This window comes from Melozone crissalis, unplaced genomic scaffold (assembly GCF_028551555.1).
Source record: "Melozone crissalis strain CALT ecotype California unplaced genomic scaffold, PUWL_Pcris_2 ptg000172l_1, whole genome shotgun sequence".
Classification (NCBI taxonomy): domain Eukaryota; kingdom Metazoa; phylum Chordata; class Aves; order Passeriformes; family Passerellidae; genus Melozone; species Melozone crissalis.
The window spans coordinates 759,250-831,338 of record NW_026535940.1 but is presented as its reverse complement, the minus strand read 5'-3'; positions in this window follow the sequence as shown (position 1 = coordinate 831,338).

Here is a 72,089-nt window from a genome sequence, read left to right as displayed (position 1 = left end):
CATGCAACTTCTTTTTTGAAAAAAGTACCTGAAAGAGAAGAGAACAAAAGCTGCTTTATCTGTTGGACAGAACAGAAGCATTGAGTGTTGAAGAACAATTTGCATTTTCTTGATCATGTTTGTATTCATTTACTGACTAGACAGGCCAAAGTGTAGGCACAACCAAGATTATTGTCCTGATCTCTTGCTGGCTGTGTGAAAGAACTATGTCACGTGGAGGGATGTTGATAAAGAAAAATACTCTCTGTTTGAGTTGACTTCTACTCTTCTGTGGGATTCAGCAGCCCAGGCAGTTTTCTCACAGCACTTGTTCATTTTCCCTTGCCCACTCCAGATCACATGATCCGTGTATTCAGAGGTGCTGATCCTGAGGTGAGTGAGAAAGGAACATTTCATGTTCCTGGTGTTTAAGAATTGTAGAGGAAGATGTGAGCTTGGCCAGTAGCAATAGACTGTACAGGGCCAGCTAGGAAGGCCAAAAGAAAATCCAGATTCATGCCTGTAACAAAAATAATAAAGGCAGAGATAGAAATTTTTAAATTTCCTTCTCAGGGTTTGAAGAACTAAAAACCTAGTTTTGAAAAGAGAACGATGATTGCTGATGGCAGATAGGGAAAATTTAATTAAGAGCAATTTCCTGTACAGTTGAATTAGATCATTTTAATTTAAACAGAGTGACTTAGAATCCTATTCTTATCAAACTTTATGATATCTGCTTGGAACATGAGGTGGTAGAACAGGAAGGCCATCTTGCAATGGTGCCTGCAGTATCTGAAGTGCAATGGGCACCTTTGTGGCTGGGGAGCTGCGTGGGCCAAAAGGACGCAGGACTGGCGGCCTTGAGCAGCTGAAGATGAGGCAGCGTGTGGCCAGGGGGCCAAGAAGGCCAAGGGCACGGTGGCTGTGCCAGCAGCAGTGGGGCAGCAGGAGCAGGGCAGTGAGCGTGGCCTGTGCTGGGCAGCGCTGCGGCCACAGCTGGAGTGCTGTGTGCAGCTGTGGGCCCTGGGAAGCAGAAAGTCATGGAGGGGCTGCAGCGAGTGCACAGAAGGACAGGGGAGCTGGGCAACGGGGGGGCAGCACAAGGCCAGGGAGGAGGTGCTGAGGGAGCTTTAGCCTGCACAATGGGGGCTCCTGAGGGACCTTCAGGCAGACTTCCATAGATCCCTGCCTTGGACATAGAGCCAATGCTCAGCACAAGGGCTGTTTCCCTGCCAAACATCCCTTCACAGCATCCAAGTGCTTTAGACACTGGAGTAGGTAACACTTTCACATTTTGTTTATTTGTTTGTTTGCTCGAAGGAGAAGCCTTGTGTAATTTCTCCTTCTCCAGGGAGCAAGGGAGATTTTTCTCCATCTTTCCTGCCCTTTTCCAGCACTGGCAGAAATTCTGCTAGAATTTTAGTTTTCAAGGAGGCAGTTCTGGATAATGCAGTATTTTTGCACAAGAACACATAGTTTGGGGCAGGGATGTTGGTGCAGAACGAGCTGTTCTGGTGCCAGACCGGCCAGTAGGGCTTGCCCATCATTTTCAAGTTAACGGCTCCTGTGTCTTTTGGCAGCCCAGGGAATCAGTGTGTGTTGTGTTTGGGAATTGAGCAGGAAATCAATGCCCTTGCATTCCCGATGGCACTCGGAGTTTAGAGGAGCTGGGAGGGGCTGGGCTGCATTTCTGACTCCAGCCACTTCAGCACCATCAGTGTGGTCAAGGGCAAGAGAAGAACTTGCCCGAGCACAGATGCACAAAGAGTGCAGTTCCCAGTGCAGTGCTCTGGGTCTGATTGCATTCCATAAGGACCCACACACTCCAGATTCCCCAAGAGTGAGGGTTACTGAAGCAACAGGAGAGCAAGTTCAGGATGGCTGCTGATCAGGGCACTGCTACCGAGTGCTGATGTGTGTAGTGACAGAATGGACAGAATTGATTCAGGGTCACCCCCACGTGGCGAAAAATGTGCTTTGACTCTATGATTTAGAAGGTTAAACAAATGCTTTCTTAAGCTATGTTATATTACACTAGCACTATATTAAAACTATACTAAAGAGATACTTTACTAAAAAGCTGCTAAAGAAACACTCGTGACTGTCTCCAGACAGTCACGACACAGCTTTTATCTAATTAGCTAATCAAGCTACACACCTACCACTAAAATCCAATTAACAAATCACTTTCAGTAAACAAGCACTAGAACACATTCTACACGTACTAAACAACAAGAACAGCAAGTAGAGAAAATAATTGCTTTCTCTTGTTCTTTAAGTTTCTCACTACCTTCTCTTAAAAAAAAAACCTAGGAGAGAGAATTATATCTCTCTCCATTCAAAGAATCTAAATACCACAGTACAGTAAAGAGAGATTATAAAAGTGAGATCTGTCTATCTGTATATCTATTTGAATCTTCCTGGCTCTGCTCCAAAGCAGTGGAAGATGCAAAGCTCACCTAAAGGCATCCCTTCAGGAGAGGAGTAGAGACAAGTTCCATTGATGGATCCTGAGCAGGCAGAGATGTTTCCCCCTCCAGAGATGGTTATTTTTTCCCCTCCTGTTTTCCTCCTCCAGCCTCTTGTGCCCTGAAGCCTTCTTTTTATCCTTTAAATTTTTGCATGTCCTAAGGGAGTGGAACTATCCCATGCTGTAGCTGGGGTCTGGTGACTTTGCTCATACATGCATTACATGACACATGGTTTCCTTCACTGGCATCCCCAGGGCTGTGTAAGTGCATTTGTTAATGGGGCCTTATGAGAAACTCTGTTACTGCTGGTCAGAATTCTCAGTTGACAAAAGAGGGAGAAGAAACACCTTGGTCCTCCTCCATATACTTGAGGTGGCCATAGAGGTTCTCTGACTTCCATCAGAGATCTTTGCATGCATCCTCATCTCCTGAATGACCCAGTTTTCTAACAAGAATGTGGATGTCAGGAAGTCACAAAGCCTCAGCAGGCTGCAGGCCTGAAGAGAAGGTGAACTCCAGAAGTGTCTCTCACAAGGAGGGAGCTCACCCAGGAAGCCCCTGCAGAGCCAGGATGGAGCTGTGGGACAGGGCGGGGTGTCAGTCACTACTGAAAGACAAACAGGACATGGCAGAAGCAGAGGGAGGCTCTCACCAGACCCTTGAGAAATGCCACCCCTTCCCTGTCAGCTGCCTGAGAGGCTGTTGGGGCTTCAGTCCCAGATGGCCCCTGATTGTAGGGCCAGGGTCACTTTGGAATCTGTGCCTCCCCTCGGGCAGAGAACGACCCAGCAGAGCAGCAGCACAGTGCTTTGGGAACGTGTGAGCCCAGCAGCCTTTGAGTCTTGACCCACAAAGGGCATATGGGAAGTTGAAACCCATCTTGTCTTGCTTTCTGTGCAGGTGCTTCTAGAGAAAGAGCAGGAGCACACTGCCTTATCTGAGATGCCATGCCAGACTCAGGGAGAGCTGTTCCCTGCCCGAGGGCAGGAAGAGCAGCTCAGGCAGCAGGTGGAAGAGCCACAGGAGAATGGCCAGGTGAGCCTGACTGGCCAGGGGACAGAGGGAAGGGCAGGAAGAGGGGCATAAACCAGAGCTCCTGGGACTGAGGAGGCCAGGAGTCCCACAGGCACTGGAAGCACAGAGCCTTGGAATCTGCAGAGATCAGCCCTGGGACAGGAGGTTTGCAATGGAGGCTGATGTGGAGAGGGAAGGAGAAAGAAATGGCTGAATAAATGTGATTTTGAGGCTGCAAGAGGAAAAAAGCTGAGCCTTACGGCAACTCCCAGTCCCTTGCTCTGCTTTTGTGTGTACAGGACATCAATGCAGAGCCACAAGCAGAGCTGCCCGAAGCTCAGAGTGACATCATGGCAGTGAAGAGAAAGAACAAGGAAGACATGGGAAGAATTCAAGAGGAGAATCTCCATCAGCAGAGGGGCGATCAACAAAACCAGGTGAATGAAAGAGTGGCAGCCACTCCACTGATGAAATGTCCTCTCTTTTGTTTGTTAGAGAACATGAAGGAACAGCTGGATGCAGAGCTTCAGATAGCTCACAGTATGACCAAGGCAAGGCACAAGCAGCTGGAGGAAGAAATGAAAATCATCAGAGAGAAACTTAATCGCTTCCATCAGTCTCTGCAAAACCTAGTGAGTGAAAGAGGGATGCAGCCACTGCAGTCACCAATCTGGTGGTTTCTGCCCTTCTTGCCTTTCCAGTGCAGAGCAGCAGGGAGTGGGGGGATATGTTTTGCGGAGAAAAGAAGAAACCTCACAACATTGTAAAAGTTGTAAAGCCCGGTATGCTTTATTACGGCGCGCCGGACGCAAGCCTCCCCAATAGGCAAGCGTACCTCTGAAGACCTCGGGTCTTCTTTTATCCCCCTTCCAAATGCATATGCATACAGTTTTACAATAAGTTCATACATATTTATTCCACGTGACATTTAGCACCAGTTCTTCTTTATCTAAGGAATTCCTAGGTCTGGGGCAGACTGACCTTGCGGTAATTTCTGGGTTTTTTTCTCTGTCTCCTTGCTGTCTCTGGAATGCAGCTTTTCCTTCAGCTTTGGCCCTACAGACCCCTCACCTTTTCCGGACATTTCACCTAATTCAGAATGGATCCCCGCTCCGTCTCATTCCCCCCTTTCCTAGGAAATAAGTAAATTCTTTTACTTAAGGAAAACCCCCACGACAATAAGTGTCTTTTAACGCTTCACCATGTACGTTTGACAAAGAAGTCAATACAGCTATTCGTTGTAGCATTCTACAGTTCCAAATTAACAATGTAATAGATAATCCTAAACTTATCCCAACTAATATTAGTAAAACTACAATGGGGTGACACAACTTATTAAAGATTCCATTCGCAGTTGGTGACCACCCAAAGATCACATCCCACCAGTGATGATCCATATTTTGTTTTATTCTTTGTAGAACCCTGGTTATCTCCTTTGTATCGTGTTGGACAGTAATTAAGGTTTTCTTTCCACTTTCTTGGATTTCCTTCAGGATTTCCAATAACTCTTGGTGCTCAATTAACTGTTTCACTAATGTAAGGTTCATTCCAATTGGGGTAGGTGGTAGCCTGTGATACATTGTGTAATTAGCTTTAATCAGCTGGTGGGATGTCACTGGGGCCAAGTAAGAAAAATCACACCCGATAATCTTAACAAAATTACAAATACAGAAGTTAGAATGATTTCTACTAGACAGAATAACATCATTGCTATCAATTTGTACAGCAGTACAAGCAGTTCTCAAGCATACACCCTTTTCCAGTATATACGAGCACAGTTTTCTGGTCAGTGACTGGATGAACTTCAAAGTGACAAATACTCTGTTCAGTGTCCAAACAAACATCCTGAGCATTAATAGTATTGCTTTCACAAATGAATCCCATCTGTTCTCTAGTAATGCAGGATTCTAAGTTTACTGTCTGCCACTTTCCATTCATCTTTCGTGCCCACATTCTGTGTTCTGAAGGATAGAGTATTGTTTTTTCATGGTTTAATCCTAGGGCAATGATGGGGTGGATAACATAAACAGTGGCATTATGTATGGTAAGCACAAAGGCAGTGGCTACATTAGAAACAGGATCATAGGTGAAATTCACCATAGTCCACCAGGATTGAAACTTCCTTTCAAAATCAATTGCATTATCCCACACAATCTTCCGAATTTCAGCTGGAAAATTACCTTCACCGCCTTCCCGTATGATCAGAGCTGCTGTTGCCTGCATCCATAACTGTGCTTGTATACAACTGAAAGCTAAAGACACATTATCTTGAACTGTACTAAGTGCTTCTACTATCAGCCTGTGGTCTTGGTCCCTGGCCGTTTCCCATTTTGACAGAACTTTTGAAATCTGCCACTGGCTAGTTCCTAATGCCACTAGAGATGACTGTAAGTGTTGCTTCAATTTTGTTAGGCTACCTGCTGCAGTGGCCAGTCTATTCATCAGTATTTCTGAATCAATTCCATTTAAAACTCTTAATCCTTTCCCTAATATGCCAGTTTGATCCTTTCTTGTTCTGCTCCTGAGGTATGCCTGTTTTTGTAACCATGTTGTCCAGCCCTCAAAGGAAGTTTTTAGGAAGGAGGAGCAGGCTGGTTGGATTTTTGAGATGTTAATTTGCATTATCAACTCCACACATTTGAGAGACCATTCTGGATTGAGTAATAGTTGTTGCTCACCCACATTCCTTACTACATAGGGGCCTATTCCATACACCTCAGGTTCAAGTTTGGGTTGAGTCTGAACTATTTGAGTCTTGGTGTGGGCTGTATAGGGTCCTGCTGTGGTAAAAGGTGTAGTGTCTATTTTGAATTTAAATGAAAGCCCGATATCTTCCTGTGCCCAAAGGCAAGTTATTTCTACAGGCTGTATTAAGGTGAAATTATACCAGCAGTCTGATTCATTTAGGTTATCACAGATTTCCTGGTGTTCATGTACACCAGGAGAGGTTGAGACACTAATTTCATTTGGTCTCTCATAAGCCGTCCCATTTATCATCTGGCACCCTACCTTGATTTCTTCTCCTCTGATCCCTTGAAGCGTCCACAGTTTCTGTTCCTGCCATTCCTGCTCCTCATATACCTGATCTCCATGAATTACCACAGTGGATAGGTTTAAATCCTTTATCTCAGAAGGTTTTCCCATGGATCCAGTATACTGATTAAACGCCTGGGACCAAGGCCATTCAGCATTGCTCTGAATAAAGGTACTCTCAAGTTCTAAAACTTCAGTTATGATTACACACAAAACAATTCTACAAACTAAAATATGAGCTACTCCCAACCCCAATATACTCATTTTGCCCGAGTAAGTTTTAGTCTCAGTTCATTGTCTCCTGGCGTCACTCCTCAAGGGGTTTCTGGGCCTTCTTCACCCAAGAGTGATGAATCCAGGCGTTCTGCTCCTTGATTCTGATTGCAGTGAAGGTGGTGAGAAGCACTTGGAACGGTCCCTCCCACTGTGGTTCCAAGGTCTTTTCTGTAAGAGACTTAACATATACATAATCTCCAGGTTGTATGTTATGTACTGGCCCATCTAACTCCCGGCTCCGAGTTCCAGCCACATGTTTCTCAATTTCCTTGAGCTGTTTGTTTAAGGCCACCATGTAGGTGGCCAGTGTTACCTCTCCAATATGGGTGGACACTCCCTTTTGTATTCCATATGGTCTTCCATAGAGTATTTCAAAAGGGCTCAACTTTTCTTTAGCTCGAGGTTTCGTTCGAATTCGCCATAGTGCTAGTGGAAGAGCTTGGGGCCAGGGTAGATTAGCTTCCTGCCCCAGTCTTATGATTTGCTGTTTAATCAAATGATTCATTTTCTCCACTTGGTCGCTTGACTGGGGGCAGTATGGGGTGTGAAGTTCCCAGTCTATGCCCAGGTGGCTAGTAATCTGTTGCACTATTTTGGAAATGAAATGTGATCCTCTATCTGAGGATATTGTGGCTGGAACTCCGAAGCGTGGTATTATTTCTTGTAATAATACTCTGGTCACTTCTCTAGCTTTGACAGTTCTGGTGGGGAACGCTTCTGGCCACCCTGAAAATGTATCTGTCAATACCAGCAAATATCGATACCCCCCTTTCCTTGGGAGTTCTGAAAAGTCAATTTGCCACTGTTGTCCAGGCCCATGGCCTTGCCCAATCTGACCGAGTTTCAGTCTGGGGGTATTTTTGGGGTTAGTCTGGAGGCAAAGATCACACTGTCGGGTCACCTGAGTAATAGTGGCATATAAATTCCTAGCAACAATTCTTTCAGTCAGGTATGTGTATAGGGCATTTATTCCCCAGTGCGTTTTCTGGTGATCTTCCCTTACTAGTGACCACAATAGATGGGAAGGGATTACCAGTTTCTTTTCAATGGTAGCCCACCCTTCTTAGTTATACGTCCCTTTTTGATCTTCAATTAATTTCCTATCTTTCTTGTTGTATTCTGGCTTACCTTCAAGGGAGATTTGTCCATCTGGAATAAGGACTCCTTCAGTGGCTACCTCACCTTTTGCTGCTTCTTTTGCCTCTCTATCTGCCAGCTCATTTCCTTCTTCCAATTCTGAGCTCACTTTTTGGTGTGCCTTAATGTGCATAATTGCTACCTTTTCAGGCAGCTGAACTGCTTCCAGCAGCTGGATTATCTTTTGTGCATGTTTGATGTTCCTTCCCTGTGAGGTCAGCAGTCCCCTCTCCTTCCAGATCGCCCCATGTGCATGTACAACTCCGAATGCATACCTTGAGTCTGTGTAGATGTTTATTCTCCTCCCTTTTGCCCTGTCCAAGGCACGGGTCAGGGCAATTATCTCAGCCTTCTGTGCAGAGGTCCCTGTTGGTAAGGGTCCAGACTCGATTACCATTTTGCAGGTGGTCACTGCATACCCAGCATGTCGCTTCCCATTGGCAACATAGCTGCTCCCGTCAGTGGACCAGGTCTCTGCATCATCCAGAGGGGTATCCTTTAAGTCTGGGCGGCTGGAGTAGGTAGCTTCGATGGTCTCCAGGCAATCATGGTGTACTGCTTCTCCTTGATTTCCACTGAGAAAGGAAGCTGGGTTGACAATATTAGTCACCACGATCTCTACATCATCTTGCTCTACCATGATGGCCTGGTATTTCAGAAACCTCTGTGTTGAAAGCCAGTGGCCACCCTTTACTTCCAGTACTGCAAATACTGTGTGGGACACTAGCACAGTCAATTTTTGTCCCAGGGTAAACTTGCGTGCCTCTTGAATATTCAGCACAACTGCTGCTACAGCTCTGAGGCAACCTGGCCATCCTTTGGCTGTTGCATCTAGCTGCTTAGAGAGGTAAGCAACTGCCCTCCGGTATGGACCCAAGTCCTAAGCCAGTATTCCCAAGGCAATTCCCTGTTTCTCATGGGAAAATAGGAAGAATGGTTTACTCACATCTGGAAGTCCCAAAGCTGGAGCTGACATGAGAGCATTCTTTAGCTGGTGAAAGGCCCGTGTGGCTTTTTTGTCCACTGGAGATCTGTGCTTCCATTGGCAATAAGAGCATAGAGGGGTCTGACAAGCAGTCCATAATTATAAACCCACAGCCGGCACCATCCTGACATGCCTAAGAAGGTTCGGAGCTCTTTTATTGTCTGGGGTTTTGGGGTTTGGCATATGGCTTCCTTGCGAGCCTGCCCTAAAGTCTGTTGCCCAGCACTCACCTCGTACCCCAGGTAGATAACTTTCTGTTTCACTACCTGTGCCTTTTTCTTTGATACTCTGTGTCCTTGGAGTCCTAGGAAATTCAAAAGGCTTACTTTCCAGGCCACACATGCTTCCCTTGTCCGAGTGGCCACTAGAAGATCATCCACATACTGCAAAAGCCTTCCTTCAGCCTGTGGAGCTTCCCAGGACTCCAGATCTTTTGCAAGTTGCTCCCCAAATAGAGTAGGGGAATTTTTTCAGCCTTGGGGTAGTCTGGTCCATGTGAGCTGGGTTTTGCGCCCACTTTTAGGGCTTTCCCATTCGAATGCAAAAATTTTCTGGCTGGCTTCGTGGATGGGGAGGCAAAAGAAGGCATCCTTTAGATCTAAAACAGTAAACCAGGTTAGCTCAGGTGTTAGACAAGTTAATGAAGTGTATGGATTGGCTACCACCGGATACAAATCTTCTGTTATTTTATTGACAGCCCTCAAATCCTGTACTATCCGGTATGACCCATCAGATTTCCAAACAGGTAAAATAGGAGTATTGAAATCAGATTGGCATTCTTTCAGTAACCCTAACTGCAGAAAATTTTCAATTATTGGGCTGATTCCTTCCCTATCCTCCTTCTTTAGGAGGTAATGCTTGATTCTCACTGGTTACGTTCCCCTCCTTGAGCTTAATTACTAGCGGCGGGGCATTTTTTGCCCTCCCTGGCACATCAGAGGCCCACACCCCGGGAAATACCTGACCTAGTATTTCTTCATCAATTTCTTCCTTAATTCCAATAGCTATTAGGGTTAAACTTAATACCTCTATGTGCTTTTGATCATTCACCTCCAGAGTAATTTCCCCATTTTTGAATGTAATGGTTGCTTGTAATTGCTCCAATAAATCTCTGCCTAAAAGTGCCTTTGGTGAATTAGGCATGTACAAGAATTTATGAATACCCCATTGTTTTCCCAATTTATACCTCAAAGGTTTACAAAAATATGCCCTTTCAGACTGGCCAGTTGTCCCCTGCACTACAACATAATCATTTTCCACAGGTACTAAAGCTTTATTTAAAACTGCATATGTAGCTCCTGTATCAACCAAGAATTCCACCCTTTCCCCTTCTTCCCCCAGCCTCATTGTTATAACCAGTGGATCCGCTGGGGCAGAATCCCCCGGTCCTCCTCAGTTGTTTTGTGCGTGTGCAGCCATTTGTTGGTCACCCCTTCTTCGTTCTGGGCATTGGTCTTTCCAGTGACCAATTCTTTTGCAGATTGCACACTGGTTCCTGCTCAGCTGAGGTGGTCCTTTTCTCGGTAGTCCCCGGTTGTATTTTCTGTGCCTTTTCACCACTGCAACCAACCTTTTCATTCCTTGTTTATATCCTTCCTCCCGGTTACTAAATACCCTCCAGGCTTCCTCTAGCAAGACTTCAAGATTCCTCCCATCCGGTCCCCAAATTTTCTGAAGTTTACACCTGATATCTCCAGCAGACTGCCCCAAAAATGAATTAACTAGTTGAATTATCCTTATCTCAGACTCCGAATCTAATGATGTATGATGACACATGGTATCCCTTAAACGCTCTAGAAATTCAGATGGAGTCTCAGAAGGCCCCTGCTTAAGGGAATATAAGGCAGACCAGTTTATGGTTTTTGGAATAGCTCTTTCCACCCCTGTTGCTATCCACTCTTGATAGTCTGCTAATTTCTTTACCTCCGCTGACACATTAGGGTCCCATTCTGGGTCTTGGAGGGGGAAATGTTCTTTTACATCCAGCTGTGTGGCCTTGCAGTAATCCTCTGCCAGATTCCCTGCTGTCTTTAAGATCAGCTGTTTTTCTGTTTCAGTGAAAGCATCTAGTAGTAGCTGGATGTCAGCCCAGTCTGGATTGTGTTGTTTGGTAACATATCGTAGGCGTTTGGCAGTGAGTATCAGATCAACACGATAATTCCTAGCAATCCTTTCCCATGCCTCTAAATCAAGGGTGGTAAATGGCACTTCAATCATTAATTTGCCCCCTTCTGGTCCCACTGCCTCTCGCAGAGGGGCCTGTAGCACTACTTGCATCCTGGTTCTAGATGCAACAGGACTCCCACGGGTGGGGTGGGTTCTAGTAGATGGGCCTTCCCCACCTGAGTCCTCCTCCTTTTTGGGGAAGTTCCCTTCCTCCTCATCCTCAGTTTCAGCCTCAACCTCCCTCCTTCAAGGAGGAGCTTTCATCCACTCAAATGTATCTTGTTCTTGCTCCTCAGAATGATAGACCTTATTAGATCTCATACACTGTTGTCCTGTACTGCATGCTGAACAACAGCGTTTGATTTGTCCTCTCTTTGCCTTGTTATCCTTTTCAAGGGCCAAGACCAGTGGGTCTGAGGATGATTTAATCCCACAGTCCTTTTGCCACTCTTGGTGATTTCTTAAAACAAAAAACATATCAGCATACGAAACCTCATCCCATTTACCTTCCCATCTTAAAAACAACACCAACTGCAGTAAGGTATTATAATCTAGGGTTCCAGTGGGTGGCCACCCTGCTCCGTCCTCTAACCTGTATAAGGGCCATCAGCGTGTGCAATATTGGATTAGATCCTTTTTATTCTCAGAGCCCCCCCTGCTGGTGACTTCCTTCCAGTAGGCCAAGATGCACCCTATGGGGCTAGCCCGTGGAACTTCCTTGCTCTAGTTAGTTCCCATTATTTCCTTCTTGCCCTATCTCGCTTCCACCCAAACTTCTTTTCACAGACCTTCACAGTAGTTTCCCAGTCCTCCTCCCACACACTCCAGGTGGCAGGTTATTGAAGTGAAGGGGAGAACGACCATCCTGGTAATGCATCGAACTCCAACTTTATTGATCAATCAATCACCTTAAATAACAAAGTTAATGAACTTCATGCATATTCTGTAATCCAATTTCACGATAGGCTAACAGAGAAACTTCTAACCACTCCTCTTGTTTTAGAATACCTACAATTGTTTATTAAAAACAGAAACCAAAACAGAAACCAGAAACTAAAACAGAAACCAGTGTTCCCAAAACTTTTACATCTGCTCTCAGGATGGCAGGCCTTCCCAGAGACGGTGTTCTACTTGTTATGGGAAGACAATCTGAGAACTTTATTGTTTATAAAGAGAGTCTAATTGTTTATAGAAATCAGAAGGCTGAGAACTGTTAGAAACTGCTTTACTTTTCTCTTCTACTTTTCTCTCAATTGTATGTCTCATGGCCTCTTTCTTTAAGCCATTCCTGAAAAACTCTCCAACATTTCCCCTGTTTTTTTTCTTTGAGAGAAAAGTGGTTAGGTTGCCAGGTTTTCTCTACCATCCTACCATCCATCTTTTTGAATGCAACAAGGTAAGATAATGGTGAAGTTTTTCCTCATAGAAACTCTGTGGAGGAGGCATTACCAGATGTCAAGAGAAGTGCAGACCCCGCTCTGCCAGGGCTCAGCTGCACCAAAGGCCTGAGGATAAACAGGACACTCAGTGTCAGAAATGTGATCCTGTGGAGAAGGATCAGAACCAGTGCTCAGAGGTGGAAAAATGATGACTTGCTTAAATAACAAGATCCACCCTGCGCTTGGGCTGGTATTCCATTCCAGGTTCTATCTCCGCAAATTAAAAATATCTTAGGTGTCATAATAGTAGAGCCTTTACACTGGTTATAAAGCTGTTTGGACACTATTTCCAGGTTTAGAGATGAATCCAGAGTAGCCCATGTCTGTTTATGCTGACTCATCCTTTGAAATTTAGAGTAATCAAAGCTGTAACTCCTCCAAGGCTGAGACAAAGCAATGACTGATTAATCTGTCTAGCAAGTGTTATCCATACATTATCTCTAGGTTGACTAAAATGTGCTACCTTTAATTCTTCAGCTACTACTATACTAAGCAATATAACAAAAGTGAACTTTATTTTTCTGTGTTTTTATATTGACCTTCTTTTTCTTCTCAGTTTTTAACCTTACTGTTCCTGACACCTGAAAACCACACCTTTGTAACCTTCTAATGCAGTTATCTAATGCTTAATTGGGATCTCCTCTTATAGGACCTACAACAGAATGTTGTGTTAAAGGCACCAGTTTTCTACACCCTATCGAGGCTATATATGATGCACTTTGAGCTTTAACCCCTTTCAAAATACAATGTACCTCCCACTGATAATAAGCTAAGATTTTTGCTCATGAGATTCATAAAGGTCTAAAGCTGAGGCAGTGTTTAGCTCTGTCTCATTCCGTAGTGCCCACTCCCAATTATATTCCCAGGTCGTCCAGCAACGGCGTGTTACGGCCTTATCAGGCATTGCACAACAGGTGGTAATTGGACTAAGAAAAGAAAGCTGTTAACTGTTTTCATTCATGCAACCTGGAGAGACGTAAACAAGCCTGAAAATGATTCTTTCTGTCCTTGAAGTTATCACATCCACCTTTTTTCATGAGCTTCCCAGAAATGTTCAAAGTCAGTTTTCAGTTTGTAATCCTTTAGTCATTTGGCTCAAATGGCATCAACTGGGTGATTCTCAGTCCTTTGTTAATTTGGAGTGGTGAAAAGATAGTATGCATTTAAGGCACTTAAAATATTTAACTTAACAGACTTATTTGCAAATCATGTAAAATCACTTAAATCTAATTCAAACTTAACAGAATCTAACTTAACTTACTTAATAATACTTAACAAAATTTAATTTTCTTTAAATCTCACACAACTCAAACCTATATATAATTTAAACTTAGCAGACCTCGAACCCAACCGAAAACAAGCTCAACAATTTTAACCTTAACATTTAATGGCACTTAATTGATAACTTAACTTAAACTACTTAACAACAGATAAAACCTACTATAGAAATAAAATATAGCATTTACTATAACTTACTTACAGGCCTGATTCTAAAATATTAAGCTAAAATAACTTTCTTCACGTGTTTGCTATAGCATTTTTATACCAAAAACACACTCACAACATCTCACTCATACAATCAATCCAACACATCTCAACATTTTTAAACTTTTTCAAAACACAGCTTTAAAGTCTAATGTTCCACCGGCCCAGCCATCCGGGCTTCTGATGTTCAAAGTCTCTGGTAATACAGGTGTTTCCAAGACAGCATAACCAATTCCGAGCCAAATCGGCCGAAATTTGACTCTTGCATTCATTTACGCTGGTCTGCTTTACAGTCTGTGCTGGGGAGAACAAAAGATCTCTCTAACTTAGGTGAAAAACATCCTGACAGCAATAGTCCTTGGTGTCGCTTGTTTAGTTTCACTAATCTTTTAATTGCAATAGGAATCTTTTCTTTTGTTGACAAGAGTCACGATTATTACGGCTGTTAGATCTCAAACTGTAGCTCCTGCCGGCTACGGGGCGGAGGGAGAAGCGCTCCCGCTCGAAAAAGCACTCTGAAGTCGGAATCCGCTAAGGAGTGTGCAGGACGAAAACTATCAATGCACAGCATGATTGCTCCTCCATCACCTGCTTTCTGATGTCCAGTCACTGTTCCCAAGCAGCAACTGGCCGCCCGTGGACATCTGGCCCCCAGTTCACACATGAGAGCGATGCGGCTCCGATCGCTCCCCCCGCGGCGCTCTTTGATCACTTCCGGCGCGGCTCTCGGGGTGGCGCGGCTTGGTTTCTGCGGCGGCGGCTCCGCTCTCGGGGCGGCGCGGCTCGGCTCCTGCGGCGGCGGCTTTGCCCTCCCCGCTGCTGCCTCCACAGCAATTCAGGCGGTCGCTCGCCGCGACCGCTCGCCGTGGCGGCGCGCCCGTGCCGAGTTCGGAGTAACACAGCACTGCAATTCTACCATAAATCACCGAATTCACACATTTCCGTTAATCCGTAAACCATATGGAAAATCCCTTTACCGTAACTATAAGTCCAAAGTCCTATTAAGTCCTTTTGCCAATTCATCTCTGCTTTGCGCTGCGGGTCACTCCCTTCGCGGCAGTTCAGCTTCGCCCGCGGTGGCTCCCTGTGGTGTCGGGTTAGGGGCAGGAAAGAGCACCGATGATGCAGCGATGACTTCTGTTGGTGCTTGGCATTCCCGGCGCAAGCGGCCCGTGCCTTCGCAGCATTTCGTGCGGCCCTCTTTATTTGATGCTGCAAACGCAGCTGACGCTTGAAGAGGTGCAAAAGTGGCTAACACCTGACTCTGAGACAACTTTGCCTGTTCTTGCAAACCTATTCCTATCTGTTTGAGTGCATCTACCACAAACGCCTGCTGCCTGGTAGGAATAAGAGCCATCCTCTCTAATGCTTCCTCGACAGTCCAATTTGCACCTAGAGTGTTAAGTATGTTTCTAGTAGCAGAGTTACAGTTTTGAATACAACACTGTTTAAGGAGAGCCTCGCGCATAAATTCTGCTACTCCGGCTCTCTCAATTGCAGCTGCAGCTCTATCAACAAAAGGGCCAAATGTCTCATCTTTGCCTTGCTTAATTCCCATATACACTGGTATCCCTCCTGGTTCCTTTACCTTATCTATGGCGAGTCTGACTAACCGCATTGCCTCCCGGCACTTTTCTTGACCTATTAAAGCTTGTGCATCAGTACGAAGAAAAGGCCCCAGCCCCATAAGCTCATTAATAGTGATACCATGCAAGGGATCCCCCGGCTGTCTTTGAACTGCCACACATTCATTAGCTAAAGCTTGCCAGTGGGCGTTAAACAGCAATTGTTGATGTTGAGTAAAAATTAATTTAACTATCCCACGACAATCATTAACAAGAAGGATACTGGTGTCAAAAATATAATCGAGCATTTGCTTAGCTGGTTCACTTTTAAAGCCAAACTGACTAACAGTAGCTCGCAACTGAGATAACAGCTTCCAGTCAAGAGCGCTAATTGTGGCTTGAAAACCTCCTCCAGGCTGGGGGTTAAAGACAACCGGACAAGCCAGTTCTCGAGCCGAACTTATCAGCTCTTGATCTCCCCTGTCAATTGCATCTTTGGCCAGGGCAGCCCACACGTCCCGTCTTTCCCTTGCAATCGCCGCCGCCAAGCCGATTTCCGACCCAGGGACCGGCTGATTGCTTGTCGGGAACGGAGTACACGTATCTGGCCCCAGCTGCTGAGACGCAGCAGGTACGGGAGAGTCAGAAGTGCTCTGTGTAGCCTGCGGCAAAGCAGACAACAAGGCACTCTGCGGAGCTTGGCTCGTTAGGGGGGGCTGCGAAGCGGGTACTAAAGCAGTCTGCATAGCCTGGTTTGTAGGCTGGCTCGTAGCCGGGCTTGTAGCCTGGCCCGTTAAGGGGGGCTGCTCGGCGGGCAGCGAGGCGGACTGTGCCTGGCTCATAGTGTGACTCATAGCCTGGCTTTCCGAGGGAGGCGGTGAAGCAGGTAATAAAACTGTCCGCGTCGTGGGGCCAAGAGGAGTTCCCGCGTTCTTATCAAATTCCCTATCTTGATCGCATTCTTTGTTACGATCGTAAGCGGCAGTAGCCTGGTGAGCAGCCCTTTTTTCAGCTTGAATCCGCAACAGTTCGGTGTTAACGACCCGCCATAATTTACCCCACTTCTTAGCAGTTTTATCATCATCTAACGTAGCCTGCCACAATAAATCACCAAATCTACGCCACTCCAACAATTCGTGAACTGTGTGAGGATTTATAAAGACCCCCCTTTCTAGGCCATAAGCTAAAAGGCCCGGTAATTCTTTCTGTAAATCTATTCCCTTAATTTGCCGTTTTTGCAAAAGGGTAATAAAAAGTTCATATGCGGCTTGCCTTTCCATACCTATGTGCGCACGTTGCAGCTCTTCAAATCAAGGTCACGGCCGCATGTATCGGACGAGCCTATCTGTATAGTCGCTCGCAGCGCGGCGCGGGCCGGCGGGTTACCCTCCGCTTTGTCTTCCGCGCTTCTTCGCCGTTCCGGCTGCAGTTTCGATCTTACGGAACCCGAACCTGGCTTCACTTCGCGTGGCGTTCGCTTCCCCGTGGTGTTCGCTATCACGGTCGGAGGTCACCATATATTGAAGTGAAGGGGAGAACGACCATCCTGGTAATGCATCGAACTCCAACTTTATTGATCAATCAATCACCTTAAATAACAAAGTTAATGAACTTCATGCATATTCTGTAATCCAATTTCACGATAGGCTAACAGAGAAACTTCTAACCACTCCTCTTGTTTTAGAATACCTACAATTGTTTATTAAAAACAGAAACCAAAACAGAAACCAGAAACTAAAACAGAAACCAGTGTTCCCAAAACTTTTACATCTGCTCTCAGGATGGCAGGCCTTCCCAGAGACGGTGTTCTACTTGTTATGGGAAGACAATCTGAGAACTTTATTGTTTATAAAGAGAGTCTAATTGTTTATAGAAATCAGAAGGCTGAGAACTGTTAGAAACTGCTTTACTTTTCTCTTCTACTTTTCTCTCAATTGTATGTCTCATGGCCTCTTTCTTTAAGCCATTCCTGAAAAACTCTCCAACAGCAGGTATCAGATGTGATTATCCACATACAAGCTTTAAGATCTTAGACTCTGAATCAGCTTGATCAGAAACCTCTAATCTACACTCGGGGCACGTGCCCTGATGTTTATTAGAACAACAAAACCAGCGTTTCTCACAAACTCCACACTGCAATAGTACCCACGCAGCATGCCAGCCTCTTGATGCACCAAAGGCTACCCGAAATTTCCCACAAAGGCAGGCTATTCCATTTATTACAGGGAACTCTTATCCTCTACGGCAAGCTGTTCCCAGTGCAGACTTACTAGAGTGCCAGTTAAGTCCGGTAAAGCCCCTCTAAATAAACTCGTTCGTCCCCTCTATCTATTTAATAATTTATAGCATTCACAAACTCCCAAGGGTCGAGTACAAACCACAGGGGCAGAGGAACCCCTTGGGTTCATCTAGCCATGGTGAAAGCGTGCACAATCTACACCACAATTTACCACCTTTACTCTGACCCACACTTTTCTACTGTTTACTCTATTTTCTCTGTCAGGCGCTCTCCGCCCCCAGAGCCTGCCCCAGCCAGTGTTTACTCAGCCTCTCCAGTCACGGGTAGGAACTCCCCGCCCGCACAGTAGAGCGCTATACACTTGCAAGATTACAAACACAGTGCACTGACCACACAATGCATTAACCATACAGCAACACAGTGTCCGGACACCACACACACACGCACACACAAACAAAACACACGCGGGTTCAGCAGCTCTGCCCTATCAGAACAATGAATCCCCAATACACAAATACATGGGTTCACCCAGCTCACCCCCACAGCCACTAGCGGTTCTGTCCTATCCGAACGATGAACCCTGTCTCTAATACAGCTGCTCCATCAGCTGAACCCAGACGTCTCTGGGTGATTTACTCCCTTGCTCTCCTTTCCCCCCCCGGGGGGCCCTCAGTACATACCGTATCTTCCTCCGCAGGCCAGCAGGTCCTTGTCTGTCCTCGCAGGAGGCAAGCCGAGACGAGCGGAGCCTCCTCCAGGAAAATCCTGGGGCGCGCCTTGGAGTCCGTTGCCCCCTCCCCCCCCCGCCCCTGCAGGGACAGAGACGGAGACGGAAGGTATCTCTCCTTCTACCTGGCTGGCTCACCAGAATGTTTTGCGGAGAAAAGAAGAAACCTCACAACTTTATAAAAGTTGTAAAGCTCAGTATGTTTTTATTACGGTGTGCGCGTCGGATGCATGCAGAGGAAATCCTCCTCAAAAGGCATGCAGACCCCTGAGGATTTCAGGTCTTCTTTTATCCCCCTTTCAAATGCATATACATAGTTTCAAAATAGGTTCATACATATTCATTCCGCGTGACATTTATCGCCAGTTCTTCTTTATCAAAGGAATTCCTAGGGCGGGGGCAAATCGACCTTGTGGTTGTTTCTGGTTTTGTTTTTTTTTTCTGTCTCCTCACTGTCTCTGCCCTACAGTTTTTCCTACCGCTTAGGCCTCACAGACTTTTCACCTCTCCTAGACACTTCACCTAATTCAGAATGAATCTCTACTCTGTCTCACAGGGGAAGAATCATAGCCCTGCTCCTGCTGGCCACACCATTCCTGATCCAAAGAAGTCCCAGAGCGTGGACAAGAGAAATGGTGGGGAGGGGGTGGGGACAATGTGTGACTGATTGTTGGCCATGAAGTGTTTTGATTTTTATATCTATTCAGACTGCATATAGGAGGTGCTGGGGGTCACTATCAATTGGACATTGCTGATATGAGACTATAAACCAGAAAAGAAAACAGGACAAAACAATTCTCTCTGTGTTGTTTTCAATAGAGTATTTTGCAGTATCAAAATGGTCTCCTTGGTTCCACAATGTTCTGCAGAGCCCCTTGGTTCAATGAGGCCTTGAAGTGTCACAATGGTTTCCAGTATTCCATGAGGCCCCTCAATGTCACAATGAACCTTTTGTTCCATGGAGTCCCACACTGTTCCATGAATCTTTAGTTCCATGGGGCCTTGCAGTTTCACAATGGTCTCCTTGGTTCAGTGGTGCCACACAGTGCCACAATTGCCCTTTTGCCCAACAGGGCCTCATAGTGTCACAATGACCCCTTGCTTCCATGGGGATACAAAGTGCCACGATGGCCCTTTGGCTTCACAAGACCTCAAAATGTAAAAATGGCCTCCATGGTTTCATGAGGCCCTGCTGTGTCACAATGGACCCTTGACTCCATGATGCCCTGTTGTGTCACAACAGTCTCCTTGTTTCTGCACTTTAAGAATGCCCCCTTGTTCCCTTGTAGCCCCACAGTGTCACTATTCTACCCTTGGTTTCATGAGGCCCTGCAGTGCCACAATGGTCCTTTGGTTCTACGTGGTCCCATGTGTCACAATGATCTCCTTGGTTCCATGACACCCCATAGCACAGCAATGGCCTCCTTGGTTCCATGATGCCCCATAGCACAACAATGTCCTCCTTGGCTCAACGGTTTCAGGATGGCCCCTTTGTTCCATTGAGCCCCAGATTGTCACTGTGGTCCCCTTGGTTCCATGAGGCTCTGCTGTGCTACAATGGCTCCTTGGTTACAATGGGTTCTAAAGGCTCATAATGATCTCCGTGGTTCCATGAGGCCCTGCAATATCCCAATGGACCCTTGGTTCCAAGGGGTCCTGCAGTTTTACAAGGCTGCCCCTGCTGTGCTGTAGTGGTCCCTTGGTTCCATGAAGCAAAGCAGAATCAGAATAGCCCCTTGATTCCATGGAGCACCACAGTGTCACCATGGTCCCACTGGATCCACAGGGCCCCGTAGTGTAAGAATGGACCTTTGGTTCCATGAGGTTCCTCAGTGTCTCAACGGCCCCTTGGCTCCATGTGGCCCCACTCTGTCCAAATGGTCTCCTTGGTTCTGTGAAACCCTACAGAGCCACAATGGACCCTTGGTTCCATGAGCTTTTGCACTATCAACAATGGTCTGAGTTCTACAGTGTCACCATGGATCCTTTGTTCCATGAGGTTCTATAGAATAACATGACCACTCTGATTCCAGAAGGTTCTGCAGTGTCACAATGGACCATTGATTCCATGCAGCCCCAAACTCTCACAATGACCCCATGGCTCCATGAGCTTCCATACTGTCATCAACTTTCTCCTGGTTTCCACGAGGCCTTGCTCTGATACAATGGACTTTTGGTTCCATTGGGGTTCTACTGCATCACAATGGACCCTTTGTTCCATGAGGTTCAAAGTGTCACAGCTGGATCCTTGGTTCTGTGAGCCTCTGCTGTCACCAAATGGCCAAAATATCAGAATAAGACTCCTTTATACTAATTTGGTATTTAAGAGAGAATCATTTATTCAGGCTTGAGGTGCAGTGGGTGAAAACTCCTTATGTGGAAACGTGATTCTATCAGTATATCGCTTATATACAGTCACTATGTGTATATTAAAATTTACCCATTTCCATAAAACTAGCCCCAAATTCCCAGATTATGTCCTTGCTTTTTCTATCACTGCATTCTTGAGCCAGATGTCTTAATTTTCTCTTTCAATCATTCCTGATGGGAAAGCAGCCCCTGAATGCCTTGTTTCTCTGCTGAAAGTTCACAGGCATGGTAAAAATTGAATTAACCCTTTTGGTATAAAGGCCAAGGCTTTGTGTGGGCAGGCAGGGGCAGGCAGGAGGCAGAGCTGTCAGCAAGGGAAGGGCCCAGCCAGGTGGGGCAGCCAGGGGATGCCGACAGCCTGCAGGGACAGAGGCGCAGGGCAGGGACACCGTGGGACAGCCTGGGCTGCACAGGGCGCAGGGATGGGCAGCAGCTGCAAGGCAGCCCTGCCAGAGCCAGCTTGGGCAGCACTTTGGCCATGGCTGCTGGCCCTGGGCCTGAGGCCATGAGGGGACAAGTGACTCTTACAGGCCTGGGGCCTCATTGCCTCCTTCTCCTGGCTCAGCAGCCTGGCAGGGGCCGCCCCATGCTCCTGCCCTTGCCATTGCACATCCCCACATGCCAGTGCCCATCCCAGCAAGAGCCCTGAGCAAGGAGGGAGGGACAGGATCTGCCTGGCCAGGGTCTGGGGCTCAGGCCTTGGCCCTTTGCATTCCTGAAACACATCCAGGTTTGCTCAGCACCAGAGACACCTTTGCCTTGTTTGTCCCCAGCTGTCATCACTGCCTTCAGAGTTCTCTTCTACCTGGAATCTGGGGACATTTTCCCAGTTGTGTCCCTGACAGAACTGTAGGGATCTCTTTAAAGTCCAAACACCTCAGTGTTTCAATGTAACTGAGTTCTTGAGGGTTTTGTGACATCACTCAGGGGGTTCTGACATCCCAGAGCAGGCTGTGACATCTCAGAATAGGATATGAGGTGACAGAGCAGACTCTGCCATCATAGATTGTGGCTCTGTGGTGTCAGAGAGTGGGTTGTGACATCACTGGGTGGCTGTGTAACATCATAGAGCAGGTTGTGACATCACAGAACAGACAGCGACATCACAGGGTGACTTTGTGAACTCAGTCTTCCGTGACATCGCAGCACCTCTGTATCACAGCACAGGCTGACATCATAGATATGGGTCTGTGACATCACAGGGGCTGTGTGACATCACAGGGGCAGTGTGAGTTCCCTGGGGAGGTCACTCTGCCCCGGCCCCCCTCACAGCTCCCCCCAGAGCAGTCCAACCCTGCTCGTGCACAGCGGGGTCCCCTGTCCCCCCGGGTCACACCGCCCCCGGCCCCGCAGCCTCCCCCAGAGTATGTTCCATGAGATCGACCCCAGAGCCTGACACGGGGCCGGGGGGCCGGGGCCCTGGGGGTGGCACAGGGGGACAGGGACCCCCCGGCAGGGTCCCTGTGTCCCCCAGAGCCAGAGCCTGGGCCAGGGCTCCTTCACCCTGTTACGAATGAGGTCTTGAGAGTGCTGAAAAAATCCCCAACAATGGATCAGCAAAAACCAGTTTTAATATTAAGGGACAACAGCACAAAGTTCCTTGGCAAGAGTCACTCTGCTCCTGACTGGACTCTTCAGGCACACCAAGGAAATAAGGCAACAACAAAACCAAACAAAATCCAGGCAATGAAACCAGAAATGAACCAAGAACTGTCCCTGTGTGTATGACAACAGGACAGTGAGAGCTAAGACAAAAGCTCAACAGAGTTCAAACTTAACAGGACATAACTTATACCTTAACCTTAACTGATACCTTCAATGTCACAATTTAGCCAAAAACAGCAGCTAACTGTGTTTAACCTAACTTATAACCTATGCCTTAGCAATTTAACAGAGGAATAACACTTTGCAATATTTAACTTAGGTAATAATTTAAAATAAACATAACAACTTAGAAAAAGAACAACTCTTAGGACCATTTAGCTTAGACCTTGTGTCTTAACCTTACTTACTGATATCTGGATATCTGACTGACTCAGCTATCCAAGGCACTCAAACTCCTCAGAGAGCAGCATTTCTGCCACATTTCCCCAGAACAGGCACTCCTGTGTGCACACAGACACAAAGAGTCACTGCAAGGCACCTGTGAGAAATTCCCCTGAGGGCAGGAAATGCTCACTGTGGATCCTTTGGCATCTCCCCAGTGGGTGAAGGTCTGAGCCTGGAGGAGTGGGGGGATCAGCTCAAACTCTGTCATTGTTCAGGGATCCCTGAGTGCAGCAAACAGGAGAGTTCCCGGCTGGGAGAGGCCCCACTCAGAGGGAATCGCTGGCCCAGGAGAGCTCCAAGGGCCCCTTTTGGAGCGCTGTTTGTAGGGCCCCAAGAGAGGGGCTTCAGTCCCAGCAATGGTTCATCCTGGCCGCACTTGGCATCAGCAGCTTTCTTTGGCACTGTGAGAACAGGGATGTTTTGCCACTGAGAGGACAAAAACAGTTCTCAAGGCTGCTGCTAAAGGAACCAGGAGCTGGTTGGGCAGCAGCAGTGCCTGGAGCAGACAGTGTTTGTGATGAGCTGCAGAGGAGCCGAGTCCAGGGGCTGTTGGCCAAGGCTGAGGCCCAAGGAGCATTTCTGAGCTGGCAGGGCGGCCTGAGAAGGGGAGGGGGGAATGCAGCAGCACAGGGCCCATGGAACCAAGGGACCATTGTGACACTGTGGGGTTCTGTGAGACCAAGGGACGATTGTGAAACTGTGGGCCCTGTGAAACCAAGGGGTCATTGGGGTACTGTGGGGCCCTGTGAGACCAAGGGACCATTGTGACACTGAGGGGATTCATGGGATCATGGAGACCATTGTAACACTGTGAGGACCCAGGGAATAAGCAAGACCTTTGTGATGCTGTGGGTCCCCACAGAACCAAGAGGACCATTGTGATACTGTGGGGCCTTGTGAAACTTAGGGACCTTGGTGACACTGCAGGGCTGCATGGAACCTTGGGGCCATGGTGACATTGTGGAACCCCATTGAACCAAGGGTTCATTGCGACACTGCAGGGCTGCATGGAACCAAAGCTCCAGGGTGACACAGAGGGGCCTCCTGGCATCAGTGGTCCATTGTGACACTGTGGAGCCAAATGAGACCATTGTGACACTGCAAAACCCCAGGGTCCAAAGGTCCATTGTGACATTGCAGGCCTCATGGAATAGAGGAGTCACGTGACATTGTGGGAAGCCTCTGTGCTTTCCTTCCTATGTAAAAGAACTGTCCGGCTTCTCCAGGTGCCCATGGCTGAGATTGGGATTCCACCTCCAAATTTCCTTAAATCCAAAGACTGCTCCCAGACAGAATCTGCCATTCCTGACAAATCTGAGTGGCCTTGCCCTAGTGAGGCTCTCACCTGCCTTCCAAATACAGGGGCCCTGTACTTTCTTTCCTATAGAAAAGAGCTGCCCTTCTCAGCCAGGTGCACACAGCCAGAATTAGGATTTCCACCTCCAGCATTCCATATTGTGAGAGACTGGAGAAGACTGTTGGCTGGAAACATTTTGTGTGGGGGAGAAAGTGGCAGGTCCAGCCTTGCCCTGCCCTGGAACCCCAGCCTTGCCCTGCCCTGGAACCCCAATCCCCCCAGAGCCTCTATCCCAGCCCAGCAGTGGCTGCCAGTCCCTGGCACAGCACAGGCAATGCTCCACAGCCACCTCTGGAGCCACCAGTGACCAAATGAGACCAAGTCCCACCCTGGGGGAAGGGCCCAGGAAGACCAAGGGGTATTTAAGGCTGACCACAAGGCAAGCACACATCTTGGTCCTACCTCCACTTGAAATTTTTATCTGAACACTGCTGGAATCCAGGAGTTGGTAGCTGTGTGTGTGCTTCTCTACATCTTATTTTTCTCTTTCTGTGTCTACTTGTTCTATACATGTCCTCTTGCAAATTTTGATTAAGTTAAAATTGAACAGACTTAGAGTTTGTGAGGTTGGATGGGCCAAGTCAATGCTTTGAGAAGCGTTTTTTGTTCACTGAATGTCATATTAATACTTTTGCCGAAGTTTCTCTGATTTTCTAAAGTTGCCAGTCAAGGCTGTTAGGTTGTTTTGAGCTCCTGATAATCTCTTGTTGGTATTTCTCTAGTGCATAAACTCAAAGTATAGAAACAATTTTAATTCCTTTTAAATGCCTCATTGAGAGAGTTTTTTAGTGGATGGGAGTCAGGGCTTGTGTGTCCTGCTGGGCACAGCCCAGGCAGGGCTTTCCCAGCCACATTCCACACTCCATTTCCCAGCTGGAGCCGCTGGTGCCTCTGAGTTGTGCTGCCCCAGCCCCAGGGACGCTCTCCTTGTCTGCCCGTTCCCCCACGGTCTCTGGGCAGGGATGGCCTCAGTGGGGGCTGCTGACATTCTCAGCAACTTGGAGGCTGCTGCTGAATTTTCCTGCTCCAGAGGCTTGTTCAGCCTTCAGCTCTTCAGTGCAGGAATTCAGTGTCCCAGAGCTCATTAACATTCAGAACACAATAAAAAGCCAAGCCTCTGGGAATAATTTGATTTTAATTTTCAAATCTTTTGTGGTTAATTATACAATTTCCAGTACTCTAATCAAGTTAAATAGATTCTATTTAAAAAGACAGTGAGAAAAGATTACTTAAGTCAAATTTAGCGTTTTTTTTCCTGTCAATTTATTGATACGTGCGATCTCCAGCTGGCACTGAATCCAAGTACCTCCTCATGCAGTTTGAATAGAGTTGAAAATCAAGACCCTTCATGGCTGACAATCAATCAGACTCTGTCCCTATCCCCACTCCACCATTTCCACCATCCAAGCCCTGGCACTCAGAGCAGCCTTGTGCAAATCTGAGCTCCCTCCAGCCCAGGCTGCACCTGCAGCTTTCAGCTCTTTGGCTCCAACTCCCACCTGCTTTCCTTTGAGAAGGAGCTGCCTGAGACACAGAGGGATGTTCATTTCTTGTCAGCCAACAAACCCATGGGAACTGAGATGTGTGCTGGAATTCAATGCCCTCCCCATCCCGCAGCAGCCCTGCATTTCCCTCCTGCAGCCTTGGTCTCCAGCACAGCCATGGAGGCTCTTTGGGCTCTGGACTGTTCCTGCAGCCCCCAAGGGCAGCTGAGCTCTGCCTTTGGCCCAGTCAGGTCTGGCCAGCACAGGCCATGCTCAGCAATTGCTTCTGTGTGCCTGGCCTTGCTGTCAGCCCCGGCAGCGGCTGCGTGGCTCCTTTGTGGCCCTGTGCTGGCCCAGCCATGGTGGCCCAGTCCCTGTGCAGGCCCATCCCAGGCCAGGAGCATTGCGGATGGGAACGGCCCCTGTGCCGTGGTGCCCACAGCAGCCTTGGGGCTCTGTGCCCCATGGCCTCCCTGCTGGGCAGCCTCTGCTAGCTCCTGCAGAGCCCCTGGCACCTGTGAGGCTGCACAGACAGCTGGTCCAGAGGTCAGCAGAGCGGCAGCCAGGGCTGGCCATTGCCAGGAACAGGCCCTGAGCACCGCAGGAGAATGGAGCTGGGCCACAGCCAAACTCAGTCCAGGCAAAAGCTGGGCTCAGCAGCCAGGGCTGCCAAGGCCTGGGTACAGAGGCTGGTGCTGACAAATGTCCTGGGCCTCCTCCCTGCTCTTTCCCTGGACACCACCAAGGACACAGAGCAGCCTCCTCTCTGGGCCACTTGCCTGTTTGCAATGCCTTGCACAGGCTCTGGCCCTGCCCCACAAGGCCTGGCCTGAGTCCTGCCCCTGCCCGCTCAGCCAGGCTGAGATGGACACTGATGGTTTCTGGGCCAGGCTCTCTGAGCCCAGCCCAGCTCCCTGCAAGCTCTGCCAGCTGCCCTGAGCTCTGGGCAGCACCAAGGGCCTCTCCCCAGCCCAGCCCAGCCGGCTCTGGCCCCACAGCTCTGCTCAGGCCAGGCTGCTCTGGGCACTGGCTCCACGGCCTCAGCCCCTGGCAAGGGCACAGCAGCAGCTGCAGTGTTGGAGATGAAGGGGAGACGACCATCCTTTAATGCATCGAACTCCAATTTTATTGATCAATCAATCACCTTAAATAACAAAGTTAACGAACTTCATGCATATTCTGTAATCCAATGTCATGATAGGCTAACAGAGACATTTCTAACCACTCCCTTTGTTTTAGAATACCTACAATTGTTTATTAAAAACAGAAACCAAAACAGAAACCAGAAACTAAAACAGAAACCAGTGTTCCCAAAACTTTTACATCTGTTCTCAGGATGGCAGGCCTTCCCAGAGACGGTGTTCTACTTGTTATGGGAAGACAGCCTGAGAACTTTATTGTTTATAAAGAGAGTCTAATTGTTTATAGAAATCAGAAGGCTGAGAACTGCGTTAGGACTGCTTTACTTTTTCCTTTTACTTTTCTCTCAATTGTATGTCTCATGGCCTTTTTCTTTAAGCCATTCTTGAAAAACTCTCCAACATTTCCCCTGTTTTTTTCTTTGAGAGAAAAGAGGTTAGCTTGCCAGGTTTTCTCTATCATCCTACTAACCATCTTTTGAATACAACTGTAGAAGCAAGGTAAGATACTTAAAAGCAATAAAAGTACACCTAATATCCCTATAGCATATATTACAAGGTTTCTTAACCATGGACCCAATCCTAAGCTTTTAAGCCATTCATCAATTCCCAATCCTTTTTCTTCCTTAAGGCTGTTAAGCCCTAGTCGTAGCTCTTTTAACTTAGCATGAATAGATACAGAATGATCAGATAAGTTCATGCAACACATTCCTTCAAACTCTTCACACCCATGGCCTTGTGCTAGAAGTAAAAAATCTATAGCAGCTCTATTTTGTAAAACAGCGTGATTAACACTTTGTACATCTGCAGTTAACATATCTAATATCTGTGATGTCTTATTTAATTCACCCTTAGCCCAACACTCTATTTGTTTTGCTAAGGTCATTGCTTTGCTTGCAGCACCCCATGGTAGGAGAGCTGAAACCATCACTTGTTTACATTTACTCCAGAACAATGGATCTCCTATATGACTACAGTCTAAGTTGTGTAAGCTGCGCCTTTGCCTGCTTGTCTTATGACTTAGTTGCATCAGCACAGATATGTTAGGGTGGAATAATGATAACTTGCCTAAATAGCAAGGTCCACCCTGCGGTTGGGCTGGTATTCCATTCCAGGCTCTATCTCCACAGATTAGAAATATTCCTGTGGGTAATTTCTTAGGTGTCATGATACTAGAGCCTTTACACTGGTTATAAAGTTGTTTGGACACTATTTCCGGGCTTAGAGATGAATCCAGAGTAGCCCATGTCTGTTTATGCTGACTTGTCCTTTGAGAATTAGAGTAATCAACGCTGTAACTCCTCCAAGGCTGAGACAAAGCAATGACTGATTAATCTGTCTAGCAAGTGTTATCCATACATTATCTCTAGGTTGACTAAAATGTGCTACCTTTAATTCTTCAGCTACTACTATACTGAGCAATATAACAAAAGTGAACCTCATTTTTCTGTTTTTGTATTGACCTTCCTTTTCATATCAGTTTTCAACCTTACTGTTCCTGACACCTGAAAACCACACCTTTGTAACCTTCTAATGCAGTTATCTAATGCTTAATTGGGATCTCCTCTTATAGGACCTACAACAGAATGTTGTGTTAAAGGCACCAGTTTTCTACACCTTATTGAGGCTATATATGAAGCACTTTGAGCTTTAACCCTTTTCAAAATACACTGTACCTCTCACCGATAATAAGCTAAGATTTACTGCTCATGAGATTCATAAAGGCCCAAAGCCAAGGCAGTGCCCAGCTCCGTTCCATTCCGTAGTGCCTGCTCCCAATTATATTCCCAGATATGTCTATAATTACAGGTGTGGCACCATAAATGAAAAAGTAACAACTGATCACAACTCCCACAACACAGTGCAACCCAAGCAGCACAATTTAGGCTGTGACATTCAAGACAGTTCTCTTTTGCCGGTCCTCTTATATGAAAAGATGATAATGATTCAATAATGTCAATCAGTACCCTCGTCGTCCGGCAACGGCATGTTATGGCCTTATCAGGCATTGCACGACAGGTGGTAATTGGACTAAGAAAAGAAAGCTGTTAACTGTTTTCATTCATGCAACCTGGAGAGAAGGTGAAAAAGTCTGAAAATGATTCTTTCTGTCCTTGAATTTATCACATCCACCTTTTGTCATGAGCTTCCCAGAAATGTTCAAAGTCAGTTTTCAGTTTGTAATCCTTTAGTCATTTGGCTCAAATGGCATCAACTGGGTGATTCTCAGTCCTTTGTTAATTTGGAGTGGTGGAAAGTAGTATGCATTTAAAGCACTTAAAATATTTAACTTAACAGACTTATTTGCAAATCATGTAAAATCACTTAAATCTAATTCAAACTTATCTATAACAAAATTTACCTGACTTTAAATTCTACACACCTTAACCCAATATAATCTAAACAGAATCTAGCTTTACCCAAACTTAATAACACTCAAACTAAACAGAAACCAATTTCAACAGAACTTAACTGGCTTCAAATCCCACACAACTTAAATCTATATATAATTCAAACTTAGAAGACCTCGAACCCAACCGAAAACAAACTCAACAAACTTAACCTTAACATTTAATGGCACTTAATTGATAACCCAACTTAAACTACTTAATAACAGATAAAACTTACTATAGAAATAATATATGGCATTCACTATAACTCACTCACGGGCCCGATTCCAAAACACTCAACTAAAACAACTTTTCTCACGTTTTTTTTGCTGCAGCATTTATACCAAAAACACACTCACAACATCTCACTCATACAATCAATCCAACACATCTCAACATTTTTAAACTTTTCAAAACACAGCTTTAAAGTCTAATGTTCCACCGGCCCAGCCATCCGGGCTTCTGATGTTCAAAGTCTCTGCTAATACAGATGTTTCCAAGACAGCATACCCAATGCCGAGCCAAATCGGCCAAAATTTGACTCCTGCATTCATTTACGCTGATTTCTGCTTTACAGTCTGTGCTGGGGAGAACAAAAGATCTCTCTAACTTAGGTGAAAAACATCCTGACAGCAATAGTCCTTGGTGTCGCTTGTTTAGTTTCACTAATCTTTTAATTGCAATAGGAATCTTTTCTTTTGTTGACAAGAGTCACGATTATTACGGCTGTTAGATCTCAAACTGTAGCTCCTGCCGGCTACGGCGCGGAGGGAGAAGCGCTCCCGCTTGAAAAAGCACTCTGAAGTCGGAATCCGCTAAGGAGTGTGTGACCACTCACTTGCCGAATCGACTAGCCCTGAAAATGGATGGCGCTGGACGCTCATCAGAGCCCAGAAAAGATGTCGGTCGATCTAAACAGCAGGACGAAAACTATCAATGCACAGCATGATTGCTCCTCCATCACCTGCCCTCTGATGTCCAGTTACTGTTCCCAAGCAGCAACTGGCCGCCCGTGGACATCTGGCCCCCAGTTCACACATGAGGGCGATGCGGCTCCGGTCGCTCCCCCCGCGGCGCTCTTTGTTCACTTCCGGCGCGGCTCTCGGGGTGGCGCGGCTTGGTTTCTGCGCCGGCCGCTCCGCTCTCGGGGCGCCGCGGCCGCTCCCGCGCGGCGGCTCCTGCGGCGGCGGCTTTTGATCTTCCCGCCGCTGCCTCCGGCGCGCCCGTGCCGAGTTCGGAGTAGCACAGCACTGCAATTCTACCATAAATCACCGAATTCACACATTTCCGTTAATCCGTAAACTATATGGAAAATCCCTTTACCGTAACTATAAGTCCAAAGTCCTGTTAAATCCTTCTACTAATTCATATCTGCTCTGCATTGCGGGTCACTCCCTTCGCGGCGGTTCTGCTTCGCCCGCGGCGGCTCCCTGTGGTGTCGGGTAGAAGGCTCCCTGTTGCGGAGGATTGGAGGCTCCCTGCTGCGGAGGGTTAGAGGCAGGATAGAATACTGATGCTGCAGCGATGACTTCTGTTGGTGCCTGGCATTCCCGGCACAAGTGGCCCGTGCCTTCCCATCGGCAGCATTTCGTGCGGCCTCCTTTATTTGATGCTGCAAACGCAGCTGACGTTTGAAGAGGTGCAAGAGCGGCTAACACCTGAGTCTGAGAGGATTTTGCTTGTTCTTGTAAGCCTACTCCTAACTGTTTTATTGCGTCTACTACAAGAGCCTGTTGTCCGGTTGGTATAAGAGCCATCCTTTCTAATGCTTCCTCTACAGTCCAATTCGCACCTAAGTCATTAAGTATGTTTCTAGTAGCAGAATTACAATTTTGAAGGACACACTGCCTGAGTAGGACCTCGCGCAAATATTCTGGCACCCCTGCTCTCTTAATTGCAGCCGCAGCTCTACCAACAAAAGCATCAAATGCTTCCTGTCTGCCTTGCTTAATTCCTACAGACACTGGTATCTCTCCCGGTTCCTTCACCATGTCTATTGCGAGTCTGACTAACCGCATTGCCTCCCGGCACTTTTCTTGGCCTATTAAAGCTTGTGCCTCAGTTCGAAGGAAAGGTCCCACACCCATAAGCTCATTTATAGTGATACCATGCAAGGGGTGGCCTGGCTGTCTCTGAACTGCTACGCACTCATTTACGAGCCCTTGCCAATGGGCATTAAACAGCAATTGTTGATGTTGGGTATAGATTAATTTTACTATGCCACGACAATCATTAACAAGGAGAATGCTAGTGTCAAAAATATAGTCGAGCATTTTCCTGGCTGGTTCGCTTTTAAATCCAGACTGACTAACAGTAGCTCGCAATTGAGATAACATTTTCCAGTCAAGAGCACTGATCGTCACCTGAATTCCCCCCCCCGCGTGAGGGGTAAAAACAACTGGACAAGCCAGTTCGTTAGCCATGCTCATTAGCTCCTGATCTCCCTTTTCCATGGCATCTTTGGCCAGGGCAGCCCACGCGTCTCTTCTATCCCTGGCAATCGTCACCGCCAAATCGTTTTCCGACCTAGGGACCGACTGATTGCTTTTTGGGAACGGAGTATACGTTTGTGGCCCCGGCTGCTGTGAGATAGCAGATACGGGAGAGTCAGAGGCGCTCTGTGTAGCCTGCGGCAAAGCGGGCAATAAAGCACCCTGCGGAGCGCGGCTCGTTAAGGGCAATAAACCGTCCTGCGGAGCTTGACCCATTAGGGGGGGCTGGCTTGTTAAAGGAGGCGGCGAAACGGGTAGTACAGTGCTCTGCGAAGCTTGGCCCGAAACCTGGCTCGAAGCCTGGCCCGGAGCCTGGCTCGCAGCCTGGCTGGAAGCCTGGCTTGCTAAAGGAGGCGGCAAGGCTGGTAATAAAACCGTCCTTGATGCAGGGCCAAGGGGAGTGCCCGAATCCTTATCAAACTCCCTGTCTCGATCATAGTCCTTATTATGGTCATGAGCTGCAGAAGCCTGGTGCGCAGCCCTTTTTTCAGCTTGAAACTGTAAGAGCTCGGTGTTAACAACCCGCCATAATTTACCCAACTTCCTGGCAGTTTTATCATCATCTAAGCTAGCCTGCCACAATAAATCACCAAATTTACGCCACTCAGACAATTCGTGAACTGTATGAGGGTTTACAAAGATACCCCTTTCTACACCATAAGCTAAAAGACCCGGTAACTCTTTCTGTAAGTCTATTCCCTTAATTTGCCTTTTTTGCAAAAAAGTTATAAAAAGTTCATATGCGGCTTGCCGGTCCATACCTATATAAATGAGCGCGCTCTGCAGCACCTCCGGCGTTGGCCACACGACCAGCCAAGACTCTTCTATAAGGTCGCTTGGGGCCCGGCACGTCTCGGCGGCTTTTGTCCGCTTTGTATTCGTGCTTAAAGCCGTTCCGTAGCTGCTCCTCGGAACCTGGACAAGTCCTCACCTCCCCGTGGTTTTCGCAATCCCCAAGAGCGTTCGTTCGCGTTCGTTATGCTCTATCACGTCCAGGGGTCAACCATTTGTTGGAGATGAGGGGGAGACGACCATCCTTTAATGCATCGAACTCCAATTTTATTGATCAATCAATCACCTTAAATAACAAAGTTAACGAACTTCATGCATATTCTGTAATCCAATGTCATGATAGGCTAACAGAGACATTTCTAACCACTCCCTTTGTTTTAGAATACCTACAATTGTTTATTAAAAACAGAAACCAAAACAGAAACCAGAAACTAAAACAGAAACCAGTGTTCCCAAAACTTTTACATCTGTTCTCAGGATGGCAGGCCTTCCCAGAGACGGTGTTCTACTTGTTATGGGAAGACAGCCTGAGAACTTTATTGTTTATAAAGAGAGTCTAATTGTTTATAGAAATCAGAAGGCTGAGAACTGCGTTAGGACTGCTTTACTTTTTCCTTTTACTTTTCTCTCAATTGTATGTCTCATGGCCTTTTTCTTTAAGCCATTCTTGAAAAACTCTCCAACACTGCAGCTGCCACAGGACTCAGCCCCAGCTATGGGGGAAGGTGCTTGGCCAAGGCCAAAGGAGGCTTCCTGGCTGCCCTGCTCCCCTTGGGCTGAGGTGCTGAGAGCTCTGCAGCCCCTACTGCCATCCCATCTGCCCAGGGCAGCACAAGAGCTGCAGCCTTGGGGCTCTCAAGAGCTGCTCCTGCTCCAAGCCCAGGGCCCATCCCAAAGCTGGGGTAGCCACAAAGCTGTGCCCATTTCTGTTCATTGCTATTCATTGCTGATGGGGATGGATCCTCAGCCACTTGGAGTTTGATGATGAATTTTCCTACTGCAGAGGCCTCTTCTTTCTTGAGCTCTTCAGTTCAGGAATTGACGGGAAAAGGCTCATAAACATTTATTCACAATGCCTGAACAAGAAAAGGGAATACTCTAGATTTTCAATTCTTTTGTGGTTAATTAGACACATTTCTGAAGTGTGTTTAATCTGAATATACTGTATTGAAAACAATGAAGAGAAAATTGATTTATCCTGTTAAGTTTTCTTTTCCTGTTTATAGACTGATATCAGCAATGTCCAGTTGATATTGACCCCCAGCACCTTCTAATGCAGTGTGAATAAATATTAAAATCAAGAGCATTAAAGCTGATGATTAGTAATGCTTTGTCCCCCCCACTTACCCACCATTTCCCTGATCCAAACCCTGGGAATCCTATGGATCAGGAACAGGTGAGTCACCACCCCTGGAGATGTTTAACGAAAGACTGGATGTGGCACTGAGTGCTATGGTCTGGGTGACAAGGTGGTGTTGGGTGCTAGGTTGGACTTGATGCTCTCAAAGGTCTCTTCCAGCTTGGCTGATTCTCCGATGATTGTGACACTGCAGGGCCCTGGGGAAGCAAGGGGCCAATGTGACTCTAAGCAAGGGGCCTGGTGGCACTAAGGGGACAATGGTGACACTGTGTGTGACATGGCAGCACAGAGCCAAGGGGCCATTGTGACACTGTGGGGCTGAATGGAAGCAAGGAGTCCATTGTGACAGTCTGGTTCCTGGTGGAACCACAGAGGCCACTGTGACCCTGCAGGGCCTTGTGGAACCAAGGGGCCATTGTGCCACTGCAGAACCAAGGAGACCCTTGGGAGACCCTAGGGACAATAGAATCAAGGGACCATTGCACCACTGCAGGGAGTCTGGGAACTGAGGGAACAATTGTGACACTGTGGTGCCCCATGGAACCAAGGGTCCCTGGTGACACTGCAGGGTCTTGTGTCACCAGGGCTCCATTGTGACATTGCAGCACCAAGGAATTCATTGTGGCACTCTGAGGCCTCAGGGAGCCAAGAGGCCACTGTGACCCTGCAGGGCCTTGTGGAACCATGCAGGGCATTGTGACAGAGCAGGACCTGGTGTCATAATGGGGCCATTGTGACACTGAAGGGCCCCATGGAACCAAGGGGCCAGTGCTGCTCCTCACGGACTCATGGAATGGAGGAAACATGTTTGACCTCATGGTGGCCCTTGGGACCAAGAGGCCATTGTGACACTGTGGAACCAAGGAGAGCATTGCTGCAGTGCCAGACCTTATGGAACCAAGGATCCATTGTGACACTGCAGGGCCTTGGGGGACCACAGTGCCATTGTGACATTGCAGGGCCCAAGGATCCAAGGGACTTTGTGACACCCAGGGGTCCCACTGAACCAAAGGGACACTGTGACAGTGGGAGGCCCCATGGAATCATGCAGACCATTGGGACACTCTGGGGCCTTATGGAAGCTTGGTGACACCAAGTTGTCTGGGAGTGTTGATCTGCTGGAGGGTAGGAGGGCTCTGCACAGGGACCTGGACAGGCTGGATCCAGGGCCCAAATCCAACAAGGTGAGGTTTAACAAGTCCAAGTGCTGGGTCCTGCATTTTGGCCACAACAACCCCTGGCCACAAGAGCCTGTAGCTGGGGACAGAGTGTCTGGACAGCAGCCAGGCAGAAAGGGACCTGCAGGGACTGATGGACAGCAGGCTGGACATGAGCCAGCAATGTGCCCAGATGACCAAGAAGGGCCAATAGCTCCTGACCAGGATCAGGAATGGTGTGGCCAGCAGGAGCAGAGCAGTGATTATTCCCCAGTGTCAGCACTGGTTGGTCAGTACCTCGAGGGCTGTTTGCAGTTCTGGGCCCCCAATTTAGGAAGGACATGGAAGGGCTGTAGCGTGTCCAGAGAAGGGCAACAAGGTTGTTGAGGGGTCTGGAGCACAAGTCCTGTGAGGAGTTTCTGAGGGAGCTGGGGTTGTTTATCCTGGAGAAGAGGAGTCTCAGTGGAAAGAAGGCGATGTCAGGGGAAAGGCTGGGCTTGATGATCTCCAAGGTTTTTCCAGCCTTGCTGATTCTGGGATTCTCTGAAACCACCCTTGGAGCAGTTGCAGGATGAGCCCTGGGACTCCTCTGCAAGAGCTCCAGCAGCCCAGGTCCCTCAGCTTCTCCTGCCAGCCCCAAAGCCCATCCTGTCAGTCCTGCAGAGCCTCTGCAGCTCCTCCTCACTGCCCAGAACAGGGAGCCCCAGAGCCAGACACAGCAGCCCAGATGTGCCCCCCTGGCCTGGGGTGCCTCTGGCAAGGGAGCAGCACCAGGCACTGCAGGAGCCTGCAGACAATTCCTGCAGCACTTGTAGGATGATCCTGCTCCCCAAGGGACGTTCCCATGGTGCCAAGTCAGGAACTGCAATGGGGAGTGGGGCCAGAGAGAAAAGGGCAAACAGGGATGGGCTGTTTGCAGGGGAGGGAACAGGGCTGGGCAACAGGAAGAAATTTGTAGGAGGAAGAGTAAAGAAAGCAAAGGGGAAGCAAAGGAAATGCTGAGGGCAGTTTGGGGGTGGCTGCCAGGCAGCCCTGGCTCTGAGCAACAGTGTCTGCAGTGGGGCGTCTGCAGGAAAGTCCCAGCTGATGGGAACAAACTTTCTGGCTGACTGCAGAGGCCAGGACAAAGCTGAGTGGTTTCCCTGCTGTCCCCCAGCCCTTGCTGGCCCCAGGGGCTGATGGCATTTGTGCTCCCTCAGGTTCATGTCCCCACAGCAACAGCATGGGGGTGCTCCCCCTGCTGTGTGCAATGCAAACAGGGGCTGCTGAGCCAGTTCTGCCGTGTCTGTGCCTGCAAGGATGGGGCACCTGTGTGAGCTGAGGGAGAGGCCAGGGCTGCAGAGGGGGGTTGTTGTTGGCAGCTCCATCAGGACGCTCTGGGATGCTACCCTGGCCTGTGCAGCGCACTGGGGATGGATCAGCCCCTGCTCTGCTGCTCCTTCCTATCTGCCCCAGGGCCCTTGCAGAGCCCCAGCCATGCTGTTTGCCCCCAGCCTGCCCACGGCCAGCCTGGGGCTGCTCATGGGGGTTTTCTGTGCTGAGCATTGGCCTGGGTGTGGTCTTGAGAGAGCCTGGGCAAGGAGCCTGGAGCCCCCAGGGCCTGGCCTGAGGCATCAGCGCTGCCCCAGCAGTGCCCATGGCCTGTCCCTGCTGCAGCCCCGGCACTGCCACCCCCAGGACTGTGCCTGGCCCCGAGAGCACTCAGGCCCTACAGCAACACCAGGGCCAGCAGGGCAGCGGGGCAGGGCCACGGCAGCAGCAATATCAACACCAAGTGCTGCTGCTGCTGCTGGGCACAGCTGCTGGGCCAGCACTGATCTGCCCCCATCTCTGCACACAGACATTGCTGCTGCAGCCCCAGAGAAGGTAACAAAAGGGAATCTCTGCAGAAAACTCTGCTGGTAGATCCTTTAGTTCCTTATAAAGCCACTGAGAGCACAGCTCCTCATTGATACAGTCTGTGGCCACAGGGAAAGTGGAGAGAAATTACACGAGAAATGGCACAAACATTGACATTTATTTGTAGGCAATATGAAAAAAATAATAGAAAGAAAAGCAACCCCAAGAATGAAACCATCAAGAAGTATCAAAGACGACTTTTATTATGAGTGATTTGCAGAAATTGTTTAGTTTAATGTTCCTGAAACCATCCAGTCATCAGTCTCCGCACTTCAGCCTTGAGCTCCTGGTTCCTCAGGCTGTAGATGAGGGGGTTCAGGGCTGGAGGCACCACCGAGTATAGAACTGACAGGGTCAGATCCAGGGATGGGGAGGAGAAGGAAGGGGGCTTCACGTAGGCAAATGAGGCGGTGATGAAGAACAGAGAGACCACGGCCGGGTGAGGGAGGCAGGTGGAAAAGGCTTTGTTCCGTCCTTGCTCAGAGGGGATCCTCAGCACAGCCCTGAAGATCTGCACATAGGAGAAAACAATGAACACAAACCAGCAAAGTGCTAAACACACACTAACAGCAAGAAGCCCCAGTTCCCTGAGGTAGGAATTTGAGCAGGAGAGCTTGAATATCGGGGGGATTTCACAGAAGAACTGTCCCAGGGCATTGCCATGGCACAGGGGCAGGGAAAATGTATTGGCTGTGTGCAGCAGTGAATAGAGAAAGGCACTGGCCCAGGCAGCTGCTGCCATGTGGGCACAAGCTCTGCTGCCCAGGAGGGTCCCGTAGTGCAGGGGTTTGCAGATGGACACGTAGCAGTCATAGCACATGATCGTCAGGAGGGAAAATTCTGCTGACATGAAGAACACAAAGAAAAAGAGCTGTGCAGCACATCCTGTGTAGGAGATGTCCCTGGTGTCCCAGAGGGAATTGTGCATGGCTTTGAGGACAGTGGTACAGATGGAGCCCAGGTCAGTGAGGGCCAGGTTGAGCAGGAAGAAGAACATGGGTGTGTGCAGATGGTGGCCGCAGGCTATGGCGCTGATGATGAGGCCGTTGCCCAGGAGGGCAGCCAGGGAGATGCCCAGCAAGAGGCAGAAGTGCAGGAGCTGCAGCTGCCACGTGTCTGCCAATGCCAGCAGGAGGAAGTGCCTGATGAAGCTGTTGTTGGACATTTCTTCACTCTGGGCATCATGGACTGTTGAAAGAAGACATTGACAGTGTGGGATCAACTTTGAATCAATCTTATGCTATTTTATTTGGAATCCCCTCCAAATTTTTTCTCTTCATGTGAGGGGACTTTATAATCTTTTATGAGTTTGAATTTGTGCTGCTAAGTTACTGCTTTATCTTCAGCATTGGTCTCATATGGAACAATGGGGAGCCCAGAGGGAACACAGGGCAACTGTGCTTCAGTGCAGTCAGACGAGCTGATCCCCACACAGGTGTCTTTGCTCATTACAACTCTCTGTATTTCAAGGTGATCACACGTAAAACTTCCTTGGAAAAGAAAGTGCATTCTTCGATAACTCCAATTTCAAAATAAATTTCCCTAAACTCTCCTCTCCTTTTTGTTCTCTGTTTCTGGACAAGGAAAATATATCCAAGGTTGGTCTGGCTCTTGGGTGCCTGGAGGTGTGCCTTCTGGGAGCTGTTCCTCTCTATCAAAGCCGTGTCCCTGCCAGTGCTGCCAGAGCCCAGTTAAGCCCTGGGGGCTCAGCTCTGCCCTGCAGACCCCTCCCAGCTCACACACTGCCCAGGAGCAGCTCTGGCTCTGCAGGCTCTGATGGCACCATCAGAGCAACCCTGAAGAGGCTGGAAAAGCGACACTGATCCTGCTTTTAAGAGGCCCTGTGCTGATTTCTGTCACTGCCCAATTAATTCAGATATAAGGGAAATTTTGTTTTATTTTTTACTGTCTGAACTGAGAGAGAAATATCTATGTGCAATTTCCCATCCAGGCAACCAAGAGCAGGAGATTAAAAAAACAGGATTTTGCCTTTTATGCATCCCCTGCCTCACTGTTCCCCCTGTATAATCTGCTTTGAAATGTTCTGCAGCAAAATATCATGCTGGGAGCAGTCCTGACCAATGCAGCATCCCCATCACACAAGAAGAACAGTTCCAAGCCTTACCAGCTGTCTCCTCCCACCCAGATCTTGTCCCCCAGTGCTGGCAGCAGCTGCCAGGGCTGACTGAGAGCTGTCCCTGGCAGGCAGCAGAGTCCCTGCCCCAGCACAGCGCCCTGGGCTCTGCAGGACCCTGCTCTGCAGGACAGCCCTGGGTACCCCTGGCTGCTCTGCACCAGACACAATCAGAGAATGTACTCACAGAGTCTGTAGGCATTGGGATGTTCCAGCTTTAGGAGATCTCTCCAGGAGCTGCAGCTGCATTGTGCTGCAGCCCGAGGTTCCTGTGCCAAGGGCTGGCAGTGATTCTGCCCCAGGCACTTCTCAGCCCCTTCCCAGCCCTGACTGATTAAAGCTCTCTGTGCCTTTGTGATGTGCCTGGGGTGGCTGCAGGCAGTGCCCCAGCCCTGCTGGGCTGGCAGAAGAGCTGCTCATCAAGAGAAATGTGCTTTTGAAGCTCTTCTTGGTTACCAGGAGCTGCCTCTGTGTCAGGAGCCCAGGCCAGCTCATCAGCACAGACACAGCACAAGGACTGTAATGAGCCTCTGGGGCTTTGTGCTCAGGCCCTGAAGGAGGAGCTGAAGAAACTTCTCCAGAACTCTAAGGCAGAATCCAACTCCAAACTTTCTTGGACTTTTAATGGGTCCCTCTGAGAGACACAACTGAGAAAGTGTCCCCACGCCCCAGGCAGAGCAGAGAACTGGAGGCAGTGATGACACGTGGGGATAAAGAGGAGCTAAGTCCTGATGCCTTGGGGCACAGTAGGGTCTGTGCCACCAAGGGCTGTGAGGAGACACCTTGTCCTGAGGCACTGGGGCCTCCTGGCACAGCCCCAGCCAGGCTGGGCACTCTCAGCCCCTTGTCCTGCCCTCAGCATCCCCCCCTGGCCCACATCTCTGTGGCCTCAAGGATCTGCTGGAAGGAGTCCCTGGGGAGCCTTGGCCAGGAATGGCCCTTGGGGCTCCTTTATGGTCCCAGGGACTGCAGGTTTTTCAAAGGACTTTGGGTTTGGCTTTTGCCTTGCAGTTTCTGAGAGGTTTGTGCAATCATGGCCTCCAATTATCTGCTGTAATTAGTCCCTGGAGAGGCTGCGTCAGTAGCAACACTCAGTGGGGCTCATTAATGCTTCAAGGTACTTCAGTTCTTTTAAGGTACATGGTGTTGTCCTTTTGATACAGACTCTGTGAGAGGTTTGTATAATCATGGCCCCAGTTATCTGCTTTAACGAGTCCCTTGAGAGCTTTGTACTGACACTCAGTGGGGCTCATTAATACTTTGAGATACTCAAGGTTTTTACGGTACTTTGGATGTTCCTTTCTACTCTGAATATCTGAGAAGTGTTTTTTCCAATTCTGGCCTCCAATTCTCTCCTCCAAGGAGTCCATGAGGATCCTGTGTTTGGGATGGACCTCAGTGGGACCCATTCATGCTCTGAGACACTCTGAGTTTTTTCTCTGAATTTGACTCCTAGAACAGTTTGCGCAATCTCAGGCCCTGATGTTCAAGGGCTCAACTCCAAATGCACAGTGAGGCTCATGAGGATCAATCAAGTCCTGACAAACCATGGCTCTGCCGTGATTTCCCTCTGGTCTGGAGCAGTTCATCAGGAAGGTTTCCTTTTACAGTTATGGAGAAATATTTCAAGGACCTTCTAAGAAATACGTATTCCTATTTTAAAGGGTGCCTTTTACTGCAGTTCCTTTTCTACAAGAGGTGATTGCAGCATTCTGTGATTGATATTGATCCAGGGTCTCTTCCAAGGAGGTCTGGCCAGGTCAGAGAAGTTGTACCTTGAGAGCTGACCCAGTGTGGACAACCCTGCCCCACATTCCCCAACCCCATGTTAGAAACGATTTTCACTTTCAAAAATTTAAATGGTTTATTAAGACCTTATCAAAATGCAATAAAAGAATGAATAAAGAAAAGAATACAATGCCAGGAGCAAAGGATTCAGTCACCACGTGCTCATCTACAAAATGCATGTTCTGTCTTTTACACTTCTAGCCCCTCACAAAGTCTTGTCAATCAACTCCTTCTTCACTGTCCAGTGGTGGCGATCACTGTCTTACACCTTGATTGGAGGTCAGGTGCTGCCATAGTAACAAGCTGACCCTCCCAAATGCCCCGACAACTGAGGCCATCCTGTGATAACAATGCAAGGGGGAGGGGAAGGATAACTATACATCTACAAAACTTTTCTTAACATATATTTAATATTCACCCCTTAATTGTGCTAGTCAACCATAGGATTACTCATCTATAACAATCCCCTTTTCCTTTTCTAGAAGTCATTTTTCTTGAAAAATTAAGTAAAAAAATTTCTCTCTCTCTTGAATGAGTTGCAACAGCATCTCTTGATGTGGGCAAGGACAGTGGGAACAGGAGAAAAAATCTCAGGTTTTCCTTAGACACATTTTGTTTTTTTTGGAATGAACAAAAGGGCTTCACAGAGGTCCGGTATGGCTTTGACTCCCATCTACCGTGCCTATGTGGCTGCTGCCCATAGTTGGTGTATCTTAGGGGTGAGTACAGAGGCCAACTCAGTCTTGTCCTTCAGTGCCTGTTGAATTAAAAGACAACTGAGGAATGATAGAGGTCTGGTATGGCCTTTTGTCCCTACCTTACCATGCCTACGGATTGCTACCCACCGCAGGGTAGAGGCTTCTTGGAAGCAAACAAAGGGGCCAACCCAGTCTTGCCCTCCTTCCTTTGTCTTATTTTCCTAAATAAGTTGTCCTATTGCCTTTTACAGTCCTTTTTGTACTTCTTCTCAACAGATGCTGGTAATTCTCACCCATGAAAACAGGAAGACAGTTCTCGAGCTGGTTGGTAGAAGCTTGACTCTACTTTTGGGCGTGTTGATGTTTTTCTGGTTGTCTTTCAGTCTCTGCTTGAGAATCAATCTTGTTTCACCCAGCCTGATGTTATAGTCCACTCTTCAGGTTCTTCTACTGGGGCTTTGACTCTGTTGCCTGAGTCCATCCCCGCTCTGCAGTTCGCACGGCTGATTTGGTGGTGAGCAGTACCTGAAAGGGACCTTCCCACTGAGGAGTTAGAGGCTGATCTCTCCATGGCTTAATCATCACCGAATCTGGCATTAATATTATAGATTCTGATATCCAGGTGGTAGTTTGAGGAACTGCCCCTTTATGTCTTAGTCCTTCTAAGGTTTGTGCTATAGACCTAACTTATTTCTTGGCATTGGCTTCCCCTTCCTCATAGGTGGCAGCCTTCTGGGGTGAGGTCAGGAAGGGTAACCCAAACATCTTTTCATAGGGTGACACCCTCAGATCTGACTGGGGTTGAGTTCTAATTCTTAATAAGGCCAAAGGGAGACATTTTATCCATGACATCTGGATTTCAATCATTATCTTAACTAGAGCTCTTTTAAGAATTTGATTCATTCTCTGAACATAACCAGAACTCTGTGGATGCCTTGGAGTGTGTACTTCCCATTTTATTCCCAGGGCCTGAACAACTTTCTGCAATATCTTCAATGTGAAATGAGTTCCCCAGTCCAAATCAATCCTGTTTGCCATCCCATATCAGGGAATGATTGATTCTAGAAGTGTTTTACTCACAACATTGGCATTGGCTTTACAGTGGGTACCACCTCTACCCAATGAGTCATGTGATCTACTATTGCTGGCAAAAACTTCCACCGTTGTACCTGGGAAAGCTCAGTAAAGGCTTCTTGGATGTTTTGGAAGTGCCTTAAGGCTAGCTCTCCCCCTCCTCATGAGGGTATTTTCCTCATGATTTTCTTATTTACTTGTTGACATATCACACACTGTTCAGCTACTTGCTTAGCTATTCTGAAAATTCCTATGCATCCCCAGTCCCTTAGAAATTGATCACTTAGCACTTGTGTACCCCAATGTGTTGTTCCATGTATGCCTTCCAGCATTTTCTTGGCAAGGGGTTTATTCAAAATTTGCCTTCCATCTGCTAATCTCCACTGCCCTTTGTTATCATTCTTGGCTCCTCTTTTAATGAGTTCTTCCTTTTCTGTTTGACTGAATACAGGGACTTTTTGCATTTCTCTCATGGGTGTTAATACTATTATTAGTTTTTCTGTCTCTGATTCAGTTGCATTTTAAGCTGCTTAATTGGCTAAATTGTTACCTTGCACCCCTTTTTGGTGTTCTTCAACATATACCACCACTACTTCCTCTGGTAAGGTTTCTAACTTTTCTAGGACAAATTTTTTGTGAATCAGTCCCTTTCCCTTTGAATTTAATAGCCTCCTCTCTTCCCAAATTTTTCCAAAGGTATGCACTACTCCAAAAGCAGATTTTCAGTCTGTTAGCTTTCAAAAACACATAATCATGGAGGGATTATATGTGGTGCTTTTATTAAGAGCTCTGGGTGTCAGGGGTATATTCAACCCAAATCTGACTCCGACCACACATCCGAAAGGATCATGTTTTTATACTCTATCGTTATATAACTTTCATGTTAATTATTAAACTTATATTGTTCTATTGTATACATAAATTTAGTCCCCCTCTGAATTTCCAACATAGTTTCTCACTATTCTTCTTATGGTTATATAATAATTACATTTAATTACTAAACAATCATCACATCTAACAATTATATAATTTATCATACTGCTTACGCAGGTGCAGTTGATCTGGGAAAGCACAAAGCCTAACATTTTAGATTCTATCTTTAACTTTTTCCAGGTTTCCACTATCACTGTGAGTACATTCTCTGCTTCTCTCCTGTGCAGAGCAGCCAGGGGTGCCCAGGGCTGTCCTGCAGAGCAGGGTCCTGCAGCCCAGGGCGCTGTGCTGGGGCAGGGACTCTGCTGCCTGCCAGGGACAGCTCTCAGTCAGCCCTGGCAGCTGCTCCCAGCACTGGGGGGCAAGATCTGGGTGAAAAGAGACAGCTGGTAAGGCTTGGGAGGGCTCTAATGGTGTCGTGAGGATGCTGCATTGTTCAGGACTGCTCCCAGCATAACACTTAACTGCAGAACATTTCCAAGTAGATTATACGGGGAGCGGAGCGAGGCAGGGACTACATAAAAGGGAAAATCCTGCTTTTTTAAAGTACTGCTCTGGGTTGCCTTGATGGGAAATTGCAAACAGATATTCATCTGGCAGTCCAGGATGAGAAAAAAATTTTTTCTCAGATGTTGCTAAACCAGGCAGTGACAGAAATCAGCACAGGGCCCCTTAGAAGCTGCATCAGTCTTGTTTATCCAGCCTCCTCAGGGTTGCTCTGACGTTGCCATCAGAGCCTGCAGGTCCAGAGCTGCCCCTGGACAGTGCCAGAGCTGGGAGGGGTCTGCAGGGCAAAGCTGAGCCCCCAGGGCTGGGCTGGGCTCTGGCAGCACTGGCAGGGCCCAGCCCTGGGCACAGGGAAGCAGCTGCTAGCAGGGACAGCTCTAGGCAGCAGAGCCCTGGGCAAGCAGTGTGTGGAATGCGCCCCCAAGCTGTGCTGGGATATTTAAAGTCCTCTCCAAGCACAAATATTCCATGATTACTTTTTTTACAGATCCCAATGCCAAGGTAACGCAAATGTCCAACAGCAGCTCCATCAGGCACTTCCTCCTGCTGGCATTGGCAGACACGCGGCAGCTGCAGCTCCTGCACTTCTGCCTCTTGCTGGGCATCTCCCTGGCTGCCCTCCTGGGCAATGGCCTCATCATCAGCGCCGTAGCCTGCGGCCACCACCTGCACACACCCATGTTCTTCTTCCTGCTCAACCTGGCCCTCAGCGACCTGGGCTCCATCTGCACCACTGTCCCCAAAGCCATGCACAATTCCCTCTGGGACACCAGGGACATCTCCTACACAGGATGTGCTGCACAGCTCTTTTTCTTTGTGTTCTTCATCTCAGCAGAGTATTTCCTACTGACCGTCATGTGCTACGAGCGCTACGTGTTCATCTGCAAACCCTTGCACTATGGGACCCTCGTGGGCAGCAGAGCTTGTGCCCACATGGCAGCAGCTGCCTGGGCCAGTGCCTTTCTCAATGCTGTCATGCACACAACCAATACATTTTCCCTGCCCCTGTGCCATGGCAATGCCCCAGGCCAGTTCTTCTGTGACGTCCCTCAATCCTCAAGGTCTCCTGCTCACATTCCAACTCCCACAGGGAATTTGGATATCTTGTTGTTACTTGCTGTTTAGCACTTTGCTGGTTTGTGTTCATTGTTTTCTCCTATGTGCAGATCTTCAGGGCTGTGCTGAGGATCCCCTCTGAGCAGGGACGGCACAAAGTTTTTTCCACCTGCCTCCCTCACCTTGCTGTGGTGTCCGTGTTCATCAGCACAGCCATATTTGCCTACATGAAGCCCTCCTGCATGTCCTCTCGATCCCTGGATCTGGCCCTGTCAGTTCTGTACTCGGTGGTGCCTGCAGCCCTGAACCCCCTCATCTACAGCCTGAGGAACCAGGAGCTCAAGGCTGGAGTGAGAAGACTGATGACTGGATGGTTTCAGAGACATTAAACTGCTGGCCAAATTCTACAAATGACGTGAAATAAAAGTAATATTATTGATGGCTTGATGGAGGCTTTTTTTTCCCTTTATATTAGTTTTATCATATTGTCCACAAAGAAATGTCATTCTTTGTGCCATCTCTCATTTTGTTTCTCTCCACCTTCCCTGTGCCCACAGACTGTGTCAATGAGGGGCTGCACTCTCAGTGGCTTTAAATGATCTAAAGAATCTCCAAGCAAAGCTTTCTGCAGAGATGCCCTTTTGTTGCCTTCTCTGGAGCTGCAGCAGCAATGTCTGTGTGCAGAGATGGGGGCAGATCAGTGCTGGCCCAGCAGCTGTGCCCAGCAGCAGCAGCACTTGGTGTTACCAGTGCTGATGCTGTGGCCCTGCCCCACTGCCCTGCTGGCCCTGGTGTTGCTGCAGGGCCTGAGTGCTCTCGGGGCTGGGCACAGTCCTGGGGGTGGCAGTGCTGGGGCTGCAGCAGGGACAGGCCATGGGCACTGCTGGGGCAGTGCTGACGCCTCAGGCCAGGCCCTGGGGGCTCCAGGCTCCTTGCCCAGGCTCTCTCAAGACCACACCCAGGTCAGTGCTCTGCACAGAAAAGCCCCGTGAGCAGCCCCAGGCTGGCCGTGGGCAGGCTGGGGGCAAACAGCATGGCTGGGGCTCTGCAAGGGCCCTGGGGCAGATGGCAAGGAGCAGCAGAGCAGGGGCTGATCCATCCCCAGTGCGCTGCACAGGCCAGGGCAGCGTCCCAGAGCGTCCTTATGGAGCTGCCAACAACATCGCCCCTCTGCAGCCCTGGCCTCTCCCTCAGCTCACACAGGTGCCCCATCCTTGCAGGCACAGACACGGCAGCACTGGCTCAGCAGCCCCTGTTTGCATTGCACACAGCAGGCAGGAGCAGGCCCATGCTGTTGCTGTGGGGACATGAACCTGAGGGAGCAAAAAATGCCATCAGCCCCTGGGGCCAGCAAGACCCTGGGGGACACCAGGGAAACCACTCAGCTTTGTCCTGGCCTCTGCAGTCAGCCAGAAAGTTTGTTCCCATCAGCTGGGACTTTCCTGCAGACGCCCCACTGCAGACGCTGTTGCTCAGAGCCAGGGCTGCCTGGCAGCCACCCCCAAACTGCCCTCAGCATTTCCTTTGCTTCCCCTTTGCTTTCTTTACTCTTCCTCCTACAAATTTCTTCCTGTTGCCCAGCCCTGTTCCCTCCCCTGCAAACAGCCCATCCCTGTTTGCCCTTTTCTCTCTGGCCCCACTCCCCATTGCAGTTCCTGACTTGGCACCATGGGAACGTCCCTTGGGGAGCAGGATCATCCTACAAGTGCTGCAGGAATTGTCTGCAGGCTCCTGCAGTGCCTGGTGCTGCTCCCTTGCCAGAGGCACCCCAGGCCAGGGGGGCACATCTGGGCTGCTGTGTCTGGCTCTGGGGCTCCCTGTTCTGGGCAGTGAGGAGGAGCTGCAGAGGCTCTGCAGGACTGACAGGATGGGCTTTGGGGCTGGCAGGAGAAGCTGAGGGACCTGGGATGCTGGAGCTTCTCAAGAGGAGGCCCAGGGCTCATTCTGCAACTGCTCCAAGGGTGGTTTTAGAGAATCCCAGAATCAGCAAGGCTGGAAAAGGCTTTTGGGATCATCAAGTCCAACCTGTGCCCAGAGAGTGCCTTGTCTCCCCTGAGTATCCACTTCTCCAGGATAAACCACCCCAGCTCCCTCAGCCACTCCTCACACCACCTATGTTCCAGACCCCTCCTCAGACTTGTTGCCCTTCTCTGGAAACTCTCCAGGCCCTCCATGTCCTTCCTGAATTGGGAGGCCCAGAACTGGACACAGCTCTGCCCAACCAGTGCTGAGCCAAGGGAAGAATCACTGCCCTGCTCCTGCTGGCCATACCATTCCTGATCCAGGCCAGGAGCCATTGGCCCTTCTTGGCCACCTGGGCACATTGCTGGCTCATGTCCAGCCTGCTGTCCATCAGTCCCTGCAGGTCCCTTTCTGCCTAGCTGCTGTTCAGCCACTCTGTCCCCAGCCTGTAGTGCTGCAGGGGTTGTTGTGGCCAAAGTGCAGGACCTGGCACTTGGACTTGTTAAACCTCACCTTGTTGGATTTGGGCCCTGGATCCAGCCTGTCCAGGTCCCTGTGCAGAGCCCTCCTACCATCCAGCAGATCAAAACTCCCAGCCAACTTGGTGTCACGAGGGTTCCATGAGGTCCCAGAGTGTCCCAATGGTCTTCATGATTCCATGAGACCTCTCAGCATCACAATGTCCCTTTCGTTCCATGGGGCCCCTTCGGTATCACAAAGTCCCTTGGATCCTTGGGCCCTGCAGTGTTATAATGAATCATTGGTTCCGTGAGGTCTGGCAGTGCAGCAATGCTCTCCTTGGTTCCACAGTGTCACAATGGCCTCTTGGTCCCAAGGGCCACCATGAGGTCAAACATGTTTTCTTCATTGCAGGAGTCCCTGAGGAGCAGCCCTGGACCCTTGGTTCCATGAGGCCCTGCAGTGTCCCAATGGCCCCATCTGACACCAAGTCCTGCTCTGTCACAATGCTCTGCATGATTCCACAATGCCCTGTGGGGTCACCGCGGCCTCTTGGTTCCCTGAGGCCTCAGAGTGCCACAATGAATTCCTTGGTGCTGCAGTGTCACAATGGAGCCCTGGTGACACAAGATCCTGCAGTGTCACCAGGGACCCTTGGTTCCATGGGGCACCACAGTGTCACAATTGTTCCCTCAGTTCCCAGAGTCCTTACAATGGAGCAATGGTCTCTTGATTCCATTGTCCCCAGGCTCTCCCAAGGGTCTCCTTGGTTTTGCAGTGGCACGATGGCCCCTTGGTTCCACAAGGCCCCGCAGTGTCACAGTGGCCTCTGTGGTTCCACCAGGACCCAGACTGTCACCATGGGCTCCTTGCTTCCATTCAGCCCCACAGTGTCACTATGGCCCCTTGGCTCTGTGCTGCCATGTCGTACACAGTGTCACCATGGTCCTCTTAGTGCCATCAGGCCCCAAAGAGTCACATTGGCCCCTTGCTTCCCCAGGGCCCTGCAGTGTCACAATCATCAGAGAATCAACCATACTGGGAAAGACCTTGGAGAGCATCAAGTCAAACCTGGGACCCAACACCACCCTATCACCCAGACTATGGCACTCAGTGCCACATCCAGTCTTTCCTTAAATACTTCCAGGGACAGTGACTCACACATCTCTCTGGACAGCCCATTCCAGTGCCCAGTCACTCTTTGTGAGGAGAATATTTCCTAATGTCCAGCCTAAACGTCCCCTCATGCAGCTTAAGGCTGTGTCCTCTTGTCCTGTCACTGTTCCCCGAGAAAAGAGTCTGACCCCCACCTGGCTGCACCCTCCTGTCAGGGAGTTGCAGAGAGTTATGAGGTCTCCCCTGAGCCTCCTCTTCTCCAGGATAAACAACCCCAGCTCCCTCAGCTGCTCCTCACATCACCTGTGCTCCAGACCCCTCACCAGCCTTGTTGGCTCTCTCTGGACACGCTCCAGCCCCTCCATGTCCTTCCTAAATTGAGGGCCCAGAACTGGGCACAGCTATCGAGGTGCTGCCCAACCAGTGCTGAGCACAGGGGAAGAATCACTGCCCTGCTCCTGCTGGCCACACCATTCCTGATCCATAAGAGGGCCAGGGGTTGGATGAGGGAAATGGTGGGGAGGGAGTGGGGACAAAGTGTGATTGATTGTCAGCCATAAAAGGTCTTGATCTTCATATCTGTTCAGACTGCATTAGAAAGTACTGGGGGTCACCATCAGCTGGACATTGCTGATAGCCGTCTATGAAAAGGAAAGAATAATTGTCAAAACAATTTCCTCTGCTTTTTTTTTTTTTCAATATAGCAGATTCACTTTGAATACACTTTTGAAATTTGTCTAATTAACCACAGAAGAATTTGAAGCTTCAATTATTCCCATTGGCTTTTCTTGTTTGATTGTTTTGAACTATTGTTTATGAGCCTTTTCCATTGAATTCCTGAACGAAACAGCTGAAGAAAGAAGAGACATCTGGAGTAATAAAATTCATCAGCAACCTCCAAGTGCCTGAGGATCCATCCCCATGAGAGCAGCAATGGACAGAAATGGGCACAGCTTTGTGGCTGCCCCAGCTTTGGCATGGCCCCTGGGCCTGGAGCAGGAGCAGCTCTTGAGGGCCCCAAGGCCGGGGGTCTTCTGATGCCCTGGGCAGATGGGATGGCAGCAGGGGCTGCAGAGCTCTCAGCACCTCAGGCCGAGGGGAGCAGGGCAGCCAGGGAGCCTCCTTTGGCCTTGGCCCAGCATCTTCCCCCATGGCTGGGGCTGTCCTGTGGCAGCTGCAGCTGCTGCTGGGCCCTTGCCAGGGGCTGAGGCCGTGGGGCAGTGGCCAGAGCAGCCTGGCCTGAGCAGAGCTGTGGGGCCAGAGCCGGCTGGGCTGGGCTGGGGAGAGGCCCTTGGTACTGCCCAGAGCTCAGGGCAGCTGGCAGAGCTTGCAGGGAGCTGGGCTGGGCTCCGAGAGCCTGGCCCAGAAACCATCAGTGTCCATCTCAGCCTGGCTGAGCATGCAGGGACAGGACTCAGGCCAGGCCTTGTGGGGCAGGGCCAGAGCCTGTGCAAGGCATTGCAAACAGGCAAGTGGCCCAGAGAAGAGGTTGTTCTGTGCCCTGGATGGCATGGACAGAGCAAGGAGGGGGCCCAGGACGTTTGTCAGCGCCAGCCTCTGTGCCCAGCCCTTGGCAACCGTGGCTGCTGAGGCCAGCTTTGGCTTGGGCTGAGTTTGGCTGTGGCCCAGCTCCATCGTCCTGTGGGGCTCAGGGCCTGTTCCCAGCCATTGCCAGCCCTGGCTGCCTCTCTGCTGGCCCAGAGGCCGGCAGACCCCAGGGCAGGGCTGTCTGTGAAGCTCCACAGGTGCCACAGGCTCTGCAGGAGCTGGCAGAGGCTGCCCAGCAGGGAGGCCATGGGGCACAGAGCCCCAAGGCTGCTGTGGGCACCACAGCACAGGGGCCGTTCCCAGCCGCAATGCTCCTGGCCTGGGCTGGGCCTGCACAGGGACTGGGCCACCATGGCTGGGCCAGCACAGGGCCACAAAGGGGCCACGCAGCCGCTGCCGGGGCTGACAGCAAGGCCAGGCACACACAAGCAATTGCTGAGCATGGCCTGTGCTGGCCAGGCCTCACTGTGCCAAAGGCAGAGCTCACCTGCCCTTGGGGCTGCAGCAACAGTCCAGAGCCCAAAGAGCCTCCATGGCTGTGCTGGAGACCAAGGCTGCAGGAGGGAAATGCAGGGCTGCTGCGGGATGGGGAGGGCATTGAATTCCAGCGCACACCTCAGCTCTCTGATGATCCCAGCACCATGCTGGGCCCTGTTTCAGACTGGAACAGAGCAGATGTTGATGGGACAGGAGCCCTGCAGGGCTGTCAGGGACCTGCAGCTTGCAAGGTGCTCTGCTCTCCCTCAGGTGCTCTCGGAGAGATCCAATTCCAGCTGGGCACCTCAGGGCACAAGTGGCACTGCCTGTTCATGGGCACAGAACTGATGTCTGCCTGGAAAGGGGCACAGGTTTTAATACATGTCTATCTGATAATATACAAGCGAATCTTTATTATCTGGGTCATTTGAGTACTTTTAAGAAATAGCAATATTTTCCCACCAGGAACGGGAATTTCCTGGAAGTGTACTGATGGCAGGAGAAGCAATACTGATCTTCCTCTCTACTTGTATCACCAATACTCATTCCATTATTTAATCTCCCTTTTCCATCTGGTGTTTCTACCTCTCCTGTTGAAATAGCCATGTTTGACTACATCTCTTAACTAGACCAGCTGGATCCATGTCCTTCCTGCTGCTCTCACATTTCTTCTTCCATATGCTCTCTGGCCATTCAAGTGCCTCTCAGCAGACTGGTTTCATGCTTTAAATCTCAAGGAGTGGCCAAATCTTTAAAAAGTTCAAATAAATATGAATTAAATATGTCGTTCTTGTTATATCTATCTCAGAATTACCTTTTTTTATGTCTTTGTCTTGAACTGTTCCTGTATAGAAATCCCTTTGGGATGGTGGACATGTGAAATGCTGCTGGGACACGACAGGGAGCCGAGGGAAGAGCTGTGATAGTTATTAAACTTTCAAATATTTCTGTTGTGTTTGTTGGCAAGAAATGTTTCTGTGCCTCTGAGTGTCACCAGTCCCTGAACCCAAAGGACACAAACCTGATGAGTAGTTGTTCCCACTGCAGGGGCGCTTGGACTTTGGCTATGCACAGGAGAGCTCTTCATCCCCTTTCTCTCTTTTCCTCCCACTGGGCATGGAGGGAGCTCCTGACTTCAGCGTGTGACTCATGTGTGCAAAGAGCAATTCTGGGCAGAATCAGGGCAGGGAGCGTTCGGGGAGACCTTGGGATTTGTGCTGGGCACAGAAGGTGTTTTCCATTGCTCTGAGACTGTCTGCTGTGGAAAGTGGATTTAATATCCAGCAGAGGAATTACTTTTGCATACGACGGAGCTGTGCCTTCCCTTGACTTTGTTGGCTGACAAGAAATGAACATCCCTCTGTGTCTCAGGCAGCTCCTTCTCCAAGGAAGGCAGGTGGGAGTTGGAGCCAAGGAGCTGAAAGCTGCAGGTGCAGCCTGGGCTGGAGGGAGCTCAGATTTGCACAAGGCTGCTCTGAGTGCCAGGGCTTGGATGGGGGAAATGGTGGGGTGGGGGGTAGTGACAGAGTCTGATTGATTGTCAGCCATGAAGGGTCTTGATTTTCATCTTTATTCAAATTGCATGAGGAGGTACTTGGATTCAATGTCAGTTGGAGACTACACATACTTATTTATGAACAGGAAAAAAACTGAAGAAGGACCTAAAAAAAGTTTTCTCATTATCTTTGTAAATAGAATATATTCCGTTTGAACACACTACTGAAAGCGGTCAAGTTAACCACAGATGATTTGAAAACTGAAATCAAATTATTCCCAGAGGCTTGGCTTGTTAAGGTGTTCTGAATGTTAATGAGCCCTGGGCCACTGAATTCCTGAACTGAAGAGCTGAAGGCTGAACAAGTGATTTGGAAAATTAAATCAAATTATTCCCTGAGGCTTGGCTTGTTAAGGTGTTCTCAATGTCAATGAGCCCTGGGACACTGAATTCCTGCACTGAAGAGCTGAAGGCTGAACAAGCCTCTGGAGCAGGAAAATTCAGCAGCAGCCTCCAAGTTGCTGAGAATGTCAGCAGCCTCCACTGAGGCCATCCCTGCCCAGAGACCGTGGGGGAATGGGCAGACAAGGAGAGCGTCCCTGGGGCTGGGACAGCACAACTCAGAGGCACCAGCGGCTCCAGCTGGGAAATGGAGTGTGGAATGTGGCTGGGAAAGCCCTGCCTGGGCTGTGCCCAGCAGGACACACAAGCCCTGACTCCCATCCACTAAAAAACTTTCTCAATGAGAGATTTAAAAGAAATTGCAATTGTTTGTTTCCTCTGAGTTGGACGCAGTGCAGAAATTCTGTCAAGAGATCATCAGGAGCTCAAAAGAACAAGACAGCTTTTACTAGTTATATTAGAAAATTATGGAAACTTGGCAAATGGTTTAATATGACATTCAATTAAAAAAAAAACACTTATCAAAGCTTTAAATTGGACCATTCACCTTCACAAACTCTAAGCCTGTGCAGTTTTAAGTTACTCAAGATTTGCAAGAGAAGAGAAATGGAAGAAATATACACAGAAAGAGAAAAACAAAAAACATATACAGAAACACCCACACAGCTACCAAGTCCTGGATTCCAGGAATGTTCATATGGAAATTCCAAGTGGAGGTAGGGTCAAGATGTGTGCTTGCCTTGTGGTCAGCTTGGTTTCCCTGGGCCCTTCCCCCAGGTGGGACTTGGGCTCATTTGGTCCCTCAGGAGCTGGGCTGGGGGCTGTGGAGGTGGCTGTGGAGCATTGCCTGTGCTGTGCCAGGGACTGGCAGACACTGCTGGGCTGGGAGAGAGGCTCTGGGGGGATTGGGGTTCCAGGGCACAGCAGCATTGGAGTTCCAGGGCAGGGCAAGGCTGGACCTGCCCCTTCCTCCCCTGTGCAAAAATGTTTTGAGCCAACAATCTCCTCCAGTTTGTCACAACAGGGAATGTTGGAGGTGAAATCCCAATTCTGTCCATGGGTGCCTGGAGGAGAAGGACAGTTCTATTCCACAGGAAGGAAAACACAGGGCTCCAGTGTTTGGAAGGCAGCTGAGAGCCTCACAAGGCCAAGGCCTGGTAGACTTGTCAATAAGGGCAGATTTTGTCTGGGAGCATTTTTGAACTGAAGGAATTTTGGAGGTGGAAGGCCAGTCTTGGCCATGGGCACCTGGAAAAGCAGGACAGTTCTTTCCACAGGAAGGAACGCATGGAGCCTTCCCCAGTATTTTGGGGACAGATGGGAAGTGACCCTCATGAAACCACTGGCAACTAGACTTGTCCTGGCAATATTCCTACTGAAACAATCTCTGGATATAGGGAAATTTGGAGGTGAAATCCCAATTCTGGCCATGGGTGCCTGGTGGAAAAGAACAGTTCTTTTCCATTGGGAAGGAAAGCACAGCGGACCAGTGTTTCAGAAGCAGATGACAAGAGAGTCTTAATGTTCCAAGGTCAGCTGGACCAGTCAGGTGGCCCCTGGGAGGCCAAACCAACAAGACCTGTTCCATCTTCCCTTGGTTTTGTGGGGCCCCATAGTGTCACAATGGTGCCTTGGATCCATGAGGCCCCACAGTGCCATAATGGTGTTACATGGCTTTTCAAGGGTTCCTCAGGGGTGAAGAGATAGACGAGAATCTTGGCTTCACGATCAGAAGGCTGGATTTATTAATTCATTATATATAATACATTATGACTATACTAAAAGGAATAGAGAGAAAAGTTCAGAAGCTGCTAAGCTAAGAAAAGAATAGGAATAGGAATAAACAAGAGAGCTCTCTGTCAACCTGTCCCAGAGAGCTTGGTCCTGATTGGCCCTTAATTGTAAACATGGAACATGGGCCAATCATAGGTGCACCTGCTGCATTCCACAGCAGCAGATAACAATTGTTTACATTCTTCTTCTGGGGCCTCAGCTTCCCAGAAGAGGAAAAATCCCAAAGAAAGGATTTTTATGAAAAAATATCAGTGACATATTGGTGTCTTGTTTCCATGGGGTCCAGCAGTGTCACAATGGACCATTGATGACATGAGGGCCTGCAATGTCACACTGGACCTTTGGTTCCAGGCAGCCCTGCAATGTCACAAAGGCCTCTTGGTTTCACGAGGCCTTATAGTATCACAATGGTCCTCTTGGTTTCTGTGGGGACCTCCAGGGTCCCAGTGGTCTCACTGGTTCCATGAGGCCTCACAGTGACACAATGCTTTGGTTATTCCATGGGGCCTCGTAATGTCACAATGGTCTCCATGATTCCATGAGGCTGTGAAGTGTCCTAATGGTCTCTCCACAGTTCCATGAGGCCCTGCAATGTCACAGTTTGGACCCTTGGCTCCATGGAGTCCCACAGTGTCACAATGGCCCCTTGGTTCCATGACACCCCAAAGTGTCATAATGGTCTCCACAGTTTGAGGACTCCCGGCAGTGTCACAATGCACCCTTGGTTTGATGGCGCCTCTCAGTGTCACAATGATCCCTACATTTCATGGAGCCACACAGTGTCAGGACAGTCCCCTTGGTTCCATGGGGCTCAGCAATGTCACAGTGGTCTCCATGATTGCATGAGATCCCACAGTGTCACACTGGTCCCATGGTCTCACAGGGCCCCACATTTTCACAATGGTCCCTTGGTTCCATGGCCCTGTGCTGCTGCATTTCCCCCTCCCCTTCTCAGGCCACCCTGCCAGCTGAGAAATGCTCCTTGGGCCTGGGCCTTGGCCAACAGCCCCTGGGCTGGGCTCCTCTGCAGCTCATCACAAACACTGTCTGCTCCAGGCACTGCTGCTGCCCAACCAGCTCCTGGTTCCTTTAGGAGCAGCCCTGGGAGCTGTTTTTGTTCCCTCACTGGCACAACATCCCTGTTCTCACACTGCCAAAGAAAGCTGTTGGTGCCAAGTGCAGCCAGGATGAACCATTGCTGGGACTGAAGCCCCTCTCTTGGGGCCCTGCAAACAGCGCTCCAAAAGGAGCCTTTGGAGCTCTCCTGGGCCAGCGACTCCCTCTGAGTGGGGCCTCTCCCAGCTGGGAACTCTCCTGTTTGCTGCACTCAGGGATCCTGAACAACGACAGAGCCTGGGCTGATCCCCGCACTCCTCCAGGCTCAACCCTTCACCCACTGGGGAGATGCCAAAGGATCCACAGTGAGCATTGCCTGCCCTCAGGGGAATTGCTCACAGGTGCCTTGCACTGACTCTTGGTGTCTGTGTGCACACAGGAGTGCCTGTGCTGGGGAAATGTGGCAGAAATGCTGCTCTCTGAGGAGTTTGAGTGCCTTGGATAGCTGAGCCAGTCAGGCCTTGTAAGTGAAGTTAAATCACAAGGCCTAAGTGAAGTTAATTGCTGTGAGAGTTGTTCTCTTGCTAAGTTGTTTAATATAAGTTATAAGCAGAGTTGAATACTTTTGAATGTTATTCCTCTGTTAAATTGCAAAGTCATAGGTTAGAAGTTAGGTTAAATATTGTTAAGTGCTTTTCCTTTGCTAAATTGTGAAGTTGAGGCTATCAGTCATGGTTAAGTCCTGTTAAGTTTGAGCTCTATTAAGCTTTTAGGCTGTATTTCTTTTACCATTACCCTCACTGTCCTTGTGTCACACACACACAGAGGGACAATTCGTGGTTCATTTCTGTTATGATTGCCTGAATTTGGTTTGGTTTTGTTGTTGCTTTCTTTCCTTGGTGTGCCTGAAGTGTCCAGTCAGGAGCAGACTGACTCTTGCCAAGGAACTTTGTGGCACTGTTCCTTAATATTAAATCTGGTTTTTGCTGATCCCTTGCTGGGGATTTTTTCAGCGCTCTCAGCCCCTCATTTATAACAGGGTGAAGGAGCCCTGGCCCAGGCTCTGGCCCTGGGGGACATGGGGACGCTGCCAGGGGGTCCCTGTCCCCCTGTGCCACCCCCAGGGCCCTGGCCCCCCGTCCCCGTGTCAGGCTCTGGGGTCGATCTCGTGGAACATCCTCTGGGGGAGGCTGCGGGGCCAGGGGCGGGGGGACCCGGGGGGACAGGGGACCCCACTGTGCACGGGCAGGGTTGGACTGCTCTGGGGGAGCTGTGAGGGGGGCCAGGGCAGAGTGACCTCCCCAGGGACCTCACACAGCCCCTGTGATTTCACACTGCCACCTGTGATGTCACACAGCCATCTCTGTGATGTAACAGCCCCCCCCCCGTGATGTCACAGTGTCCCTGTTATGCAACACAGCCCCCCTATGATGTCACACAACCCCCTATGTTGTCACACAGCCACCTGTGATATCACAGCCCACTCTGGGATGTCACACAGCACCCTTGAGATGCAACAGAACCAAATCTGGGATGTCACCCTGGAATGTCATGCAGCTGCACTGTGATATCACAGAAAATGCTCTGATGTCAAAAAGTCACTATGTGATGTCACAGTCTTTTCTGTGACGTCACAGCCTGCTCTATGTTAATACACAGCCACCCAGTGATGTCAAAACCCACTCTCTGTTGTCACACAGCCAACCCTCTATGATGGCAGAGTCAACTGTGTGATGTCACAACCCCCTCAGTGATGTCACAAAACTCTCTCTGTGATGTCATACTGACACTCTGCAATGTCACAGCACACACTTTTACCTCACAGGCTGGTCTATGTTGTAATACAGCCATGCCATGATGTCACAGCCTGCTCTGTGATGCCACAGAATCCCCTCTATGATGCTGTAGCTGCTCAATGACCTCACACAACAAACTCTGTGCTGTCACACAGCCCCTTGCTGACATCACAGCCGCTCTGTGCCTCTAGGACACAGCCACAGAGCTGCTGCTGTGACAGGCCCCCTCTGGGACATGCCACAGCCCCTGCCAGTGCTGAGCCCCTGTGAGCTCTGTCTGTGCCCTGCTGGTGTCCCTGAGGGGCCCTGGCAGTGCCCCAGCCCTGCTGGGCTGTGCACAGGAGCTGCTCCTGGCCAGAGCTGTCTCTCTGCAGCGCTGCCCTTGCCAGGAGCTGCCTCTAGGCCAGGAGCCCGGCCCAGCTCAGCAGCACAGACACAGCACAGGGACTTTAATCACCCTCTGGGACTTTGGTGCTCTTTGCATCAGACTCAGTCCCTCAGAGTGTCATCAAAAAATTTCTCAAGAACTCAAAAAGTGATTGAAACACTAAAGTTTTCTTGAAGGGGTAATGGGTCCCATTGAAGGACAGGACTGAGAAAGTGTCCCCAAGTTCCAGATAGAGTAGAACACTGGTGGCAGTGATGACAGGTGGGGATAAGCAAGAAAAAGGTGTCTCCGGTGCTGAGAAAACCTGCGCCTCTGTCCCTGCAGGCTGTCGGCATCCCCCGGCTGCCCCCCGGCTGGGCCCTTCCTTTGCTGACAGCTCTGCCTCCTGCCTGCCTCTCCCTGCCCACACAAAGCCTTGGGCTTGATACCAAAAGGGTTAATTCAATTATTACTGTGCCTGTGAACTTTCAGCACAGGAACAAGTCATGCAGGAGCTGCTTACCCAGCAGGAATGGGTGGAAGAGAAGATGAAGACATCTGGCTCAAGAATGCAGTGATAGAAAAAGCAAGGACTGTATCTGGGAACTTGGAGTGGGTTTTATGGAAATGGGTAAATTTTAATATGCACATAGTGACTGTATATAAGTGATACACTGGTAGAATCGCATCTCCATGTAAGTAGTTATCACCCACTGCACCTCAGGCCTGAATAAATGATGCTCTCTTAGACACCAAATTAGTGTTAAGGAGACCTATTCTGATCTTTTGGCCATTTGGTGACAGCAGAGGCTCACAGAACCCAGGATGAAGCTGTGACACTTGGAACCTCATAGAACAAAGTGTCCATTGTGATGCAGTGGAAGCCCATGGAAATAAAAGTCCATTGTATCAGAGCAAGATCTTGTGGAACCCAGGAGACCATTGCTGACAGTATGGAAGCTCATGGAACCATGGAGTCATTGTGAGAGTTTGGGGCTGCATGGAACCAATGGTCCATTGTGACACTGCAGAACCTTCTGGAATCAAGGTGGTCATGTTATTCTATAGAACCTCATGGAACAAAGGATCCATGGTGATACTGCAGGACTCGGACTTTGTTGACAGAGTAGAAACTTATGGAACCAAATTTTGATTGTGACACAGTAGGGCTTCATGGAACCAAGGGTCCATTGTGGCTCTGTAGGGTTACACAGAACCAAGGAGACCATTTGGATATGTGGAGCCTTATGGAACCACCTGCCACTGTGAGACAGCAGGGCCAAGGGGCCATTGAGACACCAAGGAACCTCATGGAACCAAAGTCTATGGTGATGAAGTGGAACCTCACGGAACCAAAGGTCCATTGTTACACTCTGGAGCCCTGTGGAGCCAAGGGGACCATGGTGACACTGTGGTGCTCCACGGAACCAAGGGGCCATTCTGATTCTGCTTTGCCTCATGGAACCAAGGGGCCACTACAGCACTGAAGGGCCTCGTCGAACTAAGGCAGCCTTGTGACACTGTGGGCCACCTTGGAACCAAGGGTCCATTGGGATATTGCAGGGCTTCATGGAACCACAGAGACCATTATGACCCTTCAGAACCCATTGTAACCAAGGGAGCATTGTTGCACAGCAGGACCTCATGGAATCAAGGGGACCACAGTGACACTGTGGGGCTTCATGGAACAAAGGGGCCATTCTGACACCATGGAACCAAGGAGGCCATCGCTGTGCTACGGGACATCACGGAACCAAGGAGATCATTGTGATACATGGGGCCATGTGGAACCAAAGGATCATTCTGGCATTGCAGGGCCTCGTGGAACTAAGGGCACAATAGTGTCACTGTGGGGCTCCAAGCGACCAAGGGGGCATTCTTAAAGTGCAGAACCAAGGAGGCCATTGTGACATTCTGGGGCATCATGGAGTCATAGGTCCATTGTGAAACAGCACGGCCTTGGGAAACCATGGAGGCCGTTTTTACACTTTGAGACCTTGTGAAGCCAAAGGGCCATTGTGGCATTTTGCATCCCCATGGAACCAAGGAGTCCATTGTGACACTAAAAGACCTCATGGAACCAAGGAGTCCATTGTGACACTATGTGACGCCAAAGTCACATAGTGACCTTGGGTCAAAGGGCAATTGTGGCACTTTGTAGCACCCTGAAACCAAGGAGAAAATTGTGAAACTACAGGGCCCCATGGAACTAAGGATTCTTAGAATAATGTGGGACTCATGGAACCAAAAGTTCATTGTGACATTGCAGGGCAGCCAGGGAGCCTCCTTTGGCCCTGGCCAAGCATCTTCCCCCATGGCTGGGGCTGAGTCCTGTGGCAGCTGCAGCTGCTGCTGTGCCCTTGCCAGGGGCTGAGGCCGTGGGGCAGTGGCCAGAGAAGCCTGGCCTGAGCAGAGCTCTGGGGCCAGAGCCGGCTGGGCTGGGCTGGGGAGAAGCCCTTGGTGCTGCCCAGAGCTCAGGGCAGCTGGCAGAGCTTGCAGGGAGCTGGGCTGGGCTCAGAGAGCCTGACCCAGAAACCATCAGTGTCCATCTCAGCCTGGCTGAGCATGCAGGGGCCAAGGAAAGCACCTCCGGGTCTGCAAGTTCTCTGTGTGGGAGCTGAGCTTTTGACCTCCTGAGCCCTCCCAAGTGCTGGGGCTGCACCTCCAGCTCCAGAGGAGATGTGATAGATGGGAACAGGGACAAATAATTCCTGCTGGATTGTTTCTTGTGTTTGCTTATACAGGCGACCAGGATCCATATGCAGAGGGGTTGTTTTGTGTCAGATAACTCTGGTAAAGTAGTAAGAATATTTTTTAGCTGAAAATAATATTTCTGGTGTAATGCACAATGAGAAATAAAGACACGTATGATCAAAAGAGCATCTAAGAGTGTGAAACTCATTGATGTCCCAGCAGTCAAGCCTGTTCAAATACTTTCCTCAGGGCATCCTTGAGATGAGAGGTGAGCACCAGAGGCTAAGGCCAGCCAGAGCTCTCTGTCCTGGCAGCTTTTGTCTGGGAGAACCCTTGCATATAGGGAATTTTTCAGAGGGCGTATCAGTTTTGGCTGTGGGCACCTGGAAAGAGGGATGGTTCTTTTTCATAGGAAGGAAAATATGGAGCCCCAGTTCTCCAGGGACTGATGAGAGGCAGCCCTCAACATTCCAAGATCAGCTGGACCTGTCAAGTGGCCCCTGGCAGGCCAAGCCAGCCAGATCTGTTCCACGTTGTCTTGGTTACGTGGCACTCTGCAGTGTCACAATGCTCTCCTTGTTTGTGAAGTTTCACAATGTCCCTGTGCTTCCATGAGGCCCTGCAAGGTCACAGGGACCCTTTGGCTCCACAAGGCCCTGAAATGCAGCAATGGCCTCTTGGTTCCACAAAGCCCTGCTGCTTCACACTGGCCCCTAGGGACCGTGCGGCCAAACAGAGCCACAATGGTGTCCTTGGTTCCACGAGGGCCCACAGTGTCACAATGGTCCCTTGGACCCATGAGGCCCTAAAGTGTCATCATAGTTCCACATGAAGGAAAGCAGGAAGGAAAGCATGGAGCCCCAGCCTTCCAGGAGCTGATAAACAGCAGCCACTAATGGCCGAGACCAGACAGATCTGTCTGTCCTGGCAGCTTTCATCTGGGAGCAACAGAATAAATATCTTGTATCTCAGATATAAATATTCTGTATCTCAGATATACGGGATTTTGGAGGAAGAATCCCAATTTCAGCCCATGAGCACATGGATGAGAAGGCCAGTTCTTTCCCTCAGGAAGGAAAGGACAGAGCCCCAGTGTTTCCAGGGCAGATTGGAGGTGACCACCAGAGGCCAAATTAAGCCAGGCCTGTCTGTCCTGGCAGATTTTGTCTGGGAGAAACCCTTGCATGAAGGAAATTTTGGAGAAATACCAATTTTGGCCATGGGTACCTGGGCAGGAGAGATGGTTGTTTTCAATACAAGGGAAAGCCCAGAGCCCCAGTGTTTCAGGGACACATGAGAACAGTGACCCAAGCATGCTGTGGTCAGCTGAGCCAGTCAGGCCAAGCCAATCAGACCTGTTACCGTTTGTTGAATCCCTAAGGCCCCGCAGTGTCACAATGGCGGTGTCAAATTGGATCCAGCTCTTGTCACACTGGCCTCTTGTTTCCATGGGGCCCCATAGTGTCACAATGGCCCTTTGCTTCCATAAGGCCTCACCGTGTCACAGGGGTCTCCTTGGTGCAGCAGTGTCACAGTGGACCCTTGGTTCAGTGGGACCCTGCAGTGTCAGAAGGGTGTCCTTGGTTCCACAAGGTCCTGCACAGCCCCTTGGTTCAATGAGACCTTGAGGTGTCATAATGGTCTCCAGTATTCCATGAGGCCCTGAAATGTCACAATGAACCTTTGGTTCAATGAGTCCCACATTGTTCCATGAATCCTTTGTTCCATGGAGCCCTCTAGTGTCACAATGGTCTCCTTGGTTCCATGAATCCTTGATTCCATGGAACACCACAGTGTCAATATGGTCCCATTGGATCCACAGGGCTCCACAGGGTAACAATGGACCTTTGGTTCCCTGAGGTTCCACTGCATCACAATAGATTTTGGTTCCATGAGGTTCCTCAGTGTCTCAATGGCCTCTTGGCTCAATGTGGCCCCACTGTGTCACAGCGGCAGGTGGTTCCATGAGGCTCCATAGTGTCAAAATTGTCTCCTTGGTTTCATGAAGCCCTACAGAGCCACAATGGACCCTTGGTTCCATAAGCTTTCACACTCAACAATGGTCTGAGCTACAGAGTGTCACCATGGATCCTTTGTTCCATGAGGTTCTATAGAATAACACGATCACCTCGATTCTAAAAGGTTCTGCAGTGTCACAATGGACCATTGGTTCCATGCAGCCCCAAACTCTCACAATGACTCCATGGTTCCAGGAGCTTCCATACTGTCAGCAATGGTCTCCTGGGTACCATGAGGCCTTGTTCTGATACAATGAGCTTTTGGTTCCATGGGGTTCCACTGCATCACAATGGACCCCTTGTTCCATGGGGTTCCAAGTGTCACAGCTTCATCCTGGGTTCTGTGAGCCTCTGCTGTCACCAAATGGCCAAAAGATCAGAATAAGACTCCTTAATATTAATTTGGTGTTTCAGAGAGCATCATTTATTCAGGCCTGAGGTCCAGCAGGGGATAACTCCTTATGTGAACACATGATTCTACTATTGTATAGCTTAAATACTATGGTATATATTAATACATACCATAGTATATAAGCTATATTATAATATACATATTTATATTTAATATACATATAGGTCACTATGTTATAATATACATATTTATATTTAATATACACATAGGTCACTATGTGTATATTAAAATTTACTCATTTCCATAAAACAAACCCCAAGTTCCCAGATTCAGTCCTTGCTTTTTCTATCACTTCAATCTTGAGCCAGATGTCTTCATCTTCTCTTCCGACCATTCCTGCTGGGAGAGCAGCCTCTGAATGCTTTGTTTCTCTGCTGAAAGTTCACAGGCACAGTAAAAAGTGAATTAACCCTTTTGGTATCAAGCTCAAGGCTTTGTGTGGGCAGGGAGAGGCAGGCAGGAGGCAGAGCTGTCAGCAAAGGAAGGGCCCAGCCAGGTGGGGCAGCCGGGGGATGCCGAAAGCCTGCAGGGACGGAGGCGCAGGGCAGGAGCAACGTAGGACAGCCTGGGCTGCACAGGGCACAGGGATGGGCAGCATCTGCAAGACAGCCCTGACAGATCCAACTTGGGCAGCACTTTAGCCAGGGCAGACACAAAGAGCACCAAAGTCCCAGACGGTCATTAAAGTCCCTGTGCTGTGTCTGTGCTGCTGAGCTGGGCGTCGGGCTCCTGGCCCAGAGGCAGCTCCTGGCAAGGGCAGCGCTGCAGAGAGACAGCTCTGGCCAGGAGCAGCTCCTGTGCACAGCCCAGCAGGGCTGGGGTACTGCCAGGGCCCCTCAGGGACACCAGCAGGGCACAGACAGAGCTCACAGGGGCTCAGCACTGGCAGGGGCTGTGGGATGGCCCAGAGAGGGCTCTGTCACAGCAGCAGCTCTGTGGCTGTGTCCTAGAGGCACAGAGCGGCTGTGATGTCAGCAAGGGGCTTTGTGACAGCACAGAGTGGGCTGTGTGAGGTCATAGATTGGGCTGTGACATCACAGAGTTTGTTGTGAGGTCACTGAGCAGCTACAGCATCACAGGGGGGATTCTGTGACATCACAGAGCAAGCTGTGACATTATGGCATGGCTGTATTACAACATAGAGTTGGTTGTGAGGTGAAAATGCGTGCTGTGACATTACGGAGTGTCAGTATGACATCACAGAGAGAGTTTTGTGACATCACTGAGGGGGTGGTGACATCATAGAGCAGGGTGTGACATCACAGAACAGACTGTGACAGCACAGGATGACTTTGTGACATCACAGAGCAGATGTCTCACATCATAGGGTGACATCACAGAGATAGCTGTGTGACATCAGAGATGGCTGTGTGACATCACAGAATGGGCTGTGACATCACAGGATGGTGTCTGACATCACAGGAGCTCTGTGAGGTCACTCTGCCCCAGCCCCCCTCACAGTTCCCCACAGAGCAGTCCAACCCTGCTCATGCACAGAGGGGTCCCCTGTCCCCTCGGGTCCCCCCGCCCCCGGCGCCGCAGCCTCCCCCAGAGGATGTTCCACGAGATCGACCCCAGAGCCTGACACAGAAACAAAGCAACAACAAAACCAAACAAAATCTGGGCAATCAAACCAGAAAGGAACCAAGAACTGTCCCTGTGGCAGGGGATAAACGGAGGGAGGGGGACAGACAAAAGGACGCAAAGGGCAAGGATAAAAGGAATACAGCCCAAAATGTTAACAGTGCTCAAATTTAACAGGACTTAACTCATACCTTAAATTTAACTGATACCTTCAACTTCACAATTTAGCAAAAGAACAGCTTATACAATACTTAACATAACCTAAAACCTATGACTTAGCAATTTAACAGAGGAATAACACTTAACAATATGTAACTCATATAATAACTTACATCATACCTAAAAACTTAACAAAAGAACAACTCTTAGCAGCATTTAACTTAGCTTAGACCTCGTGGCTTAACCTCACATACAGGCCTGATGGACTCAGCTATCCAAGGCACTCAGACCCCTCAGAGAGCAACATTTCTGCCACATTTCCCCAGCACAGGCACTCCTGTGTGCACACAGACACCAAGAGTCAGTGCAAGACACCTGTGAGCAATTCCCCTGAGGGCAGGCAATGCTCCCTGTGGATCCTTTGGCATCTCCCCAGTGGGTGAAGGGTTGAGCCTGGAGGAGTGGGGGGATCAGCCCAGGCTCCGTCGTGGTTGGGGATCCCCGAGTGCAGCAAACGGGAGAGTTCCCAGCTGGGAGAGGCCCCACTCAGAGGGAGTTGCTGGCCCAGGAGAGCTCCAAAGGCTCCTTTTGGAGCGCTGTTTGCAGGGCCCCAAGAGAGGGGCTTCAGTCCCAGCAATGGTTCATCCTGGCTGCACTTGGCACCAACAGCTTTCTTTGGCAGTGTGAGAACAGGGATGTTGTGCCAGTGAGGGAACAAAAACAGCTCCCATGGCCGCTTCTAAAGGAACCAGGAGCTGGTTGGGCAGCAGCAGTGCCTGGAGCAGACAGTGTTTGTACTGAGCTGCAGAGGAGCTGAGCCCAGGGGCTGTTGTAAAAGGCCGAGGCCCAAGGAGCATTTCTGAGCTGGCAGGGCGGCCTGAGAAGGGGAGGGGGGAATGCAGCAGCACAGGGCCATGGAACCAAGGGACCATTGTGAAAATGTGGGGCCCTGTGACACCAAGGGACCATTGTGACACTGTGGGGCCCTGTGAGACCAAGGGACCACTGGGACACTGTGCGGTCCTGTGTCACCAAGGGACCATGGTGACACTGTGGGGTCCTGTGACACCAAGGGGCCATTGTGACACTCTGGGGCCCTGTGAGACCAAGGGACCATTGTGACACTGTGGGGCCCTGTGAGAACAAGAGACATTGTGAAAATGTGGGGCCCTGTGAGACCAAGGGACCAGTGTGACGCTGTGGGGCCTCATGGAATCATGGAGAGCACTGTGACATTGCTCGGCCTCACGGAACCAAGGGGACCGTACTGACACTGTGTGACTCCATGGAATGTAGGGATCATTGTGACACTGAAATGCCCCATCAAACCAAGGGTCCACTGTGACACCGCGGGCCTCATGGAACTGGGGAGACCCTTGTGACACTTTGGGGTATCATGGAACCAAGGGGCCATTGTGACACTGCAAGGCCCCATGGAGCCAAATGTGCATTGTGACATTGCAGGGCCTCGTGGAATCGTGGAGAGACCACTTAGACACTTCACAACCTCATGGACCCAAGGGGCCATTGTGACACTGTGGGGCACCATGGAACCAAGGGGCCATTGTGACACTGAGTGGACTCATGGGATCATGGAGAACTTTGTCACACTGTGAGGCCCCATGGAATAAGCAAAGCATTGTATCACTGTGAGGCCTCATGGAATCAGTGAGAACATTGTGACCCTGGAGGTCTCCACAGAACCAAGAGGACCATTGTGATACTGTGGGGCCTTGTGAAACCAAGAGGCCTTTGTGACACTGCAGGGCTGCATGGACCATAGGTCCATTGTGACTTTGCAGGGCCTCCTGTCATCAATGGTCCGTTGTGACACTGTGGAGCTAAAGGAGACCATTGTGACACCACAAACCCCCAGGGTCCAAAGGTCCATTGTGACATTGCAGGACTCATGGAACAGAAGAGTCACATGACATTGTGGGGCCTGTGGAACCACGGAGACCATTGTGACACTGCAGGGCCTTCTGGAACCTAGGGGCCATTGTGACATTGTGGGACTCCACTGAACCAAGGGTCCACTGGATCCAACTGCAGATCTTCCTGTAATCAACAAGTCCTTGTGACACTATGTGGCACCATAAAAATAAGAGAACACAGAATAGGTCTGGCTGGTTTGACCTCCCAGGAGCAACCTGACTGATCCAACTGACCTTGACATATTTGGGGTCTCATCTGCTATTGAAACAATGGGGCTCCTTACTTCCCTTCCTATAGAAAAGATCTGTTCTCCTCCAGGCATGCTTGGCCAGAATTGGCGTTTCACCTCCAAATTTCCTTATATCCAGGGATTGTTCCAATAGGAATATTGCCAGGACAAGTCTGGCTGGCAATGGTCTCACAAGGGTCAACTCCCATCTGGCCCCAAAAAACTTGGCAAGGCTCTGTGCATTCTTTCCAATGGGAAAGAAGTGTCCTGCTTCTTGAGGTGCCCATGGCTGAGATTGGGTTTCCACTTCCAAAATTCCCTATATCCAAAGACTGGTCCCAGACAAAATCTGCCATTCCTGACAAGTCTGGCTGGCCTTGGCCTAGTGAGTCTCTCACCTGCCTTCCAAAAACTGGGGCTCTGTGCTTTCCTTCCTATGGAAAAGAGCTGCCCTTCTAGGCCAGGTGCCCATGGCCAGAATGGGATTTCACCTCCAGCACTGCCTGTTGTGACAGACTGGAGAAGATTGTTGGATCGAAACATGTTATGTGTGGGGGAAGAAGGGGCAGGTCCAACCTTACCCTCCCCTGTAAGCTCAGCCCTGCCTTGCTCTAGAGCCCCAAACACCCCAGAGCCTCTATCCCAGCCCAGCAGGGTCTGACAGTCCCTGGCACAGCACAGGCAATGCTCCACAGCCACCTCTGGAGCCACCAGCCCAGCTCCTGAGGGACCAAATGAGCCCAAGTCCCACCTGGGGGAAGAGCCCAGGAAGTCCAAGGGGTATTGAAGGCTGACCACAAGGCAAGCACACATCTTGACCCTACGTCCTCTTGGAATTTCCATTTGAATGCTGCTGGAATCCAGGAATTGGTAGCTGTGTGTGTGCTTCGCTGTATCATTTTTGTCATTCTCTCTTTTTAATTCACTCTTCTTGCAAATTTTGAGTAACTTAAAATTGAACAGGCTCAGAGTTTGCAAAGTGTAATGGGCCAAGTCAGTATTTTGAGAAGTGTTTTTTGTTGATTGAATGTCATATGAATCTCGCCTTTTGCCAAAGTTCCTCTGATTTTCTAAAGTTCCCAGTAAAGGTTGTTTTGCTCTTTTGAGCTCCTGATAATCTCTTGTGGGTATTTCTCCAGAGCATCCAACTCGAAGAACACAAATAATTGTAATTCCTTTTAAATGTCTCACTGAGAGAGTTGTTTGGGGGATGGGAGTCAGGGCTTGTGTGCCCTGCTTGGCCCAGCCCAGGCAGGGCTTTCCCAGCCACATTCCACACTCCATTTCCCAGCTGGAGCTGCTGGTGCCTCTGACTTGTGCTGCCCCAGTCCCAGGGACGCTCTCCTTGTCTGCCCATTCCCCCACGGTCTCTGGGCAGGGATGGCCTCAGTGGGGGCTGCTGACATCCTCAGCACCTTGGAGGCTGCTGCTGCTGAATTTTCCTGCTCCAGAGGCTTGTTCAGCCTTCAGATCTTCAGTGCAGGAATTCAGTGTCCCAGGGCTCATTAACATTCAGAACATCTTAACAAGCCAAACCCCTGGGAATAATTTGATTTTCATTTTCAAATCTTTTGTGGTTAATTAGACAAATTCCAGTACTCTATTAAAGTTGAATAGATTACTTAAAAAAGATTACTTAGGTCAAATTTAGGGTTTTTTTCCTGACAATTTATTGATATGTGCTATCTCCAGCTGACACTGAATCCAAGTACCTCCTCATGCAGTGTGAATAGATATGAAAATCAAGACCCCTCATGGCTGACAATCAATCAGACTCTGTCCCTACCCCTACACCATCATTTCTCCCATCCAAGCTCTGGCACTCAGAACAGCCTTGTGCAAATCTGAGCTCCCTCCAGCCCAGGCTGCATCTGCAGCTTTCAGCTCCTTGGCTCCAACTCCCACCTGCTTTCCTTAGAGAAGGAGCTGCCCGAGACACAGAGGGATGTTCATTTCTTGTTCAGCCAACAAACCCATGGGAACTGAGTTGGTGCTGGAATTCAATGCCCTCCTCATCCCACAGCAGCCCTGCATTTTCCTCCTGCAGCCTTGGTCTCCAGCACAGCCATGGAGGCTCTTTGGGCTCTGGACTGTTCCTGCAGCCCCAAGGGCAGCTGAGCTCTGCCTTTGGCACAGTCAGGTCTGGCCAGTGCAGGCCCTGCTCAGCAATTGCTTGTGTGAGCCTGGCCTTGCTGTCAGCCCCGGCAGTGGCTGCCTGGCCCCTTTGTGGCCCTGTGCTGGCCCAGCCATGGTGGCCCAGCCCCTGTGCAGCCCAGCCCAGGCCAAGAGAATTGCGGCTGGGAACGGCCCCTTTGCCGTGGTGCCCACAGCAGCCTTGGGGCTCTGTGCCCCATGGCCTGCCTGCTGGGCAGCCTCTGCCATCTCCTACAGAGCCCGTGGCACCTGTGGGGCTGCACAGACAGCCCTGCCCCGGGCTATGCCGGCCTCTGGGGCAGCAGAGAGGCAGCCAGAGCTGGCCATGGCCGAGAACAGGCCCTGAGCCCCACAGGACGATGGAGCTGGGCCACAGCCAAACTCAGCCCAGGCCAAAGCTGGGCTCAGCAGCCAGGGCTGCCAAGGGCTGGGCACAGAGGCTGGCACTGACAAATGTGCTGGACCCCCTCCCTGCTCTGTCCATGCCACCAAGGGCACAGAGCAGCCTCCTCTCTGGGCCACTTGCCTGTTTGCAATGGCCTGTATGCAATGCCTTTCACAGGCTCTGGCCCTGCCCCACAAGGTCTGGCCTGAGTCCTGCCCCTGCACACTCAGCCAGGCTGAGATGGACACTGATGGTTTCTGGGCCAGGCTCTCAGAGCCCAGCCCAGCTCCCTGCAAGCTCTGCCAGCTGCCCTGAGCTCTGGGCAGCACCAAGGGCCTCTCCCAAGCCCAGCCCAGCCGGCTCTGGCCCCACAGCTCTGCTCAGGCCAGGCTTCTCTGGGCACTGCCCCACGGCCTCAGCCCCTGGCAAGGGCACAGCAGCAGCTGCAGCTGCCACAGGACTCAGCCCCAACCATGGGGGAAGGTGCTTGGCCAAGGCCAAAGGAGGCTCCCTGGCTGCCCTGCTCCCCTTGGGCTGAGGTGCTGAGAGCTCTGCAGCCCCTGCTGCCATCCCATCTACCCAGGGCAGCACAAGAGCCCTGGCCTTGGGGCCCTCAAGAGCTGCTCCTGCTCCAGGCCCAGGGCCCATGCCAAAGCTGGGGCAGCCACAAAGCTGTGCTCATTTCTGTTCGTTGTTGCTCTGATGGGGATAGATCTGCTGGCACTTGGAGGTTGCTGATGAGTTTTACTACTCCGGGTGCCTCTTCTTTCTTGAGCTCTTCAGTTCAGGAATTCACTGGAAAAGGCTGTTAAACATTTGTTCAAATCACCCAAACAAGACAAGCCCTTGGGAATAATATAAGTTTTCAGTTCTTCTGTGATTAATTACACACATTTCAGAAATGTATTCAAAGTGAATATACTGTACTGAAAAAAATGCAGAGAGAATTGTTTTGTCCTATTTTTTTCCTGTTTATAAATTGATATCAGCAATGCAGTGTGCAGTTGATATTGACCCCCAGCACCTCCTAATGCAGCATGAATACATACAAAAATCAAGACCCTTTATGGCTGACAATCAATCAATCAATCACAATTTCTCCCCACCATTTCCCTTATCCAATCCCTGGCACTCCTATGGATCAGGAATTGTGCGCCCAGCAGAAGCAGGGCAGTGATTCTTCCCCTGTGCTCAGTACTGGTTGGGCAGCACACTGTTAGGTCACAGGAACTGGCTGCCCAGGGCAGTGGGTGAGTCACTGTCCCTGGAAGTGTTTATGGAAAACTGGATGTGGCACTCAGTGCATGGTCTGGGTGACAAGGTGGTGTTGGGTTCCAGGTTGGACCTGATGCTCTCCAAGGTCTTTTCCAACCTGGCTGATTCTCTCATGATTGTGACCCTGCAGGTGCCTGGGGAAGCAAGGGGCCATTGTGACACTGCGGGGCCTGGTGGCACTAAGAGGACCATGGTGACATTGTGTACGACATGGCAGCACAGAGCCAAGGGGCCATTGTGACACTGTGGGGCTGAATGGAAGCAAGGAGCCCATGGTGACAGTCTGGGTCCTGGTGGAACCACAGAGGCCACTGTGACACTGCGGGGCCTTGTGGAACCAAGGGGCCATCGTGCCACTGCAAAACCAAGGAGACCCTTGGGAGAGCCTGCGGACGTGGAATCAAGGGGCCATTGCTCCATTGCAAGGACTCTGGGAACTGAGGGAACAATTTTGACTCTGTGGTGCCCCATGGAACCAAGGGGCATTCATTGGGACATTGCATCACCAAAGAATTTATTGTGGCACTCTGAGGCCTCCTGGAACCACAGAGGCCACTGTGACCCTGCAGGGCCTCTTGGAACCATGCAGAGCATTGTGACAGAGCAGGACCTGGTGTCACGATGGGGCCATTGTGACACTGCAGGGCCCCATGGAACCAAGGGGTCAGTGCTGCTCCTCAGTGTCACATATTTTATGTGGACATATTTTATGAAAAATCCTTTTGATAGGTATTTTTCTCCTGAGAACCAGAGAGGCCTCAGAAACTAAATGTAAGCAGCAATTATCTGCTGCTTTGGAATGCAAAGGTGGATCTTTGATTGGTGTCATGTGGTTGTTTTTAATGTCCAATCACAGTTTGGCTGTCTTGGACTCTCTGGTCAGTCACAAGATTTTATTATCATTCAATTCTTTTCTATTGCTTGCTAGCCTTTTGACGAAATCCCTTCTTCTATTGTTTTAGGATAGTTTTAGTATATAATTTTCTTTTAATAAAAAATATATAATAAATTTATAAATCAGCTTTCTGACACAGGGATTCAAGTTTCTTGTATCTTCCCTTGTTCTGTGACCGCTGTGAAAACCACCACACCTCAGGGACTCCTGAAATGAAGGAAACATGTTTGACCTCATGGTGGCTCTTGGGACCAAGAGACCATTGTGACACTGTGGAACCAAGGTGAGCATTGCTGCACTACCAGACCTCATGGAACCAAGGATCCACTGTGACACTGCAGAGCCCTGGGGGACCATGGTGCCATTGTGACACTGCAGGGCCCAAGGATCCAAGGGACTTTGTGATACTGAGTGCTCCCATTGAACCAAAGGGACATTGTGACACTGGGAAGCCTCATGGAGTCATGGAGACCATTGTGACACTGTGGGGCCTCGTGGAACCCTGGTGACACCAATTTGGGTGGGAGTGTTGATCTGCTGGAGGGTAGGAGGGCTATGCACATGGCCCTGGACAGGCTGGATCCAGGGCCAGAATCCAAGAAGGTGAGGCTTAACAAGTCCAAGTGCCAGGTCCTGCACTTTGGCCACAACAACCCCTGCAGCACTACAGGCTGGGAACAGA